General features: G+C 42.3%; 1 protein-coding gene and 7 non-coding genes across 8 annotated transcripts; all 8 read right to left on the bottom strand.

Moving 5' to 3' along the window:
• Positions 1 to 29,139: 29,139 nt before the first annotated feature.
• On the bottom strand, positions 29,140 to 29,221 carry trnas-aga (transfer RNA serine (anticodon AGA)). Its single transcript has one exon. It is a non-coding gene; the product is annotated as a tRNA-Ser (tRNA).
• A 257-nt stretch (positions 29,222 to 29,478) lies between these two features.
• Positions 29,479 to 29,560, bottom strand: trnas-aga (transfer RNA serine (anticodon AGA)). Its single transcript has one exon. It is a non-coding gene; the product is annotated as a tRNA-Ser (tRNA).
• A 256-nt stretch (positions 29,561 to 29,816) lies between these two features.
• trnas-uga (transfer RNA serine (anticodon UGA)) lies at positions 29,817 to 29,898 on the bottom strand. Its single transcript has one exon. It is a non-coding gene; the product is annotated as a tRNA-Ser (tRNA).
• Positions 29,899 to 30,156: 258 nt separating this feature from the next.
• trnas-aga (transfer RNA serine (anticodon AGA)) lies at positions 30,157 to 30,238 on the bottom strand. The gene has a single exon. It is a non-coding gene; the product is annotated as a tRNA-Ser (tRNA).
• A 257-nt stretch (positions 30,239 to 30,495) lies between these two features.
• On the bottom strand, positions 30,496 to 30,577 carry trnas-aga (transfer RNA serine (anticodon AGA)). Its single transcript has one exon. It is a non-coding gene; the product is annotated as a tRNA-Ser (tRNA).
• A 256-nt stretch (positions 30,578 to 30,833) lies between these two features.
• trnas-uga (transfer RNA serine (anticodon UGA)) lies at positions 30,834 to 30,915 on the bottom strand. The gene has a single exon. It is a non-coding gene; the product is annotated as a tRNA-Ser (tRNA).
• A 257-nt stretch (positions 30,916 to 31,172) lies between these two features.
• On the bottom strand, positions 31,173 to 31,254 carry trnas-aga (transfer RNA serine (anticodon AGA)). The gene has a single exon. It is a non-coding gene; the product is annotated as a tRNA-Ser (tRNA).
• A 32,311-nt stretch (positions 31,255 to 63,565) lies between these two features.
• sox11a (SRY-box transcription factor 11a) lies at positions 63,566 to 64,657 on the bottom strand. Its single transcript, XM_068751617.1, has one exon. The coding sequence runs from the start codon at positions 64,655 to 64,657 to the stop codon at positions 63,566 to 63,568; it is 1,092 nt and encodes a 363-aa protein (XP_068607718.1).
• Positions 64,658 to 72,089: the final 7,432 nt, after the last annotated feature.

Consider the following 72,089-nt stretch of genomic DNA (forward strand, 5'->3'; position numbering starts at 1 on the left):
AAGCTGTATCGTGGGCAAAAAGTACAAAACATTATGATTAGGAGCATTCAAGCTATTAAATCGATTACATTTAGCTTGTGTTCCCATAGATCAATAAACAAAAGTCCATTGGCTTCAACAGGGTAAATCGATCATTATATAATACCCTTTAAGAAGGAGCTAAAAATCTTTCTGTGAAGTTTTATTTGTGTGTGATTCTGTGGTCCATATATTTGGTTGCTTTTCAATGGGACAAATGTGTTGTTATAAGGTTACTTGAAGTCATTCAGAAGAATCCCCCCCCCCCCCCCCAGAGATTTGATTGGCTCTGGAGAAGGGCTGAAGTGCTCCGTCGATCATCCAACACTGTGATTCCTTTTGTGACTTGGAGACAATGGTCCACCGCAGGAGGGAGGGAGGGAAGAAGAGAGAGAGAGAGGGATAGATAGAGAGAGAGAGAGAGAGAGAGAGAGCTGGGGGAACCTGAACCCGACACAGGAAGCTCTCAAAGCTACACAAAACAAACTGCTGAGCTCTGGCATTTCCCCCTACTGAAAGACTATCTTCACCATCATTAAAGGTGAACTCGTCTAATCTCCTACAAAGTCACCGAGCAACCACCGCCATCATCCCGCCCTTCCCCTTCTCCTCTTCTCCTTACTCCCTCTTTCTCCAGTCCCGGTCAACCCGCAAGGCGGAGGTCATCAATGAAATGCCATCAGATCTTTGGAGGGTTAGAGGTCACAGGACATTCTGTTGAATGTGCTGTCTGGCAGTGGAAAAGGAACGGCCGTGTGTTTCGGTTGGCCTTGATCGATGGGAGGTATTTCACGGAAGGTGCCTCACAACATGCTCGGAACGGTTCATCCATATTCTTCAATGGGGCGTTGGTGAAGGCATTTTAATGCAAAAGCTGTGAATATATGGATTCCATGCACGCACGGCATTTAACCTTCCAGAAGACTGGCATGCCACTCAACATTTGCGAAATATCAATCTTAGCATGTGCATTTTCCTGTTTGGCTTCCCCAGCAGGTAATCAATACCAGGCCAAGAAGAGGGCAGTAAATAGCATGTCTTGTGATGTGAACTGAAAAATAGAGCAACAGACGAAAAGCACCGGCATACAAGCGTCACCACGGAGACTATAATGAACGTCCTGCGAACGGACATTTGCACCTACAAACGCATTACATTATGTCGAGCCACAATATGCATCGTTTTGATGTCATCCCCATTTTGCTCAGGGCATTTGCACCACACATGGAATATGCTGCCAGCTATACAAATAGGACTGTTTGGAATGCAATTATCTCTTACCTCTTTGGATTAAAAAAAATAATAATTCAGGCTTGGTGAAAAGGCCTATTTTTTCCTGTCAGCCAGTGCCGTCATTGAGCAAAGGTGAAAATAATGGCATTCACCACTCCTATTATCACATCCAAATCATCCCACCCACTGTACACAGTGGCTCATTACCTTGGTGAAAAAACCGCCTTTGCCTACATTACAAGTTGGCCCTGTAATTAATGACTTTTTAAACTATTGAACCAAAAGCAATTAGGTTGTAAAAGGAGGGCTTGTTCGGTAAAATGAATACATCTCCTTTATTAGCTGCATCCTTGAAGAGGAGACACAAACTTAATGTGACAATCCAAGGAATTAAGATGCTAATGTTAGGAACTCTATGAATATGTCAGTCAAGCTTTTGTCATTGCAGGAGGAGAGGGGGCAGGGGGGGGGGGGGGGCAGTCAATGAACAAATCCAGAATTTCAATGGCATTTGAAGGTTGAAGCATTTCTGTACAGTCGAGATGCTGCTGTGTCTCGCTGTGTGTGTACACGGGCTTAGGCCCGTGGATGTTTTGTGTGCTTGCCTATGCACACGAAGCGGAAGAGCTTCAAACCAGATGCAGCCTACTCCATCAGCACAGTATGCGCAGCGCAGATAAGACTTCATGCAACACATTTGCTCTGTATTTGTTTTAGACTTTATCGTGTGTTCCTGTGGAGGTAGACACAGTCGAGACATGTGGTCTACATTCTAATGCCTGGAAGGGTCAGCTCAGCGGTCAACCGGCACATTACTCTATGTCGACACAGGACAGGTTAGAACACACAAGACTAATGCTGCAGCTCATCCAAAAGGTCATCTTTGGATATTAATGTGTAACTTTAACTGAACATACACGAGGAAGAGCCGGCTTCCTTTCTCATGAACACGGTATACAACGTGCTGCAGAAAGGGATAACTATACATGCAGGATGCAGTGGGAAAGATAAAGTGTGTCATTTGGTGCCGGCTGTGACTTTTCTGAAAGGAAATGAAGGCAAAACAAGTCATGGATAGTTTTTTTTTCTCCAGACACTAATCGAAGCCGTGAGTATAATTAGTCAGGCTTTAAGAAATTGTCCTTTCTTCAGATTGATCGCACCAAATGTTTCTCTGCTCCTCATTATTCACTAACTTGCAGCCTACAAATGGCTGCTTGACAATAAATCTTGCAATGGGCACAAGTTCCACAAATTGATTTCAACCTGCTAAAGTCGTTTGAACAACGATGTTAAGACTTTAATTGCTGTAAAATGTGTGCGGTCCTTATTTAAGGCCACAGGCGAGGAGGTCCTTATCTCGAACAATTACTGTGTGATATTATCGTATGATGAATAAAGCTCTACAATAATAAACTGTTATGATGGAAAATGATTCATCTGTCACTGATAGACAAACAAATCAGTCACTTGAAGCGGACCTTAGGCATTCACTCTAACTAGGTAATTCATTCCACCGTGATTGCCGGGGCCTATCAATTCTTGATTTTGGAGGTTGTTTGTATGCATGTGTGCTCGTTTGTGAAAGAGAGTGAGCAAATTAGAATGTGTGTGTGTTTGTGTGTGTGTGCGTGGATCATACTTTGCACAGCAATTACCCACACTAAGTTCAACATATGTGAGGAGCAGCGATTGATCTGCGTGGTCATTAAAAGGAAACATCAGTGGTCACCGTTTGAAGCTCCCAAACATGGTGATCATCAGCAGTCGCCAAACGTTCTTGTGAGAATTCACGCTGCTGATCATGATGATTGCAGCAGATAGCGCTAATTGTGCCACGTTTGAGTCAAGTCACTACGAAACCACTGAATCCTCAGAATTAGCAGCACAATGAGTGTTTGCCTTTAAAACAGGCAGTCCCCAAATTCCAGTATGTTAAAAATGCATCCCACAACCCTTACAAAGCTCATTTCTTTTTCACGGCAAATTTGTTTTAGAACTCATTATTTGCCATGAAATGTGAAACGTCTTCTTCATTAAAAAGTGTGAAATACCCCCCTGTCTGCCTCCGCATCTCTGAGGTCTGGCTAACCATGTTAATCCCACAGCTGGGAACTCTGTGGCATCTCCCCCAACAGCCTCGCAGGCCTGCTGTCTAAATAATTGCCTCATTAGAGTGTGGTGTACAGGTAAAGCATAAATGTAAAGTTTAGACAAGTGCGTATGCAAATCTAATTGCTTGTCCGACACTCTTTATTCATGTGATCAAAAATCAGCTGAATTATTCCAGGACCTCAGACCTGAAATGGAAATTTAGGGCTTACTAATGCATTTGTAACAAGGTGAACCTGATGCAGGGTGTAGCGCAGAACAGATGATATGCAAATAGTTGACTGTTTTCAACTCTGCTGTCATAGGATTTTGGATATCTGTGTCATTTTTGGGAATAACGATTGAAAAAAATAAATAAATAAAAAGGCGGTCTGTCAAATATCATCTGATGCGCTTCCATAATCTAGAAAACAACCTTAAACAAACTGGGAGGAGAATTATTCATGATCAGTTCTAATAGGTTGTATTCCTGCAGCTCGCAGTAAATGGGTTGTTATATGAGACAAAAAGGGGGGAAAAAGCACTTCATAAAAGCACTACTTTTAATTTACATGTAATCAAATTGATTGGGAAAAAAATCTAACAAACTGATGGACTTCTCTCAAATTTCTTCATACAGAATGAGTGGCATCTGCAACCTGGCCCCATTCATTGAAGCCTTTCATAGGTTTCCTCAGTATATTCTGATGAACTGATGTTTCTCTCGCAGATGCAAAGCTTGAACATGCACTTGAATCTTCCAGAAGACGTAATGAATTGCAACAACATGAATCAGAGAACGTTTCATCACCCCTCCCTTGCTACACGAACTGCATGGAATGCTACTGAGCTTGAAGAAAATAGTAGTAACGAGTCATAGCAGCAGCAGCGCGTTTTAATTACCAGAATCGTGCTGAATAATTAAACAGTTGAATTGCAGTGAATCATGGTAATACATCTTGGGAGCGAAACACTAAAACGAGACACAGATGTTTGGTCGGACGCCTTCAACAGCCTGCTGCACAGATACTCACAGCAGCTTCATTTTTCTTTCTGTGATGATGCGCCCATGGCCACACCTTTGGCCTCGACTCTATGGCTCAGAGCACATCACTGCCACGGCAGACTGCAGCCTGCGTTTACCGTCTGACACAGACGTTGGAGGTTACCTTGAAATGGTACAAATCTGATGGACGAGATGACGTTTGCACGTACTGTCGCAACGGAAAGATGGAGTGCCTGGGACAGGTGCGCCTCAACAACAAATCACGCTCCGGATCGGTGCAATTAATCTATTCATGCGCATTTTTCTAACAAGAAGGGCATGTGTTTATTCTAAAATGTGTTTGTTAATGACAGCTGGGGGAAGCAGCAGTGCTGTGATGTGTCTCAAATGTCACGATGGCCTGTTGCTCGCTTTGCTGCCGCTCATCAACTTCACCAGCAAGGATACGGACCTGCCTCTATCGCCATCCTGCAGTTAGTATGCACAGTGTCCTCTTTAGCCAAGTATGAGCAAGAATGCAAAGCAGTTCAAAAAGTCATTATGCAGATTTAGACTGAATTAGGAGAAGCCTCATGAACCCTTGTGTTATGAAAGAAAAGCTTGTCGCTCCAGAGGCTTTTTGGAACACTGGCTTTCGAACCTGCAAGCAGCTCTAAGTTGTCATTAGTGAAAAACCAATCTTTTAGCTTTTTTTTTGCTGTTGCAGCTCTTGCTGTTCTGGTTCTCATCCATCCTGTTTCCAGCTGCAAAGAATTGCCAGTTAATGTTTGATGGGAACATTTCTGGCAACGCAGAATGTGTCTGCACTAATGCACAGGCCTTTGATCCTAGAGTGTTGTGTAAACAGTGAAAACGTCATCGAACCACAGCAACTTCTTGCCAATATTAAAGTGTTTTTGTTGCAGTTGAAAAAGAAGGAAATTATTTACAATCTTTTGACAGTTAACACATTGCAAGATGTGTGTGTAAAGACTGTATCAGCTGAAAAATCTGCATTCTCATTAATAGTAAAGGCAATATTTAAAGAAGATTTTCACAAAACCTGTCCTGCGCCAAAAGATTTGCAATGTCCCCAGTGCTCTTATTTTAACTGCATATATCTCTATCTGCACATTGTAATCTTCTTAAACTGTGTTTGAAGTATTATGTCATGTTTAGATCTAACTCTCAGGAGAGGCTTCACCGGAGAAATTTAACATAGCTGTAGTCCATATGTAATTAAAACGTATGTTATCCTTGGCCAGAATGTTATGGCTAAGCGTTGTTCTGGGTCCATCCAGCAGCAATGATATAATCCCACCCAGCTCTGGACGGGGGGTCACCGGGTCACTAACTGCCTCCTTGTGTGCAGTGAGAAACAGGAAGCCTCTTTGGAGCGTTTGAATCATAAGGTCCAAATACAGCCGGGTATCTCCAAGCTCAGTTTTTATGTGGCAGGGAATGGCTCACCTCCATTGTCTTGATTTTCAAACCACAGACACCGCAGAACCCCCCCCCCCCCCCCCCCCAAAAAAAGAAAAAGAAAACTGAAGTAAAATTCCCTCAAATCTGCTAACGTGGGATTATGCAAATAAAATAAAAAGATTTACTTAAATTATGAAGTTCCAGAGGATTAACCGAATGTGATGAAATGCTCCAATTCAAAATACAAGGTTGTTTCATTTTACTGCATTAGTGAATTCCAGGGTTCCACTGATGGAATCCTGATTTTATGAGGTGATAATCACTATCACACTCATGAGGGAAAACATCCCAAAGTAGGCAGCCTTTACATTATTATTATTTTTTTTTACTTTGAAGCTGTTCCTTAATGTATTATCTGATGGCTGGTGGGCCTGTGAGTGTAGTGAGTCTTAAATGTCCAACATGTCTGACAGTGTGGAGGAAGAGAAGGAAGAGAGGTGAATGATGTGCGATTACCAGCCACAAGCCTGCCAGTGTTTCTCCGGGTGTGACAGTGTGGAAGAGTTCTCGTTCTGACCAGAGAGGTCAGGAAAAAACAATTCCTGCAACAAGAAAAAAAAAAAGGAGTTTAGGAAGAATAAATCTTGCATCTGTAATGAAATCCCATCAGGCATTTGTTTTAGGGTTATGCACATATATTAAGAACTTTTTAAAGAAAAAAAAAAATCATTTTCATATGACATAGTTTCTCTAATTTGAATCTCCTTTGAAGAAAGCTTGCGGATCTTAAATCGCCGGTCGTAAATGATATCTGCTCTCACGGTTCTGCATCGAAAGCAGATGCTGTAATTGAGTAGAGACATGATTCCTTGCACAACCAAATTAGTTGAAGATGACCAGGCAGCGAACTGCAGGAGGTTTAATTCCCGGTGTTTACATCAGTGGCAGAGTCTTTGTTTTGTTTAATTCAATATGCTAATATACTCTCCTCTCAGATTACAGGCTGAGTACTGAACGGCTGCATATAAACTCCATGCAGAATAGCTTCTCCAAATAAACTGTCCCTGAGTGTCAAAATAAAAGGAAAAATGGTGCTGAACTATGAAAGTTCCTATGAAAATTAGGAACTGTGTATTGGGTTTTACTTGATCGTTTTAGGAATTATTTCTAATAATATATTTGATTAAAATAGAGGGGAATGTGCTTTTTCATTTATATTTGCAAAAGAATAATAATGAAGTTTAAATCAATCTATCCCCTTAATATCCCTTGTGCCTTATGGTTAAATATTTATTCAATGGGGAAACTCACATGGATGAATGGACTGAACTAAGATTAAAATTATAGATTAAATAAAAAGGGAGACTGTATAAAACAAATGAAGGTGCTGTCAATATGAAAGTGGAAGCAACCCATATAATACAGTTTAAGAGGATTGTAGGATGTGAGCATGAGTCCATGAAGAGAAAACTTCTGTTCAGAAGATTTGGTTGGAGATGACTGGGTGGTGACAAAGTGATGGGTGGAGGTTGAATAGAATGGTCTGCAGTACTGAAATGCATGCTAATTGATGACAGGAAGCTACTTTTCATTTAAAGGGCATGTGCAAAAGAAAGTCCCATCTCCCTGGATGAAGATTTGCTTCAATTTATTTATTTTTAGTCCTGCAGGCCCAGAAAGTGTCAGAAGTGTCGTGTCTTGAATACGAGATAAATGCCATATTAATGGCAGACTGAACATTATTTTAAATAAAAGGTGCTACGAGAAAAGAACAAAAAATTTCATGCAGGAACTGTCATAAAAGCAAGAGTAAGACGGTTGAGCTAAGTTGTTTGACCAAATCTGGCTGTGCAGTGCTATGTTTAATTTAATGTAAAAAAATAAAAAAATAGTGAAGTCCCTTGTGCATCTGATTCACTCTCTCAGATCTGGTGTTTATACTTTACTTTTTGTCCTGCAATCTGATCTGAGCGCTGCAGCGAGCCCGCACATCCTCTGATTCACTTGCGTTCCAGATGGAACCATTTTTGCTGAATATCTTGACCTCTCATCCAATATTAACAGAGCATTTCTCTCTGCAGACAAATGTACCAGAACATTAACAGAGTGATCAGTATCATCAAGCGAATTTGGAGAAAAACTCAAGGTCGTGTGCTCGAGCATCTATTAGTTTCCATGTGCCTCCCTTTCGAAATCCATCCTGTTGTTACTGGAAAGCTCACTCGGAATTAAATATGAAACAGTCATTTTGTTAGATTTATGCATGCACACCTTGTTGATGTGGTTATCTTATCTTTTAGCGCAATGTGCAGATCAAATGTCAGAAGAAGAGAAGTGAGTTACAGAGAATAAGGGAAACTGTTGCAGCTTCTTAGGGCCTATTTATGCTCCGTCTATGTATGTAAACAGATGCGTCTGTCTGTAAATGGTATTTCTACATACTTCCATACATTTTTTATGACGACATCAATGCAGCTGCACTGAAGTTTCACAAGTTTCAACTAAATATTTTCAGAGGAAGTTGTGATAACGTACCTACTGCATAAAAAGCAGCAAAGTCAGAGGTCTCTGAGGCAAAACAGAGTTGTGTTGTTGTTGTTGTTGTTTTTTTTACCTTTTATCACTTCACTTTCATTTTGTGGAGATCCTTTCAATATTTTTTTAGAATTCTAACGACAAACAAAATAATCAGTCATTTAACAAACAAACATTGTAATGTGAAAACATGTGAAAACATCACCGACTTGGGAAAGCTAAAAAAAACAATACACAAAAAGGAAAGCTAATCAATCGCCATGGTACGAGCGTTATTGGTCACAACAAACAAGGGCAGTCTTGCTATATGTTTGATTCCTGATTTTTGCACCATTATCTTTGAGGAGACCAGAAGGACCATCAAGCATTTTCTAGATTGAGTTGGAGAGGGAGCTTTATATTTTCTCCAAAGCACCTAAAAGGCTGTGAGATGAAATCCTTACGTACAGCATGCAAAACAAGTAAATTCATATGATGTACTAATTATCATTGTCATTTTTAAAGGTCATAAAATAAAAGACGGCGCGACAACTGAAGAGAGCAGTGTGACTGTGCTATGCATAATGGCTTAAATGTGGCGGCAGATGAGGTCATATGCTAACTACCGCTAATATTCTTCCATGGCGCCTTTGTTCAGTGACCCTCCACTCAAGTTTCAAGCACACTTCCTTTGCAGAATTGGAATAGACTTTTTCCACCTCTAAATTTTAATGAACTGCTGGGCTGAATGTCTCTTATTAGGTTAAATTTCCCATTAGCATTTTAAACGACCGGCCATCTTCATTATAATCAGGGTGAGATGCATTTCTGTGCTGAGGATCTATTGATTGCTTGGCAATGTCAAAGTCTGCATGAAGACACAAGCGAAATACATGATCTTCAGGCACAACGAACCGAGGATCGACACAACCAAGCAAGAAGGAAAAGGGCTTAATCTGTTTTGCACACTTTTAAATCATTAAAGTAATATGAATATAATTGTAGTAGAGATGATGCAGCTTTATCACAAAACAAACATGTCCTGTACAGTAATTTAATTTATGCATGATGCAAGAATAATTGCTCATTCCAATTACACAGAGTGGAGGAGACAAAGTTGCAAATGTGTTTTGCCCCTCTGAACGAGATGCGTAGATGCAAGTTGCATGTCTTTCAATGCTTTACCATGTTTGAGGACTCAGCATAAATTATATTTATGCCTGTAAACTGCATTAATCACAATGCTATTGTTGCATATTTCACATTATAGAATTTATAATTTAATGAAATACATGCAGCAATGTTATAAATATTTTAAATGTTTTATAATGTATCATCGTTTTTTGTGTAACACTATTTATTTGAGGACACTTATTTGAAAAGAGAATCTGTAAAGAAAAAAAATTAGAGAAGCTCTCAGACATCCCATCTCTTTACCTTTCAAAGCACTTATTAAAATAATTCTGAAGTTATTCCATAACTATCAGATAGAAGTTATGGAACAAGAGCCTTTGTGTAATATACACTGCTTTTTTTTAATTACAAGCCAGTTTCTCCGATAGCTTTTACAGTTTTTTTCCATTTTGACTCAAAGCACCCCAAGCAAATATGTAAAAGCCTTTTCTGACAAAAGCAAATTTGACACCAAACTTGGCAAACATTTGCAGTGTATATCACACAGACCTCATAATACAACCACAGTCACGTGCGCCTCCAACTCATCATCAGCCTCGGAACCCAAAGTGTGATCACAATAATCTCATTTTAATTTATAGTTATTGAAAAAGGAGGGGGGAGTAAACAATCAGATTGTCCTCATTGGAGTGGGGAGAGTTGGTCAGTGTTTGAGAATAATTCCAGATGGTGTTGATCCGGCTGACTCGCAATGCGAAAAAGCTGGGGCCCTCCGTCCTCACACAGTGTGCCATGCCCTCATTGCCCCACCCTCTGATCACTCCTTTTCTGCTCTGCATCTTTTTTTTTTTTACTTCTTCCATTCAAAATGTACTATTCCTGCTCCTTGTGATTGTCCTCTCACCCCATTGCCCCCCCCCCCCCCCCCCTATCCCTATCCCTGTCCCCAACCCTCACTCCTTACCACCCCCCATATATTTTAACTTATCCAAACCAGCCCTTCAGTGTGTTGTCCCACCATTATGCTGGAGCCAAATCAGCAATGGCCCCTCCTCTTCCTCACTCTCCTATGGGGGGCGACAGAGCCTTGCCCTCCAATTACACTGGGGACGCAGGGTTAGAATACAGCCCTGAGGGCCGGCAGCTGTCAATTAGTGATAACTGCCTAGACAGAGATACACACACGTGCACACGCACACACCCCTACTTGCTCCTTCGTTAATCAAGGGGCCATCACCTAGCAACGGTCCTGAGGAAGTCCTCAATGGGGATGCCTGGTGAGAAGCACACACAGAAATGACGATGAGGTGGTGTGAGGGAAGGAGAGAGCAGAAGGAGAGAGAGAGAATGATGAGAGATGGAGGGGGGTCGATGGAAAGATGATAATGAATGCTTTCCAGAGGACATCCTGATGCGAGACAACCATTGTCCACGTGAAGATTCAATGTCATCCCTGTGCCGCTCTATAAATCCACAGGTTCCTGCTAAAGACATTATTATTTAAATAAACTTGGCATGCCTCCCAATGTCAATGCAGCACGTGAGGAGGAGTGGTAACTTGCATTGAAATTCAATGTATTGCAATCAGGGTGGGCTTCAGAGGGATGTGCACGCAGAAATAGCTTTATTGAAAGAAAGTGATGGTCTGCTCCTTAATGCATTCATTTCATCAGTCAGCCTCATTGCCGTGTTCCTCCAGGCGAGTTCACTTGTCTTGCAGACACATTAATATGAGGTGAATATGACTGCCGCATGCCAGAGTCAACCCCCAACCGCCACCACCACCACCATCTTCTGAAGGAGTGGCGGCACATAGACCCAGGAACAGGTGATAAATCCTTGTCAGGTTTTATTAAAAGCCAGCCACAAGTCCTCATATTCATCCGTGATACTCTATAAGAGGTTCCCTGTTTGATATGCTCTCCAGCGGCGAACCCGTCTCTCTTCTCTGATGTCACTGATAAGAAGGTTTAGGAGGAAGAGACCCTCCAAGAACACATAACACACACACAGACAGATAAATCTGCCTCCTACTGGTCGGCCAAGACGGCCCCCACAAAGTCCCGACTGTCATTTATAACTAGGGATGTCCCTATCCGATCACGTGATCGGAAATCAGGCCGATGAATGAAGCACGCAAATTAAATTCAGAAGATACCATAAATGTAGTCTCTATTAATAACTCTGCAAGAAGAGTCAGGTGACTCTGTAAGTCTTAATTAAAAAAAAGAAAGTCACACTTAAACAGTATGCTTGTACCTGTGTCATGAAACCAGTCCTGTTTACACAGCTTGACCAGAGAACCCATTCAGGAAATAGGGCAGCTTGTCAAATATGGGGAGGGATCTGTGCATATGTAGCAGAACGTATGCCTGTGATGCCTGTGGTGTCAGTTCAGTGTGTTTGAGCAGCAGGCCAGTCAAAGTCATTTCTCTGCAGAGAGAAAAACCAACACGTTCCAAGAATGAATGCCCTTGATGTTCATCAGCATCACGACATGCCCAAAGTCACTTATGCAACAATGTGGGTTCACATGTGTATAAAAGCGCACGTCGTCCAATCTCTGGAAGGAGGTAGCGGCAATCCTTTTATCCATCCTTTGTTTTCCCTCAGTCTCTCTCTCTCTCGTTCTCTCCCTCCTCGCTGTCTTTGTCCTTGATGACAAAACTGTTGGGTGGTCCGTCTGACCGCGCTGACCTTTGCTGACGTAAATTTGCTGATGATTAGTGTCTTGTGCCCTCTTGTGACAGGCATGTTCTGAGCTCAGCTGATGTGCCCCTGCAGAGGTAAAGTGCACTGAGGGTTGTTTTTCTGTGTGGATTTGTGTCAGTGGATATGGGGAATATTTGGGAATATTTATACTTCCATTCCAGCCTGATAAAACAAAATCTAAAACGAATTCAGAATTATATAAAACTAGTGTTATTCTTGAACCAGAACGCTCTCAGCATGGAGCAAACACATTCAATACCAGCACACATCATTTACATGTTACAGATACGATCACAACTGTAGCGTAACTGGATCCATCAATGTACAATTTATTGAAGGACATGCCGGTAAATCGAGTTAATTTAGTTGAATAAAGCACCTTTTGTTGTTGGAAAAACATATTTTGAAAAAATAGTAAGAAAATAAATATTATCTTTAATTATTTAATTATTTGCATAAGATGATATGTTTGGAAATGCTTTTTTTTCTGTAAATGTTGGGTTCCCCCATAATTACCTTGTGCTTCTATGGTAAACACATATAAATCCAAGGCTACATGGAAACTGTTACCTTGTCTTATTATTATTGCTACAATGTAGCTCTCACAGCTGGAAGGTCTTAGAAAATCTTGGCATATACTTTGAACGGTCTTCACTTTCAGCTGTGAAAACGGCTTATTATTCTCCTAAAAATAACAGACACAAAGACAGAACATAGGATTTGAATCTCTGTTCCTTTCTGTAATTCGGTCAACCATTTACTGTAAATATACAGCTGGAACAAGGCAAAGGAGATGGCGAGTGATGATGTTTGGACTTCCAAATTAAAAAGAAATCTTACAGCATGGTTCCTGTGTCATATAAGAGAGTTTATCCTCTGCATGGCTCCTTTCTCAGTGTTTTCTTATACTTCACTCTCCCATAAACACTGCAATCAGCGCATCTCTCGTTCTTGCCATGTCGTACCCAACAAACCAAAAACAGATCACGTAAAACTACGCTTTACAGCCAAGGTTCAAGGAGAGAAGTGATGTAGCCTGCTCTTTATTTTACAACAGCAGACAGGAAAAGTGAACTGTGCTGAATGCGAACTATCGGAGACCCCGAGACGGGTCAATGTTGAAGGGTGTAATGCTCGCAGCAGCTCCCTATGAACACAGGCACCCCGGACAAGTCTGCAAGCATGTGCGTGTTGAGAAAAGGTCGGAGCTGTGGGCCGGCCCTGTTTTACATTAGCCAAACAGAAAGACGGGAACTGGAGTGTGTCATCAAAGGGAGCCTGACTCGCTGTAATCACTCCTGTTTGGGCTTTGATCTCAGGGAGGGTAGAGAGAAAATAATTACATGTTTCTGGCTGTCTTTTTACAATTAATGTTTGATTTAAATCGTATGCTAATGGCAGGGAGGGGGTCCGTGTGAATGTGATGAGGATGTGTTGAATGCTGCATGAAGGAAATAAAACTGGACCCTACCCTTAAATCTTCTGGTGACCGGCCTCCTTCTACTTCCATGGAGCAGGTCAGAAAAAGAAGTAGGGGTTGATGTTTCCACTGCATAGTACTACCTCGACTCGACTGGCTACGCCTCTTTCCCATTTTCATTAACAACTCGTAAAGCACTTGGAGAGAGCAAACCTCCGCCGAGCAGCTTATTCCCCTCCTGTTTGGATTTCCACCGTCCACACGGTGATCTGGAAAGTAAAAGTGAATCGAAGCAACTTTAGTGACCAGTCTTAAACAAGATTGACAAGAGGTGGATGAGAGGTGTGTTGCGCTGAAGACTGTACAACCGCCACCACGGCGACCAACCTACCCTGCAGCGGCACCATCCCACATTGAAACCAGCAGGAAACCAAAGTGGAGTTGAGGTGAGAACTGGTATTATGCAGTGGAATTAGGGCTATTACATAGACCCGAGAACGCTTTGTTGAAAAGGTGGGACATGACTGACTTGCTGCCCACTCTGCATTTCAAAGTGCCTCCATTTATTTGTGCCCTGGGTCATTTAGAAAAAGAAAAAAACTCCTACTTTGGACCCTTTTAGGATCATATTAGTACTCTATTTTGCACACATTCTATTTTCCTTTCATCTTATACCAGTATGAAAGCCTCAGATATCAAGGTCTGGGGTACTGAAAGAGACGTCCTTATTTTGGTTGTAATGAACCTGAGCTTGGGTGAAAACAGACCTTTAAGAGGTCCAGACAGCGATATGTGGAACAGGTGAAAAGAGTGAATGGCAGCAATTGGACTTGAATTAACCTGAAGATGAACAAAAGTAGAATGAAGTGCAAGGGAAGTTGTTAATACGCTCAATTTTTCAATGCTGCCACCATGATAAGACCTGAGCCTTCACAGTGCTTCTTTCCTCGGTGAGTTCTGAGGTTTTGTTAAAGACAAAGCGTGACTGAATTTTCGGGTCGGAAACACGGCTTGCTTTGAATCTCCTGCAATTGCGTGTTAGATGTAAGGATGGGTAATCAATAGAGAAATGCATGACAGTCTCCATTTGGAACGCATGGGAAGACAGCCAGCCATCCCTCATGTGCCCTTTTGTGATTGATGCATCCACTTCTCGTCTACTACATGCATGAGCATATTGCACGCACACACTACACTGCATTGTGCATTAATGTATCGGGGTTGTCTAAGCATGATGATGGTAAAACCAGAAATATGCATTCATCACCCTGCCGAGTCCACATGCTTCCATTATGAGAGATTGGGCTTTGAGACGGCCTAGTTTGAAGCTGTAGCAGAAAAACCTTTGCAAAGCAATGCGCATATTCTTCTTCCTCTTTCGGCTCGTCCAGTCAAGGGTCACCACGGCAAATCAACACTCCAGTCGATTGCATGTTTAATTATGGCAAATGGATGCATTTATCCGGGCTTGGGGGAGACTCAAGGGAAACACCACCCGCGCTACCTCAGAGGCATGCATTTGAGAGGCAAAAACTATTGTACCCCAATTTATGTAATCAAGCTCTTGGATTTTTGTGCATGTCAGCATCTTCTGTAGGGTGTTTTCAAAGGCTGGGGAGGTTGTATAAAAAAAAGAAAAGAAAGAAAGAAAGAAATTGCTTAAAAACAAAAACTGTTGTGGTTTGCTGTTCAGGTGTGAGGACACATTGAGATTTCAGGTATCCAAGCTCTTGGATTTTTGTGCATGTCAGCATCTTCTGTAGGGTGTTTTCAAAGGCTGGGGAGGTTGTATAAAAAAAAGAAAAGAAAGAAAGAAAGAAATTGCTTAAAAACAAAAACTGTTGTGGTTTGCTGTTCAGGTGTGAGGACACATTGAGATTTCAGGTATGGTGGAGACATCTATCTCAAGTAAAAAAAGAAAAGAAAAAAGGTGTAAACATGATGTCCTTTGGCGATACATGCCAACACGGCACTGCCATTCTTATCCTGCGCAACGCGTTGATGTCACATTATTGTATTTGAGGCAGACCACCACCTGAGGGAGTTTTTACAAAGTTCTGCTACTGTCACACCTGCGATCGGAGAGCAGAAATGCAAGGAAGCAGGAATGGGGGAGCAGGAGGAGTGAGGGCTGATGGAAGGGGGGGGGGGGGGGGGGGGTTGGAGGTATGAGGGGAGGGGAAAGTAGATGCAGATGAAAGAAAAGGCTGCGACACATTCAGGAGAGACGAAGCAAGGCAAGCATGTCGAGATGGAAGCAAGAGGAGAAACAGAGGCAGGGAACCCAGCGGGTGTCCGCGGTATGCCCGCCTCCTCGGCTGCAGGTTCTCAGCCAGGGGGAGCGGGGGGACACAGCTGCCGCCATGCAGGCTGGATAACTGAAAGAACCTGGAACCAATCTGTTACAGGGCTCAACAGGACCTGCCTGGACCATTCTCAACTTTCCCTCTTCATCTTTCTATACATTGATTACAATGAGAGAAAGAAAGGGGGGGCGGGGGGGATCCTGGTTTTAAATTGGGTCATCGGAAACATGGAGTCACTCTTGAATTTATAATGCATAATTATAATAAATAAATGAAATAAAAGTGCTAGTCTTTCTAGAAAGCCTGCTGATAAAACACTCAATCTGACTGTATTTACAAAGCACCACATAGGTCGGCTAAGCGGCTTCAAAATCCATTCGATGGCAAAATGCCATCACCGATGAGAATGAGGACATTTAGATGATTTGATTGAAGAGCATCCCAGGTTAAATGACTGGTAATCAGTCTTGTGGTTCTGAACCTAATCCCATCTCTGTGTCAGTTGCTGTGTTTTTATTATTGTGTCTGACATCAGGTGGATTATGTCAATTACTATACAAAGAATGAAACGAAAGCTAATGCTAATCCGGCATGAGGCTTCGGAGTGATGTCTGACGCACTGAATTAATGCGCCACATTCCCAACCAGCCTAATCCGTAACGAACCAGACCGAATGGCATCCCAACTGACAGTTTCTGCCTCGTTATGGCAGCGTGATATGCTTCACCTACCTCTTCCCTCGGAAGATGCATCTGATGAGCGAGACAAAGGGAACCGTTCTAGGAAAAAATAAACCGGGCAAGAACTTTCCCAACAGCTTTTACTTGGCAGCCATTAAGCATGTCTTGAAGCCTTTTTGCAGTGTTTTGTGCTCTTCTTAAGGTTTAACTTTTGACATTTGGAAATCAATAGGAGGCAGACATTTTATTTTTCTTTATTCTTTATTCTTTGTACAGTTTTGCAGAGCTCGGGTGAAAACACTTCAATCAGACTTGCAGAGGACCTGACACGGGAGACAGGGGGATCCATCCTTAATGAGGGGAGCCCTACCTGGGGTTCCACAAATCCAACCGCCGCTGCATTCGTTGATTACGTTAAACTTTGCCGAAGCACATTTTGTTCCCCAGAGAAAATATGGCAAAATAAAAATTGCAATACTTTTAGATTGCATAAAAAAATAATAGTGATAAGTTTGCAGTTTATTTTAAGTGATAGATTTTTGACGAAACTATTGAAAGAGATAGCAACAGATTAATGACATGAAACAAAAAAAAGTGTCAAGGAATGACATACTATTCTATTAAATGACAAGCATGAATTGGAAAAGGAGTAAACTCTTTGAGAATGCAGTATACATTCATACCTATAGTACTTTCAGGTGCAACTCCAATTTTCCAACAAACAATCAGAACCATGTGTGTGTGTGTGTGCGCAGACTAAAACTGACCGCTGTCGTTGTACTGGCTGTTTCAAAAGATGCCATTGTATGATCACGCCGGCCTAGTTAATTAGGACTGCCTTCCTCTGTTGAATACCATCCCTCTCGGCCCGCAGCTGCTCCTGCTATAGAGGTTAAGTGCTAAAACATGTTTCCCCCTAACTCATGATTCACTGAGGTAGAGCGCCAGTGGATTTCTAGTTACCTTACAGGACTTGTTTACAGTATTGCATTTGTCAGAGAGAGACCGGGAGAGAGAGCTGAAATAGGAGAAGATCTGATAACATTTTTAAAAGATTTTCTTTTTTTTTAAACTAGGAATCTGCCATCGTGAGCAAATCCAAAGCTGCTATACTTCATTTAATTTGTACTGAAAATTGCTCCACCGTAAACACTATAATCCGATAACAGCCTCAATCTCCCTTTTTCTGCAGGAATTCACATGATGTCATTGAGACCAACTGACTCATTCTCCTTCAAATGCGACTCAGCCATGCATGCAGTGGCGTGTCAGCAGTTTGGAATTGCTTCACCTTTGTCACATTAAAATAATCTCTGACCCAGCAGTAAAAGTCATCAAGATACTGACAACAGACAGAATAAAAAAAATACAAATGTGAGACATCTTTTTTTTAAAAGAAGTATCTGGAAAAGCTGTCAAAGTATTACTGCTACGGAGCGTCAAAGTGGAAAGAAGCATTTAAGCGCCTCGTAAATCTGCAGTGTAAAATGGTGATATTTCGTTTGTGCCTGTGCCACTTTGTGGGTGGGTGTGCACGTTTATGTGAGCTTCTCACCAGATTTGTCATATAGCGAGTCAGTAAAGCGGTCCAATGTGAAAACCATCTTCCCAAAGTCAGAGAAATGTGATGTGGATTGACACTGATAATAAATAGGTGCAATAACTGGGGGGAGGAAGTCATCATCCGGCGGTGAGATGGGTCTGCACGAGGACGAAGCAGCCATAAAAGCCTGAATGAAGAGATGTAAAACAATAAGGCCAGAGAGGATGGAGGAGGCGCGGGTGGGGTGGACTGCAGGAAGCGGCAAGGACCCCGGCAAGTGAGCAAAAAAAACAGAGATGCAGGGATAAGTGTGGAGAAATAGGATGAGAAAAGATGAAGGGGGGGGGGTTACTGTGAGTCAGCCATGTCTGCACTCCATCAAAAGCGTTGTCAGTCATTCACTACCACCGACCTACCCCACCACACCCACCCTATGCCCCCCCTCCAATCGCTCCTCAACTCACACATTAATTCCACTTCTTTTAACTGCTAGCCAGGGGTGTCCTCGCCTGAATGTCAATCCTCTGTTCAGGGTGACAGGAGAGTGAATGAGGGAGGAGAGAGAGTGGGATGTAGAGAGGGGGAAGTGGAAGGAAGGCGGGTTGAGAGTGAAAACTGCTTCGCTTTTTTTCTATCTGAAGGTCTTACCCAACCTGACCCGCCCCTTTCCTTTTTAATTACTCACTTTTTAATATTAATCTGTCTCTTCCACTGGCATTTAGAGACACTTGATGGGATGACACAGACAGACAGGCAGTTAAAGTGGCAGGTGCACAGACCGGGGGTGTCACAAACTGCTGATGTGAGCGATGAGAGTTATTCCCTACACTGGAAACTCAAATTAATCAATGTTAATCCCATTCAGACCCAAATTAGGTCTGAGCTGAAATGTGTGTGTTCCATCAGGTTCTCAGCGAGGATGATGGCTTTCTTTATCTACTGTCCACATCAACCAGGCAGAATCAGGTCACTGTTCAGCCATGTTAATAAGTGTGTGTGTGTGGAATGTGCGTACACGTCCTGCCTTCACCTCATGCCAGAGACCTGATAAATAGAACACAAGCGATATATATCTGGTCAACATGGCACACGTGAAACATAATTACACTTATAGACTGACACCCAAGGCCGACAGGCCCGAACAGCTGTCCAATCTTTGCAGGCTATTTTTCCTTCTCCTGTCTAGACTTGACCGCATTAAAAAAAAAATGAAAAAAATACATCACAGAGACTGTTTTTCATGTTGTTATATGATAGCGCATGAAGACCTCATTCTGTATCAAGAAACGCCAAAGCAATCGTACACTCCTCAGCGAGTTGTCGAGCTTGACAGTTCATTACTGGGTATTTCCATCCTTTGTATGAAGAGTTAACATTTAAAGGTCAATAACACTGACAAATGAGAATAGATTTTCAAATAAAGTATTGAAAAAAGAAAGGATTATTTTTTTTTTTGGGGGGGGGGGGGGCGTTGCAGTTTTATTGGAAACTTTTGAGTCATAAATAAAACAATAGCTGCATTAGATGACAATCGGTTTCGAGAGTGGAGGAACACGCTGGTACTCGTTTAGAGGTTCACTCACTAAAGCTTTCACAGGATGACACATTTTAACCTCTGTCACAAATGGCCCGCTGATTATATCTAAGTGTGAGAGATTCCACCTCCATCTCTGGTATTCTTTACAAAGTGGAAGAGCGAGGAGTGTGTTTTGGCAAATCCGGGTAGTTCTTAAACACTCAGCACACATTGCCACGGCCCCACACTTTTAGCAGCCCACAGCAAACTCTTCCCTAAGAGTGAAAAATGGGCACGGGGAGATGGGGAGGCAGTCCTGGGTGAAATTCAAGGCCAAAGCACTCATGTCTCCTCCATCTACAACCTCCCACCTCAGGCGTAGCACATTACCTCTCTCCTGGATATAATCACACCCAGCAAGGAGTGAGGTTTGGCTGTGTTCTCTGAAACCAATTGAGGGTATGTTTCTATTTATGTATGTGTTAACATATCTCCGCTTCTGTGTGGTGGGCATATGAACATATGAACAGTTTGTGGTTGTGTTTTTCTCTCTGTGCCTGTGTATCTTATGCATAGGTGTTCATTTTGTAAGCTTTTAAAAATAAAAATAAATATTCAGTGTCAGTTTTGGTTTTCTGTCACAAGCCCTCGTTAGTTTGAGAAAGCCTGTAGTCTTATTTATTTAATTGAAAATGTATTTTTTTTTTTTGTCATTTTAGTCACTGAAACATTGTAGCATGTTTGATATTAGATTTTTTTTAAACCAACAAAAAAATATGTTTGGCTATAAATTATACTTTTGCCATTTTACTCTCATTTCACAAAATATACATCTCATTATTAACTATTATTAAGAATAATGCTAAATATGTGTTGATGGTAAGTTAAGGAAGCTTTCCAACCTGGTTGGATTAGCATTTTTAATTTAAACCAATTTATTTCTTTTTTTCTTTCACTATTGTGTGTTGATTTTGTCTTTGATGACTGCCATTTTGTCTCATCTTGGCCATGCCTTTGCCGAGTGTTTTTCATTAACTAAATTAATATTACTGTGCACACATGTGGCACAGAATATGATTGCCAATGGAGGGTGAATTAGACCCGAGCACATGTGTCCCGTCATGAGAATCCCTCTCTACCTTATTCCCCTTTATTAGCTTGTCCTCTTTTTCATTAACTGAAAAGGTTACTTGTGTGTTGGTGGTACCACACTTGAATTGCCTGTACCCCACATGCCCCAAAACACAAACATACATGCACATATGCACACAATTATAACCATCTAGGTCTTCTTTGGCAGGAAGAGGATATTTCAATGGCATTGTCCTCCCTTCTGCCTCCCAAACACAGGTAGGAAAATATCACACAGTGAATAAATAACTTGGCCAGGTTAATTAGTTGTCAGGCGGATCCGCAAATTAATAACAGAGTAAGCACAGCAGTGGACCGACCTGCTCTGAAAGGTGTGTGTGTGTGTGGGGGGGGGGGGGGGGGGATGATGGGCAATTGAGCCGAGTTATTGGAGAGCAACAGTGCATGTGCTGGCTTCAGATAGATGTAGGAGCTGGGTCGAGCCCCAAGGCGGTGAATACGCTGTCTGGGAGGAAGGAGATTAACTAAGGCAGCGCAGTGACATCAGGCCCGCAGTGACAGTTATGAGGAATATCTATCACAGGAATCATCTGCAAGAAATGGGGAAAGAGGAAAAAACAGAATTATGTTTTGGAATCCTGTCTGAAAAATAAAATATGAAAAAGGAGCAGCAGTGAGTGTAAGTGTGACTGGAAGGTGTCCTCCTCCTCCTCTATTGTTTCTTTTCTTTTCTTTAGCAATTACATCTAGATGCAGATGGCTGCATATCATAACTACTTTACTGTTTGATATTTTAAACTTTTCACGGAACTATCTATCTATTGCAGGTGTACATCAGTTCAATTAAAGGACAACCAACCTCATGTGGAGTTATTATCACGAATGCACAAACAACCCAAATACCCATAATCTAGTCCAGTGGTAAAGCCTGTATTAACCTAGTGGAGTGTGTGTGTGTGTGTGCGTGTTTGACCTAGTCCTGGTGCAGTGACAAGATCCTTTAGCCCTGTTCACCTGAGGAGGGCAGACTGGGGTAATGTTCCTCTCTTTGAAGAGTGACAGAGGGGGTGCAGAGAGTGGGAGACACATACAAACACACACACACGGAGCGAGCGAGAGAGAGAGAGAGAGAGAGAGAGAGAGAGAGAGAAATTGATCTCAGTTTCTTCCTCCAGAGTATTTGTATTTTGTATACTTTTTTATTCCACAGCATTTGTGTTCATGTTCAATATTTCTTATTGTGATATAATGCAGAGAAACACTTTATCTACTTATCACTTTATAGACTCCACAAAAGCTAGAGACCCTGGTCATTTTCATGCACCAGGTCTTTTTGCCTCTCTCCCTTCCCCCCATCCATCCATCTATCTGCCCTCCACCCACCCATCTCCCCTCTCACCCCTCTCGCCCTGCAGGGCAAGCCCTGCCTTCCATCTGTTGTCTGTCCCAGCAAGGAGCAGCTCTGTTCCCCCTCCACTCACATTTACAATTCAATTAAAAGCAACAACCCATTTTTCCCCTTCCTCCTCCTCCTACTGCTCCCCCTCATCTTTTTTTTTGTTGCCCTGACTTGCTGAGCACAGAATGGCCATATACCCCACAGATGATGCAAACAGATACTGACATGTAAATACTCAGTTTGTAAAAGAGAGGGACACTGGGCGATGAGGACACTAACACACACAATGACTTTTTTGTGGGGTTGCAGGGATAAGACCAGGGACAATGCAACTGAGAAAAGTGGGTCACACTTTGCATTAGAATAACGTATGTAACGATGATGTAACAACCCAAGAATAACTGAAAAAAGGGTTGTATGGGACTTTAATATATTTCTTTCGGCAAGTTGGCATAGACAGAACAGCAACCCTTCAATAAAGTACGGCGTGCATCATTATTAAACAAATTCTTGATTGTGCTAAAATATAGGGAGATAAACGATGCTTCCCAAAACAGCTTAACACGTCTTTATAATTACAATCGATTGACATAAACAGTTTTTACAATAATCTCTTATTGCATAATGCATGAGTAAAAATGGTGTTCTTGAAAGCTTGGAAATCTAAAATAAGTATCTCATAAATTCATCTCTGTCTCTTACTCACTCCCGTTCTCTAACTGCTGTAACGTGTGAGCAATATCCACAGGCATCGCTTCTCTTGGAAAAAAAGAAAAGAAAAAAGAGCGTCTTTAATATTTAATATGTGGCGGTGCCAACATGCAACTTTTATCACTTTCTTGTGTCATTTGCATCTCGGGCGAGCCCAGAAGATATACAGAGGGAGTGAGCAGGAGAAACGGAGCAAAAGGGGAAAGAGAGAGGAGAGCCTGTGGAATCTGATGAGCGCAGGGAGACAAACGGGGAGGAAATACATTGTCATTGGGGAACACGTGTTACAGCGAGAGTGAGCTCAGGAGAGAACTAAATAGATAGCTTAAAACAGAGATCATAACTGCAGCAAAAATATATACAAACATTAAACAAAACAAAAACAGAAAGAGACAGATAAACCATAAATGATATATGAACAGACGTGATCTCATTTTTTTTTTAGCCAGTTATTGTGTGCAACATCATCAACATCTAAAGTCCAACTATATGCCCTCAAATATCAACTACCTCGCCGCTTGTCTCGGCACTAAGCCAGACTTCGGTAATGACTGATATTATGTGTAATTACCAGCCCAGCAGACATGCAGAGCTGATGAAGAATCAGGACAGCGCTCCACTCCTCATCTAGACCCTAGTGTTCCCCCTCATTCACTCTGAATGGCGTTGAGCTCTAAATGAAGCCTTATTGGATGATGCTGCTGCATTTACGGGGCTGGTGATCATTAAGACGGCCATCTAAATGAAAAGAAGGGGGGACGTCTCTCTACCATGAGAATGCATGTCAAAGCAATTTTGATGTGGCTTTAATTTTAGTGCAGGAGTGTTCAGTCTGTATTATTGTACATACAGAGCACAGCAGTGACTTATGTGTTGCCCTGTCATTCTTTAACTGCAATCTTGCTACAAGGTCGTCTTCAGGTCACTCTTACATTTCATGTATGCCATAAGATGTTAAATATCGCAGATGTTAAATGAAGGCACCCACTTTCCTGACTTTCCTTACGATATTTACATTTGCTACAAATCTCCACAATTGCAGTCTGATATCAGTTTGTAATTTAATTGCAGAGACGCCGTGACATAGACAAGGAAGGAAGAGCAACTTGCATTGGTTTTTCAAGCCACTCTGGACAGCCACTATATTTTCAACTGTCATCACTGCCCACTGTATGTATAATATTTTTCCTTGCTGTCTGGAATAAATACTGTTTGGGCTCTTTTCTATGGCTGATATCTCACTGCTGGTCTGTCAAGGCCAAGGCATGTGTTCTGGATCGTCCATGCTGGTCCAACACACTAGCATCTACTATGACCCTTATTGTCAGTGTTGGTTGAGGCCACTGGTGTTTTCGGAGCCGGTCTGCTTTCTGTGCGGTTCTTGGCTCTCTTTGAACTCTGAGCTGGCTGGGTGTGCATGTCAAACAAATCACCTCACTGCTCATTCATGATACTACCTGCCTTTTTGTCCTTGTTCATTTTGATTTGTCTTCATGTTTCCCACAACTTGGATCACACCGTCTTTGGGGAGAACGAATGTTCAAGAATCAGAGTCTTTAAGGACTGCAATGGACTTTTATTCCATTAGGAACGTAGGTGTTATTTGTTAAACCCATCTGATTGAATGTCACTTGTACTAAACTCAATTAGTTCGGTAGCTGAAAAGAGAACCAATTCCTTCAGTAATCAGTCTTGATCAATGCCCAATAAGATCAGAGTTCCACTATTGAACAGAAACTTGCACTTGTTGCTCTTTTTCTATTTAAATCGGAGACGTTCACACAAATGCCTTCAAAGGACGTGCTGACACAAATCCAACATTTTAATGCACACTTGAAACAATGCAATTCAGACAAACGTACACAGAATGTAACAGCCAGGAGGAATGCATATTTGTCTCAATCATGCATGTCAGCAGTTGTTTATAGAAAGGAAACACACAGTTGGCAAATTCAAAGCTTGCAGCAAAGTCTGAATGTTGTCTGCTTTCTACTCTTCCTGTACTGAGCCTTAATGCATAGAGCTGGCACTCTGAGCAGCATGTGCCGGGGCTTAAGCATGGCAAACACTAGCTATGCGGAGGAATGGACTTTGTAAAGGAATCAAGGTGCACACTGAGCGATCCATCACTCAAACTACTGTCAGACACTTTACTGCTCAACTCAAATGTATGCCGGTGATAATGATTGTGTGACTTTACAAATCAGGTGTGGTTAATACCGGATCTGTGGACTTCCATTTCCACTTAGAAAATACAGCATTATTGTGTACAATCCCATTCAGGGCAGAAAAATAAAGAAATCATTAATTAACATCTTGAGAAAGGAAAAGTCAAACCTCATTAATTCTTGTCGCGCTCCTTTACTTTCATTCCTTGCTTTTCAGTGTGTTTGTTATCATTTGTATGCCATCTGATCAATGGGTCAATAGATCGATGCATAACAAATGGTGCTGTTGGCGCTAATGACAACCTGGGATTAGGACGGATAAGGCTGCCTCGGAAGATCCACCGATTAGCAGCAGTCTCTGTTGCGACACACTGCAGAGGTGTGTCCATGCACAAATGCAGACAGGATCAACGAGAGACAGTCGGTGGTGCGCTAAGAAGGGCCGCACAATCACCCCATTCCCTTTCTAACAACTGTACCATAGGAGCCTTTCATCCTTCCAAAAACAATCTCTTGGGAGCCTTGAGAAGATTTGCCAGAATGCCAAGATGAGAGACTGGGCTAATGCTGAAATGTCAAAGCACCTTAATGAACACGGGGGCTATAACCATGATCAAGGCTCCCTTGAGGAGCAGGAGCAGTGTACAACCCAATCTCCTTGCCTCAGCCTTGCTTCTCTAGATCGATCTGAATAGATTTTCTGCTTTTGCACACACCTGAATTCTGTCAACAGGGGGACGTACATTTGGTTTTCTGTCTCTTACCTTTTGTCTCTCCTCTTTCCTGACCCTCACACTGTATTCCCATTGAATCCCTATTTCCCGTTCAAGGTGAATGGAAACCTCGGGAGGTATTTTTGGCAGGTTGAGCTTGCAATAAAACAGAGTCTGTTTAAGGTGGTCCGCTCTGCCTGCCCTCAGATTGAAAGACTTCTTTGAAAATGAAGCCTTGGGTGACTTTAGTAGTAAGAACTCTGTGTGCACTCAGACATACATCCGCACTCATGAGTTCACATGGGTCCCTCTCTCATTACTCAGCACAAGGCTTTCATGCTTGACCTGCGTTTTAACTTCTGATCAGGATTAGCAGCAGATCATTTAGGGAGGACAGGAGCAGGGAATGTGCGTCTGCTTGATCTTAAGGCCTTACAGGTAGTGCACAGCGATCATTCAGCAGTCCAACTGAAAACAGAGTTGACACAGCTGCCTCTTACAATAACTAGTGCTGTTCCTGTGGCAGGAACACAGAGCGAGGCAATCAGAAAGAGAGGAAGAAAACAAATCGTCTAAGGACAAGTGTGAATGGGAAACGTAGAAAGAGTACCCACTTTGCCGATTCTGTGCTCTTCAAGCGCCTGAGTTCCAGAGGTTTGCAATTGACTCGTTAAAGAGAGTGCCAAGTTTGCAAACCACCACCTTTCTCAGAAGGAAAGAGGCATGGGGGAGGGTTCACGGAGTTGCAGGCGGGTGACCAGCCTCAGTGATAAACCATTTGCATCCACCCCTGTTTTATTTGCTCCCATGGACTCAACTAGCAACTTCCCATTCAGGCTTGTTTACCTGTTAAGCCGAGTGTGACTAAAGGAATCTCCCACGGCCTGAGGTGGGATTGTAGCTGAGGTTGAGGGGATGTGGGCTGGGAGAGGAGGGTTAAGGTAGACTGAAAGGAGACAGGGGAAGGTTTTGTACGGAGGGGGATGATGCAGGGCTCAGAATTACTCAAAGCTTTAAACTGTAACCCAACTTCCATCTTCCAGCCCCACCATGGCTTAATTATCATGTGCAGCCTAGTAGAGATGAAATAACGGAGACACACAGAAACACCCACACACCTGCACAGGGAGGATCGGAGGAATTACACATGAAAAGAGGCAGAAACACAAATGCACAAACAGGAGGGACAACATGATCTGCTTTTAATCAGAGCTAATCGGTAAGGAAAATAAACATGCCGACATAACAGAGATCTATCTCTGGCAGAGACTGAAACTGTTAGATAAGGAGGAACAGGCCTCACAGACATGTGCTCTTCTCTTTAAAACACTGTCTGCTCCTCATTGGCAGAATTAAGCTTTAATATGAGTCTAAGGAGCTTCTCCAATGTGAAAGGGTACAATTATGTGATGGATTTTTCAAGAAACAATCATCTTTAACCCAGTACCAAATCTTGGCGCCAGAGCTGACGACCGCTTGCCAGAAAATGCACAGCAAGAGGCGCTTTTAAAGGGCTTACTCAGAGTGTCTGCAACCGATCTGAGAAAGTTGCCACATTGCCTTGCATGAATCATTAATTAGCTGAGAAAATAATGCCTTGTGAGGAGAGCGGTGCAGTTTATCTCATAGCACTTCATCTTACACGTCATCTCAGCACTTCAATGTCTTCCCTGTGGATAAGACAATTTTGGACATCATTGAGTTCAAGAACCATAAAGACTTTATTTTTATCTGAGAAAACATACATTTCATGAAGAGAAACAAAAATATATTTGATGTTTGACTACAAAATCCCAACCATTTTGCCAAGTGTCAGAGGCTGTGGAGCAGCAGGGAAGTCCAAACACACACACACACACACACACACACCCTGCCAGGTCCGGGGATAATTTTAGAGGATCACTGCACTGACCCAGACCAGATAAGGTGCCAATCCACAAAACTTCCTTCATTTCTCCTTGTTGCAGAATTGGAACAGGGGCAACCACCAACCAGTTTAACGAAAGTGGGGCTAAAAGGTGAAAGCCACATTTGGTTGAACTTCAAGCTTGATCAAAAGGAATGCAACCTGGGATTGGGGAGGCAGCAGAGCTTAACGGCCCAGCAGTGAGGCTTTGGAGGAGAAGATCCCAGGTGCCAGACAGCTTACGGTAAAACCATGTTTTCCAAGGAATGAAGTAAAGTCACCTCTTTTCTTTGTTCTTTCACTCTTTGTCATTGTCTCTTAACCTCAGCTGTGTGTGTGTGTGTGTGTGTACGTGTGTGTGTGGAGATAGATATATAGATAGAGAGGCTTTATCAAAATAAGTGGTATTAAAATATGAGTTTTCTCCTGTTCAAGGCCTGTAGCATCAGTGCTAATGTATCATTAATGATTTTAATTTCTAGCAATGAACTTGGCACAGTTAGTAAGACAGTTATTCAGTAATTGTTACTCAACACAGGTGCATTATCTTTGGTCCCAGTAATAGCTTAATTGTGGATTTAGATACATGTGAAGAGGAACTCTATCTATATCAATATGAGACACTTTACTCCAACAGATTATATATTGAACTCTTCTATCTTAGTTTCCCTAACTCATGTTTACCCTCCTTTACACTCCTGTACAATTATCTGCTGACAAAGGACAAACAGGCACTAGGATGACAGAACAGAGCACACTTGTGCCCGTAATGAGCCATCTCGGTCATTAAGGTGGAAAAGCCAGTGAACAACAACATGGGGGAGTAGAGAGGAAGCGAAGAAATTTGAGTCAAATTAAAACAGATGAAAAGGAGATGGAAGCTGGAAAATAAGAAGTACTGCTGAGTCTGAGCTTTTCTTCCAAATGCAAAATGGAAAACATGAAGGATGAGGGAAGTTTAAAAAAAAATCATTGGATGTCCTGCCCCTGCTTGGCCCTTCAACCACACCGTTGTCGAGCGCTTCCCTCAGAGATGTGATCAATATTGACGTTGTCATTAAGCAGCTCTCTGGTAATGAGGATGGGGAAGGGAATCCTAGGAGAGACATTAGACCTTCACACCATGTTTCTCAAATGCTTGTTCAGCCGACAGAGCATTCACATAAAACTGATAATCATGTTTGGCCATTCTGAAACTTTGCCACTTCAGTTATGATCAACACACAACTTGTAATTCTAGTTTTGAACTAGAACATGTGCGGGGAAACCCCAATGAATTTCAAGTCCATTGCCTTTACCACTCGGCCACAACAACAGTTATGAAAACATATGAATGCATAAAGATTGTTTTTATAATTACTCCTTTTTCCTTCTTGTTGATTTATGATTTTGTGTGGTCCTATTGTGACCTTTTCCTCACAACATTTGCATAATTATTGGACAGGACTTGATCATTTGCTGGCATAACACTGTGTCATTTGAATACTTTCCTTCAAGGACTTAAAAAACCATATTGTCAGATTGGAAGTGCAAGTATGAAATTTCCAGGTTAAGGTATTTCAAAATCAACCTCCGTTGTCGACAGGACTCGAACCTGTGCGGGGAAACCCCAATGGAATTCTAGTCCATCGCCTTAACCACTCGGCCACAACAACACTTATGTGAGCTTGTGAATGCATAAAGATTGTTTTTATAATACCTCCTTTTTCCTTCTTGTCGATTTATGATTTTGTGTGGTTCTATTGTGACCTTTTCCTCGCAACATTTGCATAATTATTGGACAGGACTTGATCATTCGCTGGCATAACACTTTGTAATTTGAAGACTTTCCTTTAAGGACTTAAAAAAAATCTAATTTGTCAGATAGTTAAAGTGCAAATTTCAAAATGGTAATTACGCTCAAGAATTATCACATTGTTGACAGGACTCGAACCTGTGCGGGGAAACCCCAATGGATTTCTAGTCCATCGCCTTAACCACTCGGCCACAACAACACTTAAAAATACATATGAATGCATAAAGATTGTTTTTATAATTACTCCTTTTTCCTTCTTGTTGATTTATGATTTTGTGTGGTCCTATTGTGACCTTTTCCTCACAACATTTGCATAATTATTGGACAGGACTTGATCATTTGCTGGCATAACACTGTCATTTGAATACTTTCCTTCAAGGACTTAAAAAACCATATTGTCAGATTGGAAGTGCAAGTATGAAATTTCCAGGTTACAGTATTTCAAGATCAACCTCCGTTGTTGACAGGACTCGAACCTGCGCGGGGAAACCCCAATGGATTTCAAGTCCATCGCCTTAACCACTCGGCCACAACAACACTTATGTGAGCTTGTGAATGCATAACGATTGTTTTTATAATACCTCCTTTTTCCTTCTTGTCGATTTATGATTTTGTGTGGTTCTATTGTGAACTTTTCCTCACAAAATGTGTATAAATCTTGGACATGACTCAATCCTTTGCTAGCAGAACACTGCGCATTTTGAATACTTTCCTTCAAGGACTTGAAAAACAATATTGCCAGATTGAAAGCGCAAGTATGAAATTTCTAGGTTACGGTATCTCAAAGTCGACCACCGTTGTTGACAGGACTCAAACCTGTGCGGGGAAACCCCAATGGAATTCTAGTCCATCGCCTTAACCACTCGGCCACAACAACACTTATGGAAACTTGCGAATGCATAAAGATTGTTTTTATAATACCTCCTTTTTTCTTCTTGTCGATTTATGATTTTGTGTGGTTCTATTGTGACCTTTTCCTCGCAACATTTGCATAATTATTGGACAGGACTTGATCATTCGCTGGCATAACACTTTGTAATTTGAAGACTTTCCTTTAAGGACTTAAAAAAAATCTAATTTGTCAGATAGTTAAAGTGCAAATTTCAAAATGGTAATTACGCTCAAGAATTATCACGTTGTTGACAGGACTCGAACCTGTGCGGGGAAACCCCAATGGATTTCTAGTCCATCGCCTTAACCACTCGGCCACAACAACACTTACAAAAACATATGAATGCATAAAGATTGTTTTTATAATTACTCCTTTTTCCTTCTTGTTGATTTATGATTTTGTGTGGTCCTATTGTGACCTTTTCCTCACAACATTTGCATAATTATTGGACAGGACTTGATCATTTGCTGGCATAACACTGTCATTTGAATACTTTCCTTCAAGGACTTAAAAAACCATATTGTCAGATTGGAAGTGCATGTATGAAATTTCCAGGTTACGGTATTTCAAAATCAACCTCCGTTGTTGACAGGACTCGAACCTGCGTGGGGAAACCCCAATGGATTTCAAGTCCACCGCCTTAACCACTCGGCCACAACAACACTTATGTGAGCTTGTGAATGCATAAAGATTGTTTTTATAATACCTCCTTTTTCCTTCTTGTCGATTTATGATTTTGTGTGGTTCTATTGTGACCTTTTCCTCGCAACATTTGCATAATTATTGGACAGGACTTGATCATTCGCTGGCATAACACTTTGTAATTTGAAGACTTTCCTTTAAGGACTTAAAAAAAATCTAATTTGTCAGATAGTTAAAGTGCAAATTTCAAAATGGTAATTACGCTCAAGAATTATCACGGTGTTGACAGGACCCGAACCTGTGCGGGGAAACCCCAATGGATTTCTAGTCCATCGCCTTAACCACTCGGCCACAACAACACTCACGGAAACTTGCGAATGCATAAAGATTGTTTTTATAATACCTCCTTTTTTCTTCTTGTCGATTTATGATTTTGTGTGGTTCTATTGTGACCTTTTCCTCACAACATTTGCATAATTATCGGACAGGACTTGATCATTCGCTGGCAGAACACTGTGTAATTTGAAGACTTTCCTTCAAGGACTTAAGGACTTAAAAAAATATTTGTGAAAGTGCAAGTTTCAATGTCATAATTTATCTCAAAACTGATCACGTTGTTGATACAAGATCAAAAGCATGCAAACATTTTGTTTTTATAATACCTCCTTTTCCTTCTTGAACAGGACTTCCAGACAACAGTGCAATTTTAATTGTTCGCCTCAACCACCTTTTTTTTAAAGTTACACATTTAATCTTAAACATTGCGACTTTCTTGTTCAAGAGTTGAGATAATAGTTCAAGTTTCTCATGGCTATCAACTCGAACCTGTGCAAGGAAACCTGAAATAAATTATATTAGATCCCCTTAACCATTCAGCTACAACAACGTTTATTAATCTTCATGCATGTCAATATATTGTTTTTATAGGACCTTTTTTTTCTTGATTTCTTCTTATATGTTCATGTCTTTTGTGTGGTCCCATTGTGACATTTTCCTCACAAAATCTGTAAAAAAAAAAAAAAGACTTGAACTGCGCTTGGGAGAAAACAGTGTATTTTGAATCCTTCGCTTTACCAACTTTTTTTTAAAGTTACAAATTTAATCTTAAACACTGTTACTTTCTTGTATGAGAGATAAGATAATGCTTTAATTTTAAATACAAGTCATATAGGTGAGCATCTACTGAGTTTTACAATAAAGTAACACTTCTCAAAAGACATGACACCCAGTGACTATGATGTATACCATGACTGTGGTATACATCATACTTGTGGAGTACAACTTGGAATAGCATGCAATCTAAAAATAAAAGAAAAACACACACTTGGACTGTGTTGCACCATTGTTATATATGTTCAGATTAAATAAGCAAAGGTGATATAAAGGAGGGTCTTTGTTATGATGCCATTGTGCGATCTTTATTTAAAAAGGTCCACTGACTGGAGGTCAGAAGGGTGCGAAGCACATCCCTCAGTAGGCCTCTTTAACTGCCACGCAAACACACATTTAACTGAAAATCTGATTGCTCCAAACCATTCATCATTGCTTCTAAGAATAAAGAGCCTCAAACTGAAAAGGCACATAGAGAGAATGAACAAAGTGGAGCAACAGTTGAAAGATGTGTGAGGATCACAGGATGAGATAGCACAAAACTAGATGGCAATTTGGGGTTGTGTGTTTCACTTTAGCCCAGCCCATCTCTGTCTGTGTCTGAGTTCAAACTGCTGCGGCTCATACGGCTTTAGCATGTTAGATATTTTATTTGTTAGTCGCAAGTATGTATATGATATACTTTAACAAAGTGAGAATTGGATACTGTACAAGTGAGCCTGCAGTTAGAGTACATAAACAAATAGTTTGTCATGTGAATATAGAATCCCTTCAGATAGCATGTTTGTGCCAATGTTTAGGCTGTCCAAAAGCAAGACATAGCCTAATAGAATTATATATGTCACATTCATTTAAAAAGTGTGCTCACAAGTTTGTGTCTGGAGATATGTCAGATGGTTACAAAATAAAGGGGCAGTGTAGGGTCTTTATTTAGTGAAATCACGAGAAGAGGATATATCCTGTTTGCCTTTGGAGATTGTCCAATAATATCCGCTGTTTCTCCTGCAAAGACTTCTTTCAGAATCTTTGTCTTTTACATTCGCTTTCGATCTCCTAACAGGATGCAGGATTTACATACATCGGTATAGCGCACGGTGCAGAAAAATGTGTAGCTGGTTTTGTGAAGTGACAACTACACAACAAGCACTCGGGATCAAATGCTCTGCTCACTGCTTGCCTGTGTTTGCCTCCAGGCAAGAAGAAAAAACAAGCTCCTCCTCATTAACACGGGCCACTTGGCGGCGTGTCTCACCAGACAGTTGTCTTAGCCGCTCTTGACAGATCTGACACTTCTATGCATTTGATGTTTCATGGGATGGAGGACGTGATGAGTATTCTCATGTATGTGGCATATGCTATATGGGGTACTGGAGCCTCTGTGTCTTCTGCAGATTGCTCTCCACGCTTTGCCTGAAATACTGCCTGTAGATTACAGGCTAGCAAGAATGAGAGTGGCTGCATTTCATACAGATGCTGTTAATACATAATGCATAGCATTGTCTGCATGAAGCCTTTTTAATGCTAATGCCAACCTTTCTGCTGATGTCTCCGAGGTATGTGCGGGTGACTGTGAAGTGGCAGACGGGGGGTAAAAATAAAAAGGAATCAAATACACAGAAAACTGTCGGCATCCTGGCTGCCATCGCTTACATATTATCAACCATGAGAAATAAAACATGTTCAAAAAATAGTTCACCTTACCTTCATGTGGCAAAGGGGCTTTTCTAAAGGTAGCTCCAACTCAGCAGCTGAAGGAGCCAGCGCCATGATTGCTGGAACTTTCCAAAAAATCACCAGAAAGCCTCAAAGGTTATTTAAAACCATACAGAGCACTATCCAGACACACACACCGAATGTATGGTAGAGTCATCAGGATCTGTGATTAACATGCTTGAAGGAACAACCGCTGCTAGAGGAAGTGCTCTCCACAGCAGTCGAGCCAGGCACTAAATCCTGGCTGATTTAATTGCATGGTGGTACGGTAAGGACTACATGATGCTGAATGAAATGCTCATTTAGCGTTTTACAGAACACTCGCACTCATAATTATCTTTCATGGTTTTCTTGATTCAATGCTTGGGCAGTTAATGAGTTCAGACTAAGAAAAAAAAAAACCTTTTAGTAGTATTGGCGCTTTGCCCCTCGCAGTTATATAACACATATAGCATCGATCAGAAAAAACACCTTTAGGTGTGGAACAATGTGCTCCCTTAGTTAAAACAACACTGATGGGTTTTTTTTTTTAATGTTAATCTGTAATGGCCTATCACCTAGCTGGCCCCTTGTGTGAGCGCCAGCCAGGTGATAAAGGAAATGCAGCCTTTCTATCTTCTGTTGCTCAGACAAGGCTTAAGGTAAATTGTAGCCTCCAGTCTTGACAGGGCCGTGACCTTCTACCCCAGTGAGTGCCAGAAGCAGTGGACAGGACAAAACGGTCAGGGTTTGTGTTTAACAGATCATTTCTGTGAGAGGTTTACAATTTCAGCTTCAGTTATGTGTTCCATTTATCTGGAGGCTGACTAGTGTAACCTTTGGAGGACTGTTAAAGAACAGTAGAAACACAACTTGGCACTTCCTTAATGTCTCCCACATCAATTTCTGCTAGTTGTAATGTGCAAAGCCTGGCGTTTTTTTTTTTTTTTTGGAGGAGTTGTGTTTTGCTCATCACAAAGCGACGTTACGGTATCTTTTTCATAAGTTTGTGTGTTCAGGCACCCTAAAACGCTAATATAGTGTAAGAAAATGGCTAAAAAGTAGCAACAATGAACTGATGAACTGATGTCTTGTAAGCCGCCCCTGAGAAGCTTGACACTACCTTAGGTCCCTGGTTTCAGGTTTCTCTGGTGCTGGTGTACGTTTGCTGTCCTTCCCACTGTTGACTTTCCAGCCTGCTGCGATGTCTAAATAAACAAAGGCTGGTTTTAGGCGAGCTCCGCCATCTCTTCTGTCACTACTCCATGCCGTTATCTGATGCAAACCACAAAGACAGGGCTCTCTTGAAAAATACCCCCCTACACATACAAATAAATTCATCCCACTTAGTGTCAATGTGCAAAGCTCTCACCAACCAAGGTCATTTTCTTAAATGTTTGCGTGCCGTTTTCAGATATTCAGTGCATTAAGATGTGTTTTCCTGTGTAACCCCTAAACTTTGACTTTTAAACCCAAGCGATTCATGACTAATGGAAAACAGATATCTCCCTCAGAGGACTATTCAGGGCAATTATGTCATTCAGCAAAAAAGGCTGAACAGATTACTTGTAATACGGATACACTGAGACAGGCATGACATGTCTGCTTCATAACATACAGAATTCTATAATATTTTATGCACCAAAACAATCAAACGTGGGATCGATGTTGTCAGTGATCTGAAACGGATTGAAAATATTGATGTTTGCAAATATGTCAATAAAGTTATTAAAGATACTAGCCAGTACAATTTTCAATAATGGGGAATGTGTCTTAGAAAATCATTCATTTTGGAACTTAGAAGCAGGGAGAGAAATGGAAGAAGATGGCTGATCTCAGAGGAATCCTCCATTGGCTATGACCACAGGTTTTAGTGACCTATTAAGAGCATTATGGGCCCCTCATCCAAGTCAGCCCTCAGTCCTGGTAATCTGGCCTAGTGGAATTGATTGAAAGAATTGATCTTCTCTGGGTTGGCAGACACAGCCCCAATAATTACCTCACGTAAATCTCTGCAATCACATATGAAATGTCAAGATGTCCTGCTCCCATTTTCTTCTCTCGGTTCCGCTTCCTCCTTGGTGTATTGGGCCTCAGACAGTACTTGTCCTCTGAACTGAAATGAGAGAAGAAGGCGACTTATCATAAGCACTCCAGATCTGCTCTGTGGTGTCTATAGATTGTCCGACAGATTGGGTGAAGTAAAATTTCAATATAAATAATAGATTCTCAAACAGCATATTTTGTTAAAAGCATAATACTAAATAGTTCCACATTAGAATGTCTAAAAAAATACATGTGTTTTATGTTTATAAATGTTAAACCCAGACAAATCTGGTTATTTCTTTGCAGTATTTGCAGTATCCATGACCGATTGCTGTGCGTTTTGTAACTGTAATTATTGTAATTTTCTTTTTTTACAGAATTAATTCACCATAGGAAAGAAGAACTTGTCATAAAAGTGACCACTGTAGGCTGTGGAAAGAAGCACATACTTCTGAAATTGATGGCACACGACCAGAGAAAACAGAGTAAACGGTTCTGGTATTCCTTTTTGTTCAAAAGTAAAATCCAGAATTCCCTTCACTGAGCTTGACCAAGCAAAGCTGTGGCTGGTGTGTGTTATACTGCCAGATGGGCGGTGCTAGGCTTTGATGTTGTAGGCCTATTGCTGTTAAATTAAAACACATTTCTGATGGACATTTTAGGTGAGAAGGCAGTGAACAAGGTCACATCTTCATCTTCAAAATCATTCTCTGGAAACCGTAGAGGGCAGCATGGCAACAACATCGCACATCATACTTGATTGCAAAGCTTGATAATATTTTGACCTGAATGTGTTAAGACGATTCAAGAAAGCTATGGAAAAGCAGCATTTCCATTCGATGTATCCTTGCTTCCCTTGAATCAGACAATTAACTAAATTATTATCTGGAGATCGAACTGCAGCCCCACAACTAGTAGGAGGACACATACAAATGGCTATTCGGGGAGCAGACAATAAGGATAGAAGGCTAACATTGTTCCTAATGTTTGTTCTACAGAGACTGTAAAGCAGTTGCCTAGACTTGACAAACGTGACACCCTGTATATGTGAGACAATGACTTGGTTTTATCTGTAATGTTAATATGCCTATACAGAGTACTGAATGGGTCTGATTACCACAGACAGGTATTAAGAGCTTTGTAGGGGCTACAGAAATGTAGCCATGGTTGATACAGTTGTAACTGTATGTGTAATAATCCAAGAGGTGATCCTGTCTGAAAATATCAGACTATCGACTGTATCTTTGGGTAAACCCATTAGGCCATGTGTCTGATGATAAGCTTAGCATGCATGCGCATGAACGTGTACCAGCAGCTAACACGCTGACCAGTGGGTGAATCTTCTTATAAATGTTATTCATAATACTTCTCTATCTCTCTCTATCTCTCTCTCTCTCATACACAAGCAGCCACGAAACCCTAAAAAGCAGCTGCAAAGAAGGGAGGGCAGAGGATTAGGACCAGAGCCTTCCTCAGATGGGGCATTTCCATGACAGTGAGCTGCACAACAGCTTAACAGCCTGCCCCTGTTTATGCTTTTTGGAGGAGAAGCCGGATTCCCTCCCCATGACAGATGGCCTTTCAGCCACAAAGTGCTGTGTTTAGACTTAACTTGCTCTGGGGCAAGACAGCAAAGCTCTGATGACACAGCATTCGGCAAACAACTCCCAGATGCAGAAGTGGTGGCCGCAGAAAGCGCAGAGGACTGGCTGACCCACCAAGCAAGCAACCAAGTTTTAAGAACCGAGGAAGTTGCTTTGCTTGAAGATACAACTCAATTTAGATTTGACTAAATCCAATCTGGAGTGTTTGCTTTCTTCAGTCGAAGTGCACCCAACTGAATGAATGCACCCTGGAGAGAGAAAAAGAAAGAAAGAAAGAATCAGTTCTGCTTTTAATTAATAGGATTGTTAAATTTGGCTGGGTTGAAGTGTGAAGAGTTCTCTTTGCAGGCAGTCAGAGCAAAACAGAGTTTGCATTAGAGGGTAAAGTGAAAAGGACCAGCTGCTGGAGAGAATTAGCCATGTCTCATCTGATCCAACACAAACCCGGTGCTGCTTACACTCAGAAAAAAAAAATCTGGTCTGACCCAGTCTGACCCCTCATACAAAGCCAGAGAGGCCCTGGAGGCACTGAATTAATTGCAGCCTACTAAGCCCGCTACACCATATCTTAAGTAGGAATATGTTGTAGGCTCAGATTTGCTGTAGCCTGAACTATAAAAGGCCTAAAAGGGGTATTTCTTCACAAATTGTGCAGAGAAAACAAAAAGAAACACTGAAAATAGTTTTTGAGCTAACTAAAAATAACAGCGAATGGTTGGTTCACAGGGTTGCACATGAAGGCATTGACACTCGCCGACACACCAGAACAAGAACATTGTTAACGGAACGGTGTAAGTAAACAGCACGAGCCCCGAGCAGCAAGCAACAGAGGAAAAGCTGCTTGAGCACCTCTCTGCTGCATCACGCCGAACTCAGGAAAACAGTTGATGAAAAATACCATCCTCTCACTTCTCCTCATGCTGAAATCATTTAGAGCGTGGAGGTGTGTTTACCCGGGCTGCTCGTGCTTCAAACCAACAGTGCTGGAGCTACCTAAATTGGCCTCTCGCACCATATAGATTTCCCATCTCAGGCCGGCATCTAAGGAAGACGCAGAATGGAAAGCAAGAGGGAAGGAAAAGCAGAGTGTTCGCCAGTCTCATCGCTGACCCGATTGTCTCAAATAAAATTCTGATTAATAGGCCCGATAATGCAGAGGGAGAGGGAGATGGGGGCGGGTGCCTCATCATTCCGATGGCTGCCGCCACTGCTTTTGTTTTCTAAAACAATAAAATATATATACAGCTGAACTATAACCAACATTCAAAACCGATACGAAGCTAGTCCATTAGCCATGTGGAGTTTTTAGCCATCTGCCATAGGATTAGGGTGAAGGTCTTCTTGAATATTGAACATAGATTGCCACGTAATGGTCAAGGCAGCATCGGAAACTAAAATGTCTTGTCTGGGGGCTTTTGATATCAACGGATCAATAGCGCCTGACGAGGAATTTTAAAAGATACTATCAGTCTGACTGCTGGTAGCAATAAAGTGAAGATTAACCTTTACGTCCCTCCCAGCCCTGAAGGGCATGCTCTACTGTTTACTAATCAAAAAAAAGTAGCTTTTTCGATACAGCAAGACCAGAGAATCGCTTAGCAGCTCTGCACTAGACCCTGGAAGTTATTGACTTCTTCCCCTACCTATATGGGCATCATAAATGTGAAAGATGAACATTCTACAACCAAGCTTTATACATCACCGGCATTGGCTTCGGAAATGTGTACAGACACGGCATGGTTTATTAAAAATAAACACCATATATTACCACGGCGCTGCAGCACAAACGTAATAATTCCAGTTGCCGTTCACAGAAACACAGAAAATGCAATCATATGGCAAGAGAGAGGGATGAGGTATTTTTTTTTTTGGGGGGGGGGGGGGTCTACTTGGATGACTGCATGCCTGTGTCCTTTTGTGAGCCATGGGGAAACAAGAGCTCTTTTTCAGCTCCAGAAGCATGATCCTCTTTCACCCCATACCTTTGAGAAGGGAGCCAAGGTTTTGAATGGCTGTGACCTCTGTGGCCTCTGCTGGCCCCCAGTGGCCTCCAACCCTCCAGCTATTCATCCTTCCAATCCAGGACACTGCCCAGTACCCCCAGTTTGCAGAGGCGAAGAGGAGGAGGAGGAGATGCGCCCCTCTGGGCTTAAGAGCTGACCCCCCAGGCCAAGGCCGCAACACCACAAGTATAATACCCGCGTTTCCTTGTGAGAGCTGGAACCTGACAGGAAGGAAGGAGAAAGATAGAAAGTTTGGAAAATTAACTGGAATGTATGCGAGGATGAGATTTCAGAGAAGAAAAATAAATGAAGTGGATGAGAGGGAGATGGATGTTCCTCACAAAGGGTCGGAAATTGGAACGGAGAACCCACATGTGAGGGATAAATGAAAATAGTGAGGATAGAGTTAAAAAGAAAACAAGTTTTAGGGTGTAGGGAGTGTGAGGACGCGTGATCAGAGGAAGTAAGTAGCGACAAGGCAATAAGATGGTGCACAGACACAGACAGACGCCAAGGTGCAATAGAAGTGCTCGCTTCCCCTTCTGCATGACTGGCTCCAATAACAGGACAGTATTCCCTTAGCACCAGCCGCTAACTGGATGATACCACCAATCTCTCTCCCTGCTACCCTTCTCCCTTTCTCTGCGCCTCTCTCTCTCGCTCTGTCATTAATATCTTCTTTCTATCCTGCGATAGATAGGCTCTCAAATCTTCTCTTTCCCTTCACTGAAGTCGGAGCGACCCATTCCGCAGCCATTTAAAGCAAACATTAGCCTGTAGCTTTGTTTGTTTAACTGTGAAAAATCACCGCCTCAGGCCCATCTCTCATTAGTGCAGACAAACAAAGACAACAGCAACTTGAGAACGCCTTTAAAAATGCCCATAATATGATGATGGTGTCAGTGTGTGTGGGAGGGGCGGGGAGGGGGAGTGGGGTTTGTGCAGTTGTGCAAGGGGGGGGGGCAAATGGAAATTGCCTCTGTACAGGATGAAAGCCTCTGAGGGCTATCCATTGACTATGAAATTTGATCATCCCCCTTCACCTTCAGATGCAGAGAGAGTTCAGCTTAACATTGCCCTGGGCACTATAACTTGGAGACTACAGTGTGAAAGGACTCCAGAGTGTGTAGTTATAAACTGATCTGTTTTTGCCCCTTCTTCTTCTTCTTTTTTTTAAAAAACAAACACCTGCCTCATTCTTCATCCCTTTATATCATACGCAGAATATTTCTAAATTGCATTCTGTATGTCAAAAACTCCATAAGGGGATGGATGACTCATAGAAGTTGTGAGCGTATATTTCCATACCTTTCACTGAGGCTCATAACAGTGATTCACTGGTTTTCTCATTCAATAGGAGTGTATTTGAATATGAATGTGTGTGTGAAATTGTCTTGTGTATAGCGGTGCATATGGTTATTGTGTCTGTAAGTGTAATTTGTGCACGTGCATTTGTGATTTGTGTGTATCGGCGCATGTGCTTGGTCTGTTGGTGGGGTGTTGGCAGGGTTGTGGTACCCTGCTGGGACCAACCCTGCTTAAGCAGCCTGTTGGAGGGGACAAGCTGTGGCATGCACACCCACACACACCCACACACACCTACACACACACACACGCACGCACACACATTGAGCAGCTGCTCCTTCAGCAGCTGCTGGGTCGCCCAACCCAGAAATGCTTGTTCCGAAGGAATATGAGAGGGGAGGGGATCTGTGGAAGAACAGAAGAGGAGACGGAGGAAAAACAAGGAGTAAAGGAAAAGTGGGAAGAGCAACAGAAATGGGAAAGGAGAGAATGACAAAATAAATTGGAAAGATATGAGGAAGAGGTGACAAATGGGAAGGATGAAGGCAAAGGTACTGAAAGTGGAAGAAAACAAAATACACCTTCTCGCCTATTAATAGGTGGAAATAAATCCAACATCCCTTCCATTGCAAGCCTCAGTGAGCATGTAAGTAATGTGTTGCCATTGGTGAAAATCAAACAATCCAATTGTATCGGAAACAATCCTAATTTAACAGAATTTTTGGGGGATAAATTTAAGTGTTGAAGTGATTCATGAATATCATGTGAACACAACTGCAAACCACAAAGACCATGCAATTGGCTCAGGTTAAGCACAGATTAAACTGAATCCTGGTCTATATAGGTAAAATAAAAATGACACATTGCTCTTCAAATAAACTTAATCTGTGTCTGGGATATCAAACACCCCCTGCATGCCCAGCGTGACGACTATCAATATTTGGCTTCAGAATGAGACCATGTCAGTGCTGCTCCTCTGCCTCATCACATCTACTTCTGAGACCTTTAGTAACATGGATAGAAATCCATGTTGCTGATGTGTCGAAGGCAGCCACCCAGCCTCAGAGTAGATAGCAGAGAAGGTTAGCTATGGTGGAGGGGGCACGTGGAATGTGTCCAATTATCAAGGTAATTACTTAACATAAGGGACCCCAAAGACCTTCCAAAGCAGGCCTATATGGGCCACCATCTAACCAATGAACAGAACTTGAAGGCTTTTCTAAACAGTGAAGTACAGATAAACCAGCAAACCAGACTACAATCATCTGTTACAGTCAGTATCTCTTATATATTTCTTATTCACAAACACAGAGAATCCATATATTCCCTGTAACTTGTGCTGTCAGTGCTTTTGGCACTCTGTCGGCCAGCTTTCTAAAAGCCACAACAGACTGCAGACACTGACTGTTTGAAAATCATCATTTTTAGAAGTTGATGACATCATATCTCCAGCAAGCGTCCTGCAGAGGGCACTGCTAATGGAGAAAACAGTGCTGAGGTGGCAACTGACCGAGAAACTTAGTGAGGCGCTCCCACGCAACGAGGATTTCTGACATTCCTGGCAGCCTTTCAGAGAAGTCAGTCCTAAAATATTCAAGCAGAGCTAACCTTCAAGAGGGACCATCTTCCAGGGAGCCAAAACCAGGCTTAATTCATCATGAATAAATGTCTGAATGAGGTACTGGGTTGAGTTGCTCTCAGAGGATGTCTAACCCCAGCATCCAAATTAATAACACCATGATTTTCTTGTTTGAATATTTCCTTCTACATGCAATGAGGGAGAGGGGGAGAGAAGTAAATGATAGATTCTGCAGCAGTCTCCTCACCATAACCCAGATAAAGTCCTTGCCCTGCATGCGGAAAGTATCATACATGTTGCACGGCAACTGCAACAGGGATGGAAAGCACTTAGAGTCTTAGCCCTAGCCCAAGGATAACACATTCAAAATCACTTTCCTTTAATTATGTGTTCAAATGTGCCAAAGTCAGAGAAAACAGTCAACTCCATTGATCCCTATCTTTACCATCTGTTCTCATCTAGGCTACAGGCACAACTGCAGCTGCCTTGTTCGAAATATCAGACTCATCTCACCATCACTAACATTTTTGTAGGTGTAATAACAGCTCATATAACAAATACCTGAATAAGAAGATGAACGATATGCACACACTGAAATTCTACTCCTTTTGACCCTGGTTGCAACTGAATCTGTGTGTTTGTGCGAATGTGTGTGTGTGTGTGTGTGTGTGTGTCTTTCCAGGTTCCAGAAGCTTGGATAGCCAGCTGCAGAGCCGCTCGAGATGCTGATTGGAAGTGAGTGCTGAGCGCTCAGGACAATTATGGAATCATTGCCGCCGCCATGCCAGAGGCAAACTATGAACACCGTGCCATTTGTCAACCAACCACAGCTTTCTAATCAAGCTCGCATGCGTTTGTATATTAGTCTTAGCACGTGTGTGTGTGTGTGTGTGTACGTATGTATGCGTGTGCAAAGCCGAAAGCATTGGCATGTTGGCATACCACAATGTCATGTGGTATGTGTGGGTGCACATATTTGTGGGGGGTAATAGATGAGTCGAGGACCCTGCCCGATATTTTGTGTCTATAATTTTTTTTTTAAACGTGTGATGGCATCTAAAAGGACAACAACATGTGTCAGTGTTTTCGTCATTAGATAGTGAAGAATGCCCTGCCCAAGAGCAACTGTCTAAACATGTCCCCCATCAGATGCATCAGCGCTCCCGCCAGGGAAAAATAACTTAGCATGGATTTGTTTTGGCTTTTGTCACACTCACAGCCCACACTATCATCACATACTGGCTGCTGAATGGGAATGTCCCTCCGTTGCCTTTTTTTAAACTGAAAAAGTGTCAAGTCTACCAACAAAGTGGCACAAGGTTCCTTAGGACGAGCGCAAGAGGGGCGGAGGACTGGAAGAAAACACATTGCACTCCTCTTTAATCAGTCTTATTTCTTCTGCCCACAGGAAGCACCTGTAATCCATCTCCCTGTTCTGGGATCAGTGCAGTAATGAGAGGCATAAATGTTTTAGGAAGATTTAATTAATTGATTCAATAAGTGTTTATCACAGGTGCATTTGCTGTCATGGCTTGGGAGAGCCGGAGGCAAAGTCAATCTGGTGTGCAGTGCCACCACCCAATAAAAAGTGCGGCAAACAACACAACGGAAGCATACTTTACTTTAAGCTTTAGGATTAGACTGTTAACGGTTAGTCTTTCGAGCTGCACTCTCTCCTCTCATGGCTAACTATACGTCAGCATGGGATTAGTAGTTTAAACACTGATCACTGATAAGCCACGAAAAGTGATCATGCTTCCTGTCACGGTCTCTGCAATGCTCTTCCTCTCACTAAACCAGCATCTGCACATAAAACAATGTGAAAAAAAAGAAGATGATGAAATCCCTGTCTGACATAGTTATCCAAGACCCCCACCCCCCCCCCAGACAAAAACAAACCATTACTATTAGTCAGAAGGGATCAAACAAATACCTCAGTTGAACACGTGTTTGAGATTGTAGTGTCTGACAGCCATATGCACTGGTAAGACAGGAACAAGCATTAGACATTCACAGAGGCCCATGTTTTTTTCTCACCATCAGCTTTGATGCATTTGTGCAAGACACTTGTAGGACGAAGGTATGTGTAGAGGAAAATTATTTTGAGGGAGGAAGAGATGGACAGAAAAGGGGAGGATAAGAAAAGGTTTTGAAGACGAGAGGAAAATTTAAAATAATGGCAGAGAAGTGAATGAGAGGGGAAGGCCAGTGGGTAAGTTTAGAAATAGGACTGTGGGGGGAAAAAAGAGTGAAAACAGAAAGACTCTGTCCCTCAGTGAGCCAAATTGGCAAAGAGTACAGAGTACAAGAAAACGTCTTCACCTGGGAGCATGTGGAGCAACGGATGCTCTGAACAAATCAACACATTTCACGCAAATAACACCAACTTCAAAAACCACGGTCTTCCCTGGAGCATATGAGCAGGGGTTTGCTCCTCTGGGTTTCACCGTATCGGTTTGTGGATCGATCTGAAAAAGAACATTTCAAAGGGTTTGAGGAATCATGAGGTCTTTCTCTTTCTTAGACTTGAAGAAAACAGACTCCAGCGCAGACAGCCCTACAGACACTGGCGGCTGTGGGGTCCCAGAAAGGCTTAAAGCTGCCTCTTGTCTTTTCAGCAGCACTCGTAAGAGTTTGGCAAAAACAGCAGTGCTGTATATCAGACCGATTATATGCACCCAAACACAAAGCTAAGCAAACAGAGGAAAAATACTTGAGAGAATGAATAGAACAATGGGAGAATAGATAAAAAAAAAGTTATTCCAAGCCAAACTCCAAACAGTAAGACTCAGATGATGTTAAAGAAGGCTGCCAGATGTGTCCCGGTCACACTGACAGAGCTTTAACCTACATGCAGTAGCTTCACTGCAGCATGTGTTTTGGCTATCAGAGCCATTAAAATCTCATTACGTAGTGCAACAACAGAGATCGTAAGTCTTTCGGAGACATTTATCATGTAAATTTACCATGAATGATATATTTACATGCCTGAAGATGCATACTGTTTGACATTTAAGGATTTTGCTGCAATTTATGAGCTTCAAAATTTGAAATGGAAAATGTATACTGGTACTTGTCTATTTAACCCACCCATAACAAGAGGGTTAAAAACGGAGGGCTTAACCGGTGGAGACTGCAGAAAAACATCCGAAACCACAATTCATCACCACTTAGAGAAAAACTTGTGTTTTACGTAGATTGTTTTTGTCAGTTGCTCAGTCATTGTGAATGGAGTTGCATTCTTTACAGTGAAGGCTAATGTCCTGACCTACAGGGGAGGAATTGCAACCTTCACCACAGCTGCAAGCTAAAGCCAAGATGCAGAGCAGACTCTGAGGTCAAAGGTCAGCCATGATGCGACTTGATCCTATGCAATCAATGGACACAGGGTCCTGGCCTTTAGTAACCAAGCTCCTAATGGGGTATAGCAATATGTTGTGTTAGATGCAACAGGAGGAGATCAGGTTGAATATTTTACAAAAAATATAAAATAAATACATGACCTGAAGAGATTTTTCAAGTTGATGTGTTTCTAAGATCAGTGCTGATGAATTCATATAAAATACATTTTGCATTTTTTAGGAGTCAGGGGATTGTGTGTGCAAACTATTTTTTGCTGAACCCCCTTCTTCTTACAAACATTTAAGTGCCAGTAGCGCTATAAATTTGGGCTTCCAAACTATCAAGATTCAGGGATATAAAAGCCCATAAATGTGAAGTCACCTCCACAATGAGCAGCAGACAGAGCAACACGTGGATAGACTTTCCATTGGTCCATTTCACACTTCATAAAGCAGCGACATAATTATTCCACGCATTCATACATGCATGTCCCTTCAAACAGGTAATGGCTGTACAGCTTGAAATGATTCATTTGCTCAGTCATTTTCCTCACTTAGTTCTGGGTTTTTTAGTGCAAGTCTCAGAATACTGATTTGTTTCAGAGTACTGCAATATTTTTACCTGATGTTTTTATCTCACTGCAGGGAACGAGCAGGGAATTACCTCTTGCTCATAACTACATTCTTTAAAAATGCAAATGCGCACACTGCTTTAAAAGAGGCAGTAAAAAAGTGTTGAGGAATGAAATGGTAAATATCTCACCTCTAGTGGGGCAATTTATTAAAACCTTGTAGTGCACAGTAAAAAAGAGCCTTATGAATTGTTCCAAATTAGTCAACCACATATTTACACAACATTGTATTCTGAACTTAATCAAGAATGCAATTTGTTCCTTTGACATACAAAAATTAGGCCAAAAGTTAAGCCTCAGGTAAATGCAAGTCCTGCCTCTTACTCCTGCGTGATTTAAGAGAATCCATAGGGGTTTAGTGGTAAACACAGCAGGGACATGAACCTCCAGGAGTGGGAGAATGAGAGGCTGGTGTTGTACTTAGGCTTCATATAATGACCAGCGAGCCCCCCACCCCACCCCTCGTTCTCCCAATCCCCACATACCAACTCACCACTCCACCTCTCCTGCTCCAATTCTATAGGTTTGACCGTTAAGACCCTCATTCAACCTGTGCATATGAGAAACCTTTCTGTTCCCCACTCTTTCCTTTCTCCAGTTCAGTCCTCACTCACTCCGGTGAGAGGAAGGTTCCTTTCAGACGGCTGGCCAAGCTCCTGCTGTTTTATGGGGAAGTATTGTGATCCCACAAGCTCTCTCAGGGGGGGGATCAGCACTTACGAGGGCCCATAGTGCTGCTGATTTGATCTTCTCTTCTTTCACAGTCTGTCTCAAGTTTTCATAAAAACTTCTGGGCTCCCTCGCCATGGGAAGCCTCGACACGAATATGATTCTCTGTGTCCATGAAACAGTCATCATTTGTGACAATGGAGGCGCTGATGAGGACTGGGATACTTGAGAGAATAGGTACTGAAGCTCACATCAACCCATATGAAAGTGGCGGAACTCTAAATATTAATCAATTCTTCAAACGGTTCTTTCAATATTTAAAGGCCATTCCTTTCCTAACAGCAGTCATCCTTGTTTAAGTGAGTGACGTGAATCATTTGTGTGCCCTTGCACGAGTTCAATAATTTTCAAGTGCCATTAAATAATCTTTGGAATTAATTTATCTCATTTAACATCCTTAAAATTGCAGATCTAAAGCACCCTTTACAGTGGCCTCCAGATATTTCGTGCTTTTGCTTTTATATAGTCAAGCTCCAACGTAAGGACGTGATAACGTTGCATGTGAAAGCCACTTTATTGTGTTCACATTGGTGCTGACTATAAAAATAATGATTGTTTCTGAAGAAAATCACGCCTTTTTTGATGCAACATACACCTCCTGTGATCCTCTGATCACCTATTAAAAACAGGAATGTCTGCACCCTCTTAAGATCCCAGCTGCAATTAAAAATAAGATATGCTAAAGCATGCTTAAAGGCATGGAGTCCATCGTGCAATTTGACCAATAGTTCTCTCTAACCAGTCGGTAGTCAGTAATAGTTCACATGACCTTGTGAAACTTTCTAGTCTGTGTTTTCTGTCCAAATAACCTGGTCCAACACATGCTTTCTGGAAGCTTGAGGATCAAACTTTTTGTTATTGCAGTGGGGGGGGGGGGGGGATCCTCACCAACACGGTGACATAGTTTGTCACCGTGTTGCCGGGTTGCCACATTGTACAAAACACGGGAACGAGATGGAGCAGGGGCAGCAGGGTAGACCCGGGCGGAGTGGAGTCTTCCGGCCGACTCCACCCAGGTCAGGCCCTATGCCAAACCCACTACGCCTTCTCCACCCCACTCCCGCAGTGGGACTCGATCCCAGCGCCTCCAGACACAGCGAAAGTCAGTAACGCTACCAACCACACCACCATGTGGGTGAGGAAACATGAGGTATTACCATAGTCCTACCTGTCAAATAATAAGTAGATATTTCAGTCCCCGCCTCCTGACAGTCAGCTGGTCCGCGGCAGCTGCATTGGATCAGCTGATTGAGCAAGCCAGTATAAGAACTGCACATTTCATCCTCTGAAAGCTTTTGTGTGAGGGTGGATGATATCGTATGGAATGTACAAGACGTTTTAAAGCCTAAAGCAAAACAAAACAAATACCAATTAGCCACAGCGTGAACTTTACTCACATTGTTCTTTGACACTAAAAACAACTGTTCATTCCATCTTTACAAGATGCAGTCCTTTTCGGGACAATTTCTCTCCACAACTCTGAGTGAAGAACATTTGTTGTACTGTGCATTGATATCCCTTTGGATAGCAGCAGAATGCAGCAGTTTTTGTAAACTGATAGCGGAGGATTATGCGGGGGGGAAATCCCATTGGCATGGCATTTACTGGTAAACCAAAACACAAAGCCAATAATCTCGGTGTCATTAAGAGCGATTTTCCTCCACTCAACCTAATGTGATGACAGAGATAGAACCATGTTGGTCTCACTGTACAGAAGAGAAGAGGGGCATACAATGACCGTCGTAACGTAACATGAACTGGCTCCACATTGTGTGTTCTAATGACAAAGTTTACAGTTAAGTCTCGCTCTAATCAGTCTAATATGTGACCTATTAATGGGGATGTTATCAATGTTTAACTGTGAAAGTTAGGCACCAAATCAGATACTAAGATTATTTAACTCAGGCGGGTTTTGCGTTTCCCATGTTTATTTTTAGGGACTCTTTGAGGGCTCATCTAAATCATCACGTAGGTCCATAATAACATGCTCCAGAGCGCCAACCAGCAGAGAAAAAAAGCTCTTGGACAGCGCTTCTTACAAAGACAGTTTTTTTTATGCAGATATCACGGGTTTGCTACACGGAGTGGCCGCTGCACGGGTCATGAATTCATTTTAGGAACAAGCGGAAAGTTGTCACACTTACCACAGAGAGAAGCTCCAGCATAATTAACACATTGACAGGTAACCCCTGCAATCTCCCCGGATACTGAGACTTCTGCTGCCCCTCGCATGCGCTTGCACAAATGTCTCCGGTCCTTTGAGGGCCTTGTTAAACGTGTTTGCTTCGGTTTTGACAGGTTTGTGTCGCAGACAGACAGAGACAGGGTACTCCAAAGGCCAACTAGCCTGCCAGTCGTTCCACAGTTTGTTTTGTCACCACGCTTCAGAAGCGCAGCAGTTTCCTGTACTTTCCAAATTCCTACATTTATGGCTCGTAGACTATTTGTACAAACACAGAAAAATGAGCTCAAGGATATTGCACATCTGTGTGAAAGCTAGTTTTGTTTGTTTGTTATACTGTATGATAGAGAAAATCTAAATAATTCTGAAATGAACCAATGCTTTTTCATGATACAACAGTTGCTTAATGTTCCGTAAACATCATTTTGGCATAATTGAGTAAGCACCTTCATGAAAAAGAGACAAAATACAAATTGCCATTGGGTATATTAACACCTGTCACACCGCTCTAATATCACATTGGATTACTGTAGTTAGGTTTCTTTCCATTATTTCCCCTACTCCCAAAATATCGCCTTACCCTCTCTATCTACCAATATAATTACTTTAGCAAATAAACCATAAACAAAGCCTCGGATATAGGATTTCTGGAAGTGGGGAAAAACAAAACAAGATTGAAAAAAAAGAGAAACATATCATCACATCTAGCATATGTGAGACGTGTGACGTTTGGAAGTCAAGGGAACAAAGCCTTGAGGGCATACAATCAATATTACATTTTCCATTGCCACCTTCATAGCTATTGTAAATGGCTCGTGTCAAAAATAATAACAGGTTGTATCAGGAACCTTGGGTTTGCAATTTTGCTCCCAGCGCTCAGAGGCCCCGTCTGCTCTCCCTCCTTTACTCCAGCACCACTGGGTGTTAATGACGCCATGGTGGCAGACACTTCTCACACCGTAGCTGACTTTTTTCCCCTCCGCCCATTCTTCATCTCGTTACTCCTGACAGTTCTGAGAACGGCGGGGGAAATGTGAATGTGTCAGAAATCACCCAGAAGACGTGGAGACGATTAGCGCTGCCTCTGTGTATATTTCAGCACATCTCTGCTCGTGCTCTATTAATAGGGAGGTTGGAACAAATTAAATATCTTCTTATTGCTGTTGTCATAGCACTTGAGGCATCCAGAGGTAATATGAAATGTGATACACAAGAAGGATAGTTTCTCTTCACTGAAATCAAGGCTACGTTGAGTTTCTGCTAAGAAAGAAGCTGAGTCAGTTGCTCTTATCTCATCTGGCCATTATCTCAGGTGTGGACGCCTCACCATTATCTTGAGTGAGGATCTCAGGTGTGGTCATCTGCAAACATGCACACCTACACACAGAGCAGCATCTCCTAAAGAGGGCGGCCTTGCTTTCTGACAAACACTTAAACCAGGAGATATGAGCCTTCCGGGTTTGGTTTGCATTTAGCTAATAAATCTACATTTCAATTGTAATTTCAGTTCTGATCTACACCAACTCTAATGTCCAAATGTCCCGATTATTTTGCATAATGAAAAGTGTATAAGTTTTGCCTGAGCTAATTTAATATACTTATTTGCTTATTTGAGACATAGCCGATGTGCATGATTGACTCATCCGAATCATTTTAACATGTTTTTACTTTTATATTTAAGTGACTTAGTGAATGTTGGGATAGGTTGGATCACAAAGCATCCATCGTATTGACTATATAAGCATGGCTTCTTCTTTACGATCACGTATGGTGTCCCATCAGCTGTGATACAAGGGTGCCTGTCCCCTGCTATGTGATAAATGAGTTTCTGCATAGAGTGCAAACACCAAAAGTAATCCAGCGTGACAGGATGATGCTAAGGCCAATCATCACGTTGACAAACAGGAGCCTGGTGTGCTTCTTCTAGAAAGGATATTTTACGGTGTGCTGGGCTTTTCAATTGTTCTCCCTTATCTGAAAAAGAATCTGCAGGAACTAGCTGAATCCCAGCTTATCTTGGCTAATTGAGGGTCTGCGTGTTTGTGTGTTTTTATCTTTGTGTTTGTGTAGCAAAGGAGGAGAGGACCTGCATCAGACATCATTAGGACAAGTGAAGCAGGATCACCGGCAAAACTGACAGAAACAACATTAACATCTGACACATCTGCACCACCAGCTCACAACAACAACATCCAACAGAAACTCACGGAACCACCCAGGGCACAGATGACATATTCCACCCATCAAATCTGACCCAAGAGGCAGATGTCAAAGGGGTTCAAATCTTCTGTTTGCTCTGTGTCGAATGAAGCTAAATGCTGAGCTGCTTGGTGATGTAACAGAATTTCAGTATGATTTTGGGATGCTGCAGGATATGTTGCTCACAACACATAGGAGGTGTATAAAAACATATTTCTAATGCCCATTGAGCAAAAGACACTGATGTGCAATGGATGTGAAACCAAGTAATGTGCACCATTCAAATTGTGCAACATAAGAGCTGATTTGAAAGGGTGTCTTACAGAGGTGGTCTATAAGGTATGGTAGGTATGTGACCTTCCCCAAATGAAAGCCCACATAATTAGCGAGATGCAGCCATGAGAAGGGATTGAGAGCGACTGGGTGGTCAGTGACCAGGTTCACGTACATCTGTCTCCTCAAGCAGCCAACATTTGCATTGTTTTAATGGCTGCTGTAAATCAGGAGAGAGGCTTTAACCTCTAGGAACCAGTAGGGGTTAATGCTGAGGGCAGCGGCCACTGCTACTTTGGCCTAGAACCAAGAAAATGGATACCCTTGAAAACACCATGCTTCAAATTGTTAGAGGGTATTTGACTCTTACTTTACCTTGCAGTAGGAGTAAACGACTTCCTTTTCAGTGTTAAACGGGTTCCGATGCCGTCAGTTTATGAAGTAATTAGTGTTTACTAGATGCCTCTTGATGACAAACACTGGGAATGAAGTCGTGGAAACAATTGTGCTTGTTTTACCCTTTCTGTTTTATATTCATTCACAATGCTTTTCCCTCTGGTATTTTCCTATGCCATCATAAAGGGCATTCACATGCAGTTAGATCTCCTGGGCTCAAATTAGCAATCAGTGCACACCTGGTAAGGCTCAGCGCTTCCCTGAAAGGCCATTGGCGTATCAGGAGGATTGGCTTCCTCATAATTGAGATGCAGGCGGATTATTTTCATTTGATTGTCTAATGACCATCTGAATGAGATGCCTACCACAATAAGGGTCCTATTTGACCAGGCGCTGCAGGAGACCAAAACTGTTTGTCAGACGATAACCTTCTGTCTTTGCATTATTAGAATTTTAAATGTGGCGTACATTTAGGCTGCTTGATCTCAAGGTTGTTGAGGTTTTTGTTCCCAGTGCAAACATATAAATGATCCCTTGAATTTTCTGCATTTGAGGTCTTACATAAAACTTGATAAATATATCAAATATATATTCTCTATATGATGCATTTGTATTTTTAACGCAACTAATTGATACATCTGTAAAGCCAACATTAGAGTTCACTATTCAGGGGAATTGTAATTGATTCCAATTTTCCAAGTGGCCATTTTTGACCTGTCAAACCATAATTCCAATTTATCATTGCTTCATCAATGCTGATGGGGCAATCGCTGAAACAGCTCTCCGAAAAGAAGGGCCACATGCTTCACCTCATGTAACGGTATAAAGCGTCACTTCCCCCCGCCGACATAATTCTTCATCCACATGCATGGTGGCTCATATTCAGTCATTGATTATGTTCATGCAAATATATTAAGGTGAGGGAATGCCACCGCACTTAGAGATCATCACACAAATGTACCCTAAATCACCAAGACGGAGAACGGGTAGTCACAGATGCCGACGTCTGTCTTTGCGAGGGTGAGCACCCGTCCATTCACTCAGTGTTTAATCAATGGATAAAACTGTCTATCCATTCAAGTATTGATGTCCCCTATGACAACTGCTTGTCCACGTAAAGCAGGAAGGAAGGCACCAGAGGCCTTTCCATCATCAGGCAGCTAAAGTGAGCGTTGAGAGGAAGACGCATGAACCTCTGCTGCATGGATTCATACCACATGCTCAATTATTGCACTGCCACAATGCAAGTTAATAAAGCAGACGAGATCGGCGTACACACATTGGTTCTGCCACTGTGGGAGAACTTGACTTGGTTATTCCCTTACAATGGCGGTTAATCAATATGGATCCACTCCTCCTGATCGGCTGCCTCTGACCAACAACAATCACGAACAAAAGTATAATTGCGATGGACATAGAGCTGCCCATTCACCACGCAGAAAACCGGAGAAGGTATCCGGACCTCTCGATTCCTTTATTCCTCTCACATAAGCGTTTGCCGGATCATGCTCTGTGGTGTTACGGTACAGGCAGTAGGACCAGTCGCTTTATTAATGTCACGTTTAGCCATATATCGACTGGACTGCAGTGACGATCAATCTGTGGCGAGGGAAGACAATAATTCTGAGTTCATCCCCTCGTTGTCTAATGTCTGCAAAGCAGGTAAATTGTGTCTTCTACTTGCAGAAAACCATCCTTTCCCACAGGTGTCCTGGCAAACGCTACAATTTTTATGTTACGATCAATAACTGTATGTGTTAAAAAGTTATTAAAATGAAATGATGTAAAGAAATTTGGGAATTTGTGCAAAGGACAGGATGTCACACGCAGTAAATGAATGCAGACTTAGATTTATTGAGTGCTAAAAGGAGTCTTATATGATGATGACAGCCTGCATCCATACTAATAGGAACAGGATCACTTAGCGCTTGATGACTAATATGACTTCTTAATCTCTTTGACGCCGTGAACCTGTGACGGATCTACGAGATGATGGATCAGACCGGTAACATAATAAAGGCGTCCTTCTTCTCTTTCAGCATTTCCCATATTAATATTTTCAACCTGTAATAAGTAAAGGCCATTTCACTACTCATTAATCAGCATCTGAAGCTGCTGCTTCCCAGTGCACACGGAAATACGATCCTGCGATTTCACAGTAAGAAGGATGCATAATGACCCTGCAGCTGGCGGGACGATAAAACAAAGTATGTGTGCTGTCTGTCAAGAAAACCTACCTAGGCAGACCAAAACAACAGATGGGACAAAGCGATACTCTGCGCCACGTCCATTCTGAGCGGCCTTGGTTATGACTCATATTTAAAACAACATCGAGAGAATATGTGGAATCATCACCTATACGAAGTACTAAATTGATTTGCAGGTTTGCAGCAGCATTCAAGGGATTTTTTCAAGTGCAATAGTCAGATTGCTCTTCAAATCCATATCAAGTGCTGGGCTTGTGGGCTTTAGTGTTTATTAAAGTGAAGGATGGGTAAATAGGACAAGTCAGCACAAAGCAACAGCATCAGAAAATACGTTGAAGCTGATTTATGCATATGGTTGTGTGGGTCACAATGTGTGTGTGTGTGTGTGTGTGTGTGTGTTTTTTTTTTTTGCCATGCCCGTTTGTTCATGTTCTTTTCTTTGTGTGTTTAAATCAATGGTCATCCCCTGATACAAGATGGACTCATAAATCATTGTTTGTTGATCACTTGTCAGGAGGCAGGGCCTTATGGCGTTCTCCTAATTATTCCAGCTCACAGCCCCACTGGACGAATAAAGACAGGAATGCCAAAGCAAATCAAGGCTTTTTACAGAAATATGGCCAAAAAAAAAAGGCAGTTGATTTGAGACGGATGAGGTGGGGGGAAGGGGATTGAAGTTGAAGGAGTAGCTCGGGGAGGAAGTGTTTATGTGGGTGGAGGGGTTGTGCAGGTTGGATGCCAGGGTGCACTGAAGGGAGAAATCTAGTGTATGAGATATCAGTCACACAATTCCAATGTGCCAGGGGACACGATAGGAACAAGCTAGCTACCTGATTGAAATTGGGCTAAAAAAATCCAACTGAATCTATTATTACAACCATTCAGTCACATTGATATCTCGTGTCTGTCTTTTAAACCTACTTGAACACATCTTTGTTGCCACTCACTGTCAGCGCCACGCTGTTATTTCCTGGCATTTGTGTTTATCACTCTTATAGCGAACTATGACTACCTCACTCGACGTAGGATGGATCACTAAACATTTCTCTTTTTTAATTTTTAGCTCAAAGAAAAGAAAAAGAAAAAGCCACCAGATTTTGAGAAAGAAAAATGCAATGGGACATTCCAAATGGTTGGGAAGCAGTTTTATCTTACAGTGTCCACTCCTCTACAGTACACATATTTTTGTTGTTTAATTGCGCAGCAATTATGTACAGTATATGGTTGAGTAATGGGATTATTAGTGAGTTTTTATAAGTGTTACTTGCAGCTCACTATTACTGGATGTGGGATTATATGTTTCAGTGATATGCTGCCAGCCAGCTGGTCCTAATGTTAATGACTGGATTACCCTTTCTAATTATGAAACCCGTATATGAGAGTTTAATAATTCATCAAATCACAGTTGAGCAGTTTCTTAAATGACTCTCTCTCTCCTTCTCCCCATACTCATTTTGATTTTATTTTTACACCAGCGGCTCCCATGTGCAGGCATGTAGGCAGTTACACTTTATTATTCAGAGTTCAAATGTGTTTGCTTGAGGCTTAAACATGGCCTTAGCATGTTTAAATCATGCTGAGAATTTCACAGAGGCCACGCAGGCCATTCCCTTTGATATAGTTGCAGCATAATGTATGGTTTTGAAAATCAATGAGCTCTCGGCTTTTGATCACAGCTGTGGCCCTTATCTTAACTTCTGTGATAGTTGTGCACCGTAGATAGTTGCAAGTTCAACCCAAACATGGGTTAAACTTGGACAATGATGCTGATTAAACTCAACAGATTGGTCATTATATACCATAAATGAAGTGTACATGCATTTAATAGCTGTTCTAAGCATTCACCAATTAGGGAAGTAAAATATGTCTATTGTTTTCAAATATTTGTGTGTATATTTATATTTTTATAACACATCCATAATGTGCAAAGCATAACAATGCAAAAAAACCATCCTAGAAACACTCAATTAAAGTAACAAAATATTACTGAAACTACTGAAAACCCCCGCATAAAAAAACAAATATTACAACATTAAATAACTGCATGACACCCCAGTCCAGCAAATAATTACATTTAGAGATATAAGAAAATGTTGTGCCTTGAAATAAAATAAAGTAAGGTTTTGACAATGTCAAATGGACTTAGTGGATTCGTGATCCATCATTTCATCAGGTCCGATATGAGATGTCTCTGCTGAGGGGAATGTAGGTCAGTCAGAACATCATCAAACAGCAGCACTTAGGCGGAGGAGCACGGGTTCAGTATCTGAGGACATTTCCAACCGCCTGTGGGTATTTGTAATGACCCAGTGACAGCGGTTCACTGCTGGCGGCTGAGGTGCTCAGAAAAATGAATAACTCTGACCAGCCAGGAAAGAAACAGAGAGCGAAGGCGAGTGGGTGTGTGCGTGTCAGTGGTGTTTGTGTGTATCCGTCGTTTTCAAACACTATAGCTCCGGTCCCCACTGGCGACAAACAATCTACAACCACCCAGAGCCTCCTGCAGAAGCTGTATATGTGCCAGTAGTGGGTTAAAAGGAGTCTTGATTCTCGTCATGACCGGACTTAATCGTTGTTGGGCCTATAGGCCCCGAAATCTGTGATGTGTGATAATAAATTCAACCTTCAAATCCTGTCCTTAACCACAAGAGATACAGATTCAGTTGTGGCATGGCAGCTTTAGTGCACAGTTGTGTAATCATTTTTAATAAATTCAATTCTGTAATAGATATGGATTCAGGGTTCATCTGCATGCATAACATTTGTTTAACATTGTGTTATTTTTCATGGTGGGGGGGGGGGGGGGGTGGGTTCAGTGTGTACTTGAGGGCACATAGGGGAAGTCACTCAGGTCTTTGCAGATGTTCATAGTCTTTCCATCTGATGATGTCTCTGCATCTATAGTCAGAGAGATGTTAAAAACTATATGCAGTAAAAAAAAATCATTTCATAGCTGCGGTTCTGAGAGCGCATCTCTCTTTCAGAGCGTCTCCTTTGCTAATCAGTGAGGCCAAGCATTCATGCTTCTAGGTCAGTAAAATATGTGGTAGAATAAGTAGTTTGTACAACTGCTGAATGTTTGATACATTAAAAAAATATTTGTTACAAGGTATTCCTATTCTCAATAATTAGACATGCATATCAATTGTTAATTTGACTGATTGCAGAACATTGCAATATTTAGTTCCACAAAGCACCCAAAAACATCTGTTTCACATTTCATCCGTTTTCTTTTGAGCACAAACACACCGAGTATTTTATTGCAAACCAATGCTTGGAAAGTGTCAAAATGCTAATTCAGCCACATTTGTGCTCATCGTGAATTCTGGAGGGGTCTATGTGTTTCTTATTTTACATAAAATGTGTTGAGAAGGGTATGTGTGTGTGTGTGTGTGTGTGTGTGTGTGTGTGTGTGTGTGTGTGTGTCTGACAGTGAGGGGGGTGTATTGCTATCAAAACCCTTGCAGGATAGCAATCATTAGAACCTTAGGCCTTCTGGTAAGCAAGCCATGCTTCCTCTATAGGACCCCAGAGGATTCACCGTGCTAATTATTTACTGCAGCAGCAAAGACTATCAAATGAGACCCTGTGTCGAGTCGAACTGTGAGGGGGGGTACCCTGACAGTGTAACCTGGGTAACAGGAAAATGGAAGGAGAAGGGGTGGAGGGCATGGAAGAAAGAGAGGGAGGAAGCACGTGGTGCATAATGGCCCGAGTGCTTTGGAGGAGTCGAGGTTCACTGGTGAGTCAGGAAAGGTGGGGCCAATGGGGAGGGGCACAGCAGCAGAGTATTCGATTTCAGATGCATATGAATGACCAACTGCTGGCCCCGCTCAAGCTTTGTGTTGTGGGTTTGAATCTGGATTCCTGGTGTGGGTAGGCAGGGGGTCATGAATGTCTGTTGCTGGTGTCATTAAAGTGAAGACATGCAGAAGTCTCTGCTTCCTTTCATTAGCTGAGTATTTTTACAGCTACAGATTCATGTAGCGTTGCCATGATTGGGACCGTTACACCTCCAGAGCTCAACAGAACCACGCATTCATACAAAAACAAATTAATGATTACACGAGCTCAACCACAAACAGACGCAAACACATTCCCAGTCTCTCCAAAATGGGGGGGGGGGGGATCCATGCATCTGGGCAAAAAGCCAAGATAACTTTCCTTAGCAGATGCACACAAGCCATAAGAGAGCAGCGAGTTCTAATAATACTTTAAGATCTACTGCATTTTATTAGAGGGTAACCAAATGATCTGGAACAAACACTTATAAACACACATGAACCACTGAATTATCTAAAACAAAAAAAATGTTTATAATGTAATAAAAAAAACTCTCACTCTCTAATCTGGATTAAATATGAATTAGGACTGACATGCTGCATACATTATGGCCCATTTTGACCCCGCTGGACTAATATACTATATAGGTCCAGTGGGGATTAGGGTTTATGTCTTCTTCTTATCTGAGGATCCCAGTGGTTCCTGCAGCTGCTCTAAAGCTCAAAGATAAATATCTAACATAGAACCTCAATTAATTCCAAACAAGGTCACGTAAATCCTTAAATGACCACAATCAGGCCAACAAACTTGTGGGATTGCTGTCTAAACATAGCCAGATTACAAAATGGCTCTAATTACACAGAGACCCTTGTTGTGTCATTTTTTTTAAAGCGGAGATTCTCGCTTTATTTTGTGCAGCGCAAACAGAATGTCCTCACAGCACATGTTGAACCACAATCTACAAAATGTCAACCGGGACACCATTCAGTTAGTCAGAGTTGGGTTTGAAAAGAGAAGCAGGTGTGCGAATGCCCTCTCTGCAGCTAATTCAAATGACTGATGTGCGACCTCCAGCAGCTCCTCACGAAAAGAAGTGACCCTCTCCCAGTGAGACCTCACCACGTGTCAGGACATATTCTGGGAGGAGTGATTGAACTGTTTGTGTCTGTCTCGACGAGACAAAAGCACTGCCACCTTAAACTATTCATGACAGCCCACTGTGTCCGCTTTCAGCGCCCCTAAACTTATTTTCAGTGTCTTGTTGCCTTTGCTAAATAATGAAAAACTGCATTGAAGTTGTGAATAGAAAATTAGGAAGCAGCACGCCATGTGGGTTACTCGCCGCCAGCTGCACGCGCATTATCTCTGACGCTGCATGTTTCGTTTCCGAGACACATCAGGTTAAAATCTGAGTTTAACTCGTATAAACAGCTATTTGCTTCTTTATTACCGGTCTCCTTCTCTCTCTATGTGTGTGTGTGTGTGTTTATGTACCGGAGAGCTTAAACACCATGAGGGAATTGGGCCTTTGCAGCCCCCTTCTTGCAAATGTGAAGGCCTGGTAAATATCAGTGCAGCAGATGGGGCCGGAGCTCCCTCTCTGCCTCCCTCCCATACTCTGGGAGACCAAACCACATGGATAGCCATCTACAGCAGCAGGAGTCGCCCCAGGCCATGACTGCAGAAGAGAACACACGAGCTGGACTGATGCTCAGGCAGGCAATTTTTATGGACGTATTTTCCTTCAGGGAGGAAAGGGAATCAGGAAAGTGTGCTTTCAAGGCCACTGCAACATAGATTTCATGGTAGACATACAAACACACAGCTTTTTTTTTTCTCTCTTGGCTTGATGAGATAATAAAATATATTAATGCACCTTATTTCAATAGGATCTATAACGCACTGCTGGCATCAAACTACATCACATGCTTGTGTAACAAAGCAGGGGAGGGGACTTGCTCGGACAGAAGGGGTTTCAACGCCATGCAGGTTTGAGACGGCAGATTTACAACAGAAGAAATAAATCCTGGTCATCCGTCAATAAACAGACAGCAAACAGGTATAAAGTTAGTCGAGCAACGTTGTTATTGTTATGAAGCCGCCAGCGTGGAGAGCATATAAGTATTCCCATAGCTATAATAGTCAGCCTCCCTCTGGGAAGGGAGCAGCACATGTGGATCAACGATGACACAACATGGAATCTTACTGCGCAGCGGCGTGAGCTAAGCAGTGATGTAATGCCGCTGAGCTCACTGGGTGAGCGTCAGTGCAGAGGAAAGATGTGAGCGAAGCGGCGCCGAGCGTATTGTTACCAGATTCAGCATGGATGGAGTCTAAAGGGCAATTTTAGCGCTGACTGCTCACATGGCATATTTTAGACGTCCACTTTAAGCAGCAAATTAGAGATCAATCTGCATTCATTATTTATGTCACAGAGGTCTTTGTATTGGTGTCACGTAAAGCATTTGACTGTGACATGCTGACTCCATGAGGGATGGGGAATTACTTTCTATTGTTGCCATCCATAAGAGCCTCCCCGCCCCCTGCCGGCTTCCTGGGAGGGCAGCTATCTTACCAGGTGTCTCTTGAGCATTCTAGATTTCCATTTATTTATTTAGGGAGGAAATAGAAGGAAATTTCTACGGGCCGCTAATTTCATTTCAACATGTACCAGTGGCATTAGCTCAGAGAATATATTTCAAAGGAGCACAAAATCAATGTCGAGCTTCTATTGGGAATAGCTTTGGAACCCATTAGCAACTTTGACCAATAGGTCAGGCAAAGTAATAGCTAGATAAATGTTTTATTACAGATTTGCAAACTGACTTAATGGGGGGGGGGGGGGGGGGGCTGTACCTGTGCAGCCATGCATGGCAAATATTCATCATTAGATTCTATCATTGTAATAGACACAAATCTCTCAGTGGTCAGGGTCTGTGTTTCTTTATATTTGAACTGTGAAAGGTGCGTCTTTAAAACCAGGCCTCAGAGACAAAAGGCTCCATCTGGATGCTTAAACTCCAACACTACATATTACTTTATACATTATTACTTTAATGTCTTTATCCCTCTTGTATTTCATGTGATATTTAAGTCTCAGATCTGGTGAGGGTAAAATCTATTTTACTCTCATCTGTTTGTTCTCCCCATGCCTATTTTTTTTGTGTCCAGTGAGCAATTTACTGTTCTATATCAAATAAAACAATAAGAAATAATGAAGAACTATGACTACAATATTTCCAAGCACATTAAACTGACAACATGAAGGATTGGTGAATGTTGACCAGTTAGACAAGACTTAAACGTTGACTTTTAAATATATTAAATAAAGACTATTGTGATTCTGTAAGTGAACATGCATCAGGTGGAGACATTTTCCAGCTTTCTGTTCGGACATCTCTCGAGCCGGTCTTTGCTGGGCAGGGTGCTACTTCTCTGAATGGAAGCCAGACAAGCCGGAGAGCTCCCACACACTGCAAGAAGCAGCTCCTGTTTCCAATTCTTCTCCAAGGGGACCGCCGAGCCCACCAATCACGTCGCTCGGAGCAGGAACGCGCGCGATTCAATTTCTTAAAGCTGCAGTTCCCATATGTTTAGTGGCCTTGTGAAAGAAAAGCTTGTGCAAAAACAGCAAGTTGTTAAAAACAGGGACAGTAAAGCACCTCCACACTGCAATTTATAAGTTCTCCTTTTTTTCCTCCTTTTTATTAAAAATGTGAATTCACATGTTAGTTTGAGCCCGTCCATTTCAGAGTGTCTGCCTATGTACAAATTAGACATCATTCTGTCATCACATCCTTTTCAGAGGCAACATATAACACATTTGTGTACATATATTCACAAAGTCAAAGGACAGTCGATTGTGGTAGGTACTTATTTATTAAAAGATGAGTCAAAGACAGATTCACACTTGGAATGTGAAATAACTACTGCCCAGAACTTCCAACAAAATGTCTTGGCATATAATTAGGTCATATTCCAAAACCTTTTTTTTTTTTATCAAACAGACTTCATATGTAAGACCCACATAAAAAATAAACAATATCTGCTTTTTTAAGTGCAAGAAATAAAAAATTTACAGGTTTATGGTTAATGATTTAAAAAAAGAAGGCAGTCTTCAGTTTTAAAATAAAGTTTCATTTCATGAAACAGGACTATGGAATGTTCTTTTTTGCTTGTTTGTTAAAATAAAACCAGACCACCACTTTATCAGACTATACATGCCTTTTTTTGCAGAACCCCCTTTCACTAATTTTCAGTTAAACTCATGATATTTGGTGCCAGATGTGCCCTTTATATTTCTTAGTCAAATTACATTCAAATTACGCTATTAATCTGTTTATATAGTATGCATCACACCATGAGGCCGTATTATATTGTTTTGTATCAGTTCCAGCTGATCTGTTTATTTTTCTGCCTGTACAGGCTTCAGCATCATAACATGTAATGATGTTGACAGTGCACAAGTCTGTTTGCCATCACTTGCTACAAATGTTGATGGTCTGTATCTTAGGAGTATATATTGCACAAAAAAATGAGAACGGGGGGAAAAACAGTATGTGCCATAAAAAATACCAAAATCCAGTTTCACACCTGCGATTGGGACCCATCCACATATCACGAGTATGATATACATAAACTCCTAACTTTACTATATTACAGTACATATACAATCTTGAAACTAGTTCCAGCTCTGAGGTATGTGTTCCCCATGATGCCATTGTATCGTCTACAAATACTCAACAAATCTGCTCTACAACTGTACAAAACCTAGTTTGAAATCACAAGGCATTTTTGATGCAAGTCTTAACTTAACTTAATCCTTAAAACCAGGACTCCCTTGCATGCTAAAAACAAATGATAAAGGGAAGAAGTGCCTGAAACTCACTGAAAGCACAGTAAGAACATTCCCTTTTTAACTGTACAAAAATATGCCTGAAAATATCTTACTTTTCTTTTAAAAAGATGAGGTCTGTTATGTATCAAAATGTTTCCTCCACGCCTTGTATTCTGCAAAGGTTTAGGCTGCTTAAATTTTCCAAACCAGGAGGTAAACTGAATCAGTTACAAAAAACAAACATTTGCGGCATTTAGAAATTACATAAACCGTTGTAAAGTAACATCCTGAACAATAATCAGTTCACAGATTTGCTTTGAGTCAGTCCACAGTCCGTTTTTTTTTTTTTTTTTAGCTCCCTGCAGATTTTTGTTTGTTTGTTTGTCTGTTTCTAAGAGGATAAGATGCATAGAAGTTCACGTATTTTTCCCTTCTGTGGTCAGTTTAAGATGAACAGTAAAAGCAGACCTATGTGGGGGGGAAAAATCCAGAAAACCCTGTCATGCTGCCAGAAGAAGAAGAAAAAAAAAAACCATCTGAAGACCTTGCTTTTTTTTTTTTTTTTTTTGCTTGCTACCAGCTTCATAAGCATCTCATTCCTCAAACCTCACCTCCGCCGCACCTGGTCCTCCACCTTCCTCCAGGACCTTTCAGAAAACCCTCAGGAGGCAGCGCTGGGGACAACTTAACCAGGACGTATATATAATTTACTTTCTCCCTTCTCTCTTATTACTTATAGGAACTCTTTCAGTTCAGTATGTGAAGACCAAGTCGGAAAAGTTCGCCTCCAGCCAGTCCCCTGCGATCATCTCACTGAGTTCTGGTGTGCAATAGTCTGGGAATTCAAAGTGAGAGCCCAGGCTGCCCTCGCTGAACGAGTCCAGGTCCTTATCCACGAGAGACAGGGAGAGGTTTCCTGAATTGGGGTTGCCCAGCTCCGAGCCTGGGGCGCTGGGGGCGAAATTCAAACTAAAGTCAAAGAGCAAATCATCCGCGTCCTCTCCGGAAGAGGAGCTGCTGCTGCTGGAGGAGGAGGAGGAGGAGACTGACCTGGAGGATGCTGGTGAGACAGACGCAGCGTGCAGCGCGCTCTGCTTGGAAATGTTTTTGATATTGTAAAACAGCCTGTTGTTGTTCCGCACTTCTTCGTACATGCTCGCGCCCTCGGACTCCGCCGAGGAGCTCAAAGTCGGGCTCGCCGGAACTTTGGCTACGTTGTACGGCCTCAGGCGCTCCTCGTCCCGCGGCTTAATCCCCATCCGGTAGTCGTCCTCGTAGTCCTCGTCCTCGTCCTCGTCGGTGAGCTCGCTCTTCACCGTCTTTGTAACTTTTAAAGTGGGGAACACGCAGTCCTCCCCGTAGCCGTGAGAGGACTTGGAGCCGCTCTTCGTCTTCGTCTTGGAACATTTCTTGCTGGGGGTCTTTGTGAATTTAGCGCACTTCTCCGGAGACGGCGCCGATGATTTGGAGCTGTCGAGCTTTGGCTTTTTCTTGGGTCGGTACTTGTAGTCTGGGTAGTCTGCCATGTGTTTCAGCCGCAAGCGCTCGGCTTCTCTGATGAACGGGATCTTTTCGCTGTCCTTCAGCATCTTCCATCTCTTCCCGAGGCGCTTGGAGATCTCCGCGTTGTGCATGTCGGGCGACTGCTCCATAATCTTTCTCCTCTCGATTTTGGACCAGACCATAAACGCGTTCATGGGTCTCTTGATGTGGCCGGTGGCTGTCTTGCACCAGTCCGGGTTGATCGCCACGGGGCTGCACGCCATAAATTCACTCTCCTCTGAATCGGTAGCCTCCCTTGACATGCTCCCGTCCGTCTCGCTGTTGTCTGTGTGCTGCACCATTGTCCTCTGATCCAAGTCACTTTGCGTCCGGACGTCTCGGTGTCTATCAGCCCCAACTCTGCCAAGACGGCTAAGTTGTGCGTTTGCGCCGGGGTCGTCCGCGTCTCAGTGTGTGTCTCAAGCTCTGCACTCTTTTTCCAGAGTTACAAACTGCCTTCTTAACTAGTTATCAGCTTTTTGATGTCCCCTGCGTCACAGGCAGCCCGTCCAATCGCGTTCCTTGCGCTCCGCCCAGCAGACTCCTTGCAATATTCCCCCTTAACCCTTTTATTCCTCCCACCCGAGCTCAGATTGGAGTGGAGGTGGGGATTTGTGGCGCACGGCGTCTGGGGGGGGCAACACGCCGGGCGAGACAGGCATATTAAACACACAGTTAGCGCGCTGGCGCGCCAGAGATGAACATTACGCACCAGAGATTAACATTACGCAGCAGAGCGCGCGTTAGTCCAAACTCCAACGTGTTTTTTTTTTCCACCCTAACCTTATATTATAAGTGAGAGAAGAACGCACGCAGGAGAAGAGGTTGTTCTACAGACAGGCAGAGGCATCTGGAGGAAAAAGATGTGACTGTTTTATTCTCCCCCTCCTTTAGATCGGATACTGAAGGTGGCGCTTGGACACTGTCGCAGGCGCACGGCTGCATTTAAACAGCTGCTAATGGCTTTTTTAGGGAGAGTCGACGCGATCATTAACTCAAAATAAGCTCAGACATTTCACTGATATCACGGAGTAGACTTTAGATTTCCTCTTGTTTTATTTTCACGCTTTATTATTTTTTTATTACCATGTCTGCATTTGAAGGCAGGATGTAGGTCAGTAGCACAGATGTTGTTGGTACAGTGTGAGCGCCTGGAAAACATCATCATCATCCCAAGAACCTTTTAAACCATATTTTCTATCTCCAAGAAAATGCCTAATAAATACAGACAGCTTATTTATTGAACTGTAATAACATTTTCCATATAAATATATATAAAAAACCCTTTCAATAAACCACGCTCATAAAGTACAATATGCTTTGACATGCTATCCGTGTGCGGGTGATCTATCCTCGTGTCGCACGGTGACATAAAGCTTGGAGCCAAAGCAATAACGCTCATTCAGATGGCAACATTTGGGCTGTTCAGCCTTGAGCTGAGTCCGAACAGCCAGACGTGGATGGAAGGCTCCTTGCTGAGTTTGCTGTGTCAAGAGGCAGTGTAGCATCAAGCTGGCGTCTACTGCACCCCCAACCCCCCCTTCGGCTCTGGGTGGCAGCCAGCAGTGCTATTGGAGGCAGGGGGGAAATAAGGCGTCCTGCCTTTTTCTCTCTCTCTCTTTCGTCCCCTAGAGGGCAATCACTTACCCCTTTGAAACCCTCCCCCCCACACCAAGCCACCGTATTTCCCCAGCTGGGGCTTAAGAAGTGTCTCCACTGATACAGAGACAAGCAGCTAGACATGCAAAGGAAAAGGGAGAGAGGGTGAGGAGGGGGGGGGGGGGGGGGTGTATCACGGAGAATGGGAGAGGAAAAAAGAATCGCACCGGAGATGCAGATTTGGGGAGTAACGTGAGGGATGGAGGGACGCTTACCTTCCCACCCTCGAGGAGACGACCCCCCTGTCTGTGGGTCTCTCTGGCAGAGATAGGGCTGAAATGCTTTATCATGACCACCCTGTGCTGATTAAGCCTTATCAGATATATGTGGTGGAGCAAGAGTCTCTGGGGGTGGGGCACATGCAAATGCTGTCTCCCTGAGTGTGCGTGTGTTTCCCTGATGGATTCATTTGACTGGTTTTTGATCCAACCCGTGCAGCGTGTGGGTTTAAAGGCGATTCATTCAGCATGGCCTCACATTGAGGTACAGCATGGGAACACCTTGGGATTGTACATCAGCGTGGAAATCTAGGAACATCTTGTCTGGGTCGTATCTCACAGCCCGCTCTGGCTCAACCTGATCTCTTTATATGACGGTTTAATGCTGGACATGAATCACGAGCCTGCTGAATGATGAGCATGCAGGGTGTGTGTCCTGCTCATTAGCATGGCTCATTATTGGCTGTGAATGAGGTGCTGGTTGTCAGCCGTGCAGCCTATGAGTCATCTTAGGGAGTGTCCCATCGCCATGTCTGCCTCGCACAGATGCGATAGAAGCACCCACCAACCCTCTTTCCCATCCCCGCCCCGCCTTGCCACAATCAGCCACTGGTCCTGTGATGTGAATCGTGTAGCGTTTTCATTTCATTTCCACACTGGAGATTAAAATGCAAAGATTCAGAGGGCTGCATTGTATGATTCCTAATGCCACATACTTCCCAATACCCTAAAGGCAGCTCTTTTGCTGCTTTCCGTGTCAAGGGAGAGGACATTTTTTTCAGAGCAATGGAGTGTTGAATTAAGTGATGGTTTTCATGTAGGAACATTGGGGAAAAAGGGGTTTCGGGAGAAACAATTCCCTTTGCATTGCTTATCTAAAACCCCCCCAAAGCAGCTGCTGCTCTCACAAAGGCCCAGTGAAGCGTTCGATCAATACTAACCCTGACTAGAGGCTATCTGATGCTCAAAATGCATGGATCCATCTCCTCTGCATAGCCCTGAGACAGGTGTGGACTTCTGGACGCTGCTATCTGATTGGATTCACAATGGGAATAGAGGGGTAAGAGGGAGGGGGCTTAAAGCCGGCGGTGAGGAAGGGGATTGTTTTGGTTGCGTATAAAAAGGCAAATGTAGTTTTTCAGGGTTTTTTTCAGCATCCTGTGTTCTTGTTTATCGTCACAGAGTGAATTGGTGTTTATCTTAAACCGCATAGAGAGTCGCTTCATGGTAATCTAGTGCCGTGCATTGAATCAATGTAGCAGGTTCCAGCAGTTATCGCAGGCCTCTTTCTGCACACACCTCAAGTCCTGTCGAACCCAGGGTGCAGCTGAACCCTAATAGCAGCTTATGAATCTTGAGATTTATGGCTTGTGTGTCTGTTGCCAGGTACTGCAACTCATTTTGTTGTCTTAACTTGCGAGATGATACTAAAATGACTATGTCAGCTGGCCCGGGATTTGTTGTGCTGCCTGACGGTCGCTATTTGGTTTCATTGCTCAGAACACACGCTGTCCTCCCCTCTCTCTCTCTCTCTCTCTCTCTCTGTCTCTATCTCTCTCTCCAGATAAGAAGTGCGTTTAACAATGAGGAGGAACTCACAGCAGTTTGGAACTTTTTGCTCTCTTTTTTTTTTTTAACCACTGGAGCATTTGGTGCCTCCGAAAACCATTTCATGCCCCCCCCCCCTTGCCGTTGCTTTACGTTCTCCACTCAATGTAAATGTATCTCCAGGGTGTCGGGTTGTTTGTTGACCTCCTTGATGTGACCTCTGTCTCTCAAGGTTTGATGCTTAGCGGATACTTGAGACTGGAGTATTTTGACGTGAATGTGAACAGCTGATGCCCGAGGACTGCTCCAGAATGTTTGTCACAAAGTCGCACAAAAAGCAATCGCAGGTTCAAACTGCAGGAGTCCAGTCAATCCAGGCACCGCATTGATTTATTTTTCAGCCAAAATGTGTTTGCATGATTTGTATTCCATATTCCATAAGTATTGCAAGACGCAACATGATTCAAATGTACACTTTTCTCTTTCACAATTAAAGTATATTTACCTGATCATTCCATATTTTCCCATGTCCTTGAGCACGTCGTCCATCACTAATGATATAGCTACATTCAGGAAACTCATCATTGAAATCTTACCTAAGGACTCCAGCGTGCGTTAATCCCTGAAGGAGAATCTTTTAGCACAGCCAAAGTGAGACGTGATTATCAGTGTGGGTGGACGATCCAGGCACATTTGTAAGCGAGAACTCTTTCGCTGTGGCAGTCTTTGCGATTTGGAATCTGAGATAGGGGAATTGAGGATTTATTAGACTGCACATGACTCCTCTACATACACGAGACAATTGTTTGAATTGTAAAAGAAAGCGTGTGGAGTACCCCCCCCCCCCCCCCCCCTCCTCCTCATGCCTTGTCTTTTCGTCTGTCTTCACAGCACAGACGCTGCCCCAGAAAGCAGCGGGAATCTACAGCTTCCTGAAGGGGATGACATCATCCCGGAGCAACTCTGGCTTACACAAGTGCAATGTGTTCTACAGTAATCATATTGTCGTGTCATTCCCCTTTTAAATCCTTTAATTATATTGCAGCAGCATTGAATCGTTGTTTACTGCGAGACTCCAGCGTCCCTGGTTTTGCATTGTAAGCTGTGTCTTGTGTTAATAAACTTGTGTGGAGGAAGAGCCCTGCAGGCCTTCGCAGCCACTGTAATGAGTGTGTGTTTAGTCTGGAGACTGTGCAGGGCTAATTCTGATGGATTGTATGGCTGCAGGTCAGGTCTTGCTCTTTAGCACACACCGGTTGGAGACTACAGAAGTAGTTAGGGAAAGTTTCATTTGTAATTATACAAAATAATGTGTGTCAATTCAGCATGGTTAGTGCGCTGTTATTACAAGGTGGAAAACCGTATAAGAAACAAAAGGATGTAAAGGTGTAATGTAAGAGTGGCAGGCAATCTGGTGGTGGAGAGGCAAAATAGTGAATCGGTTTTACATGAATTGCTTAAGTTAAACAAGTTCAACTTCTCTGAGAAATAGATCTGTTTACTGCATTTCTCTTGAGCAATTAATTTCTAAGAAGCATGGATCTGTTCCTGCTGAAGCCATGTGGCTCTGCTCCCCTGCAGACCAGCCCAGACTTGCCTCACGTCGAGATAAGATGTGTTGACTACAGACCACGTCCTGCAGACGGGTGAGGGGCCTCTGGTGTGCTTGAGGGGGCAGCTCAGAAGCCTCTTCAACCACACGCCTTTCCGTGTGCAAAATGTCTGAAACAAATGATCCACCATTCACGGTCACTTCATAGCAGCATGTCAAACCTAGAATCCATGACCTGTGGAAAAACTGAATAAATTGTTTTGGGTGCTATTTTTGTCATTTAATTACTGGCTTATGCCAAAATGCAGTGACAGTAACACAGAATTTAGCAAATCCGTCCCAAATTGAGCTCTGTGTATGATCACATTACTTTATTTACATTAACATCTCTTTTTAACCTTCAGTTTTATTTTCCAGAACAACTACAGACATGCATTTCTGCCAAAAGCAGTGTACCACACAAGGAAACCTGTGTTGCTATTGTGCTTTCAACTGATGAATCAAAATGTTTAGACACGAGCTGCGTGAAAACAGCATTCTGAAATTCAGCAGTATCAGACAAGCTTTGACCTTGAAAAACAAAAACAAGAAGAAACCAGCCCATGTGGAGACAAACACCCGAAGCGAAACTGAGTATTCCTTTGTGTTTGAACAGTGACCAGATAAGATGGTCCAAAGTTATCAGCACAAGATGAATTCCCAGAGGAACCCTCAGAAGTGGTTTCATCAACGTGGTGGGAAGGAGGAAATCAATCTCTCAGTCCACAAATAGTGAGGAATAAACTTCCAAACCTGCAACCAAATTATCTGCACTCGCTACAGCTGAAATACAAGTCTGAATACAAAAAGATGCAAAGGATCATCATTCTTGCATGATAAAAAAAAAAAAAAAAGGCAAGTAAACACTGTGCGACTTTGTCAACACAATCATAATCATGTGGGACAGAATGAAAACACGCTGCTTCATGCCAGATGTCGACACTGGTGAACTCCCACATCAGTGGAAGCTCAGAGGACAGCCTTTGGCGTATGTATCCACAGTCATTCATTCAGCTTTATACACATATGAGAAGCTATTATTGGAGTATTGTCTTTTATTGTGGGTTGAATTTCTTTAAATGCCAACCAGAGTGTACAGAGAAGGACATTTCAAGATCAACCTTCATATGCTGGTTGAATCAGAAGATTTCCACACATTTAAGTCTGAAAAGACTAATGGCGTCACAAAAAGCAGGAAACTTCAATAGTCTCTGGACTTCTCTTTTACTTTGCATTACATATGCACATATAGACTGGTATTTTCCGCAGCATGCCATCCATATCAGAGCCGCTCCATACATTGACTCAGTGCCCTTTCCTTCATGTCTCTAAAGGATTTCTTAGACAGGCTTCAAGAAAGATTTTCATAAATGCCCCTTTTGCAAATCCTCCGCAGCCCTCTGCATGCACCGAGAGCTATCGCTATCTTAACAGTAAAGGTCACTGGAGGGATATAGAAAGGCTAAGCTGTGCACACGTGAGCGTTAACAACTATCTAAAAATCAATAAAATAACTTTTGACAGTGAGTGTGTCAAATCGCAGTCGCATACCAACACAGTTGTTTATATGAATGTGACATTGATGCCTCAAACCCTCCTGTTTTCATACATTTTTATATTTGAATAGACGTGCCCAGGACTACACGGTGTAAGAAAAAAAGCAGGAAAGTTTTAAAGAAAGGACAAAAAAAATAAAATCATTTAGCCATAAGACTGAGCGGATCATCTTTTTCCCTTATTATTTTCTTTTACCATTTCCTCTTTGATTCATCCCTGCTCTAATCTCATTATAAATATCTGTCAAGCAGACATGACAATTCATTTTAACAAGGTAGGGTCTTCTGCTCCCTTTAAAGTCTCAGTCTCCTTCTAAAATGAGCAGCCATGAGAGGTCCCCTCAAAGCAGGCCCACGCTAACAAAGGGAAGAAAGCGAAGCTCAGCACTTTGGATCTTTTTAGACTCTAACGAAAAGAAATGCAGGAGTTTATAATGTGAATGCATTTTCTTTCAAAATACATCCCCGTGACCATTGATGTAAGCCTGGGAAGTACATAGAAAACCCCCCATAAAAAATATACATTTAACTATTCATGCTGAGTTTTATTCCTCTTCCTTGTTAATTCCTTGTCTCTTTTCTTACTCAGTGCTGTGAATTCTGGTTGGTAATTTTAAACCGCTAATGTTTTTTTTTCTTCTGATTTATGCCTTCATCAGGTTTTAATCCACCCGCAGGATCAGTCTAACTGTTGTGTCAAATAGTTGTGCTTTCAAACTGATATGAAGAAATATTGTAATTTTACCATTAAAGTATTTGTGGAACAAATTGAGATTTTATAAAGCAGTGTGTTCCAGATAAACCTGGAGAAGAAGCAATTAGTGTCTCGTTAATCGGGAAGAACCGCCATTACATGCTTAGTGCAATGCTCGACTACACTGTGGCAACAGAACATGATGATTTTACACTGTGTGAATGGGTTTTGTGTAACAACAGCCCCTCTTTCTCTTTTAACAAGAAATGAGAAAAATATCCTGAGGCATTAGTTTTGAACTACTTTTATATAGCAGGCTCATTGCATAAATATTATATTGGCTCTCCGTCTGCAGCTTCTAATATATTATCTCATATCTCATATTATTGTGATGAGTGTATCTTTCAAAGCCACACCAGCTGGAACACGGCTACAATACGCTTCGAAGGAACTGTCTGGATGCATCAC

The sequence above is a fragment of the Brachionichthys hirsutus genome, chromosome 18 (genome assembly GCF_040956055.1).
Source record: "Brachionichthys hirsutus isolate HB-005 chromosome 18, CSIRO-AGI_Bhir_v1, whole genome shotgun sequence".
Classification (NCBI taxonomy): Eukaryota; Metazoa; Chordata; class Actinopteri; order Lophiiformes; family Brachionichthyidae; genus Brachionichthys; species Brachionichthys hirsutus.

Bases quoted from the DNA above. Each gene is read 5' to 3' on its own strand.
- sox11a (XM_068751617.1), bottom strand. From the start codon at position 64,657: ATGGTGCAGCACACAGACAACAGCGAGACGGACGGGAGCATGTCAAGG.